Source organism: Sceloporus occidentalis, unplaced genomic scaffold (assembly GCF_023333645.1).
Source record: "Sceloporus occidentalis isolate IW3139 unplaced genomic scaffold, rSceOcc1.0.p SCAF_11, whole genome shotgun sequence".
Taxonomy (NCBI): domain Eukaryota; kingdom Metazoa; phylum Chordata; class Lepidosauria; order Squamata; family Phrynosomatidae; genus Sceloporus; species Sceloporus occidentalis.
The window spans coordinates 24,453,264-24,515,764 of record NW_028316991.1 but is presented as its reverse complement, the minus strand read 5'-3'; the positions used below and the strand labels follow the sequence as shown (position 1 = coordinate 24,515,764).

General features: G+C 46.4%; 1 protein-coding gene across 1 annotated transcript; it reads left to right on the top strand.

Moving 5' to 3' along the window:
- The first annotated feature begins 4,718 nt into the window (after positions 1-4,718).
- LOC149305719 (t-SNARE domain-containing protein 1-like) lies at positions 4,719-53,691 on the top strand. Its single transcript, XM_089477306.1, has 10 exons — positions 4,719-4,803; positions 15,673-15,750; positions 16,700-16,769; positions 25,408-25,498; positions 26,413-26,487; positions 27,137-27,193; positions 34,150-34,305; positions 49,099-49,171; positions 50,967-51,049; positions 53,665-53,691. The coding sequence occupies exons 1-10, from the start codon at positions 4,719-4,721 to the stop codon at positions 53,689-53,691; spliced, it is 795 nt and encodes a 264-aa protein (XP_089333432.1).
- Positions 53,692-62,501: the final 8,810 nt, after the last annotated feature.

The following is a 62,501-nucleotide window of genomic DNA, read 5'->3' as shown; positions in this document are numbered from 1 at the left end:
CAGTGCCCCTTGGGTGTATATCTTCCGGCCCCGGAAAAAAGAAGAAAAAAATATTTATAATATCTGCTTTCTCTCTGTCCTCGCTAACCAAACTTCCAGTTTCTGACAGCAAAGAACTGACATTTTCTGGTCCCCCCCCCCCCCCCGTTTGGCCATTCTAATTTCCTTTTTTTGTGCTTTGTTGACCCTTTTTTGTGTTCTATAAGCGATGTCGCTGATCCTTCGCTGTGACGACGGCCGACGCGTTCGGTAAAGAAGTCCCGGCACGCGCGATTGCCGCCTACGCCCGTTGGTAAGGACTCCGGTTCGGCATCATGGGAGTTGTAGTGCACCAGCGGCTTGTCCTAATGCCCCGTCGCGATGTTATCGTCCCGGGAAACGCTCTCCGGTGTGTGATTTCCGGTCAGACTCCCACCTGCCGCCGTCAGATAACCGCTCTAACCTCTCGTTCCTCCTCCCGCCGCCCGGATCCGGCGTCCTCTCCTCGCCGTGAAATGTAATCAGCTCTCTATTTACCGACATGAATAGCGAGCCTGAAAGGCATAATTGGCGTTAGCGCAAGGAACGATTCCACCGAGCCGCGCATGTGACGGCCGAGGGAGCGTTCCCCTCTCTCTCCTTCCACTCAATATCATCCTGATTGTTCCCCGAGCGTAAAGATTTCCGGAAGGAATTCATTTCCATAAACTACGGCAGAGAATGATTATTCCTCCCCACCCCCATCACACAAACTTTCTTAAGCTCTGTGAGTTCAGACGGAGCGCACGGCGCGATGGAAGCCGCTGGTTAAAACCCGGATCGTTCTGCCGCTACAGAGATCGCCCCATCACGCGACAAACGTGCGCATCGCATACAACAGAGGAGGCCGCCTCCGTCGGTGAGCGGATGTAGGTGTTGTTGATGTAGAGTATGCTTTGATCTGAGCTGGAAACGCGGCGATGTGATAAATACCACTCTACACGGCGGCTTCTCGGTGCAAACGTCATACCGGATGCTCCAACTGGAGTTTAAATGGAAAGTGTTACTTTCCATTCATAGACAAGTAAAACAGACTCCCAGCAGAGGTGGTAGAGGGTAATACAGTGAGTGGGATAGACATACAGCTCCTAAATCTAAGACGAGACCGAAGACTGATTAAGGTTTGAGTTTTTACAGCAGGAGAAACGGGCGACTAGACGGGGGCCGGATGGGGCCGACCTGCCGGAAGGTTCTTTCTTACTAAAAACTACGACGTACCCAGCATTGGATCCGACGTTAAAATCCCCTTTTACTGTTATCTGTATCTAACAGTCTAAGTTCAGATTTCCCATGATCCCTCAGGGCAGACGGCATTGGAATCCTTCTGTCGGCCCAAACAGGAAGTCGTCACCCACTTCCTGTTCTCTCCCCGCATTGTTTTAGCGGACGGCGCGGGAGCCTCTAGCGCTAGAGATCGTTTCCAGCCGCGCAGGTCCCTCCGTAACGCTATTATCACAGATATCTCAGGGCGACGGGGTGATTTAACCCCGCGATGGGGCAGCAAGATGGCGGCTCCCGCCTACGGCACGGCTGGGGGGGTCACAGAGGGGCTTTGATATTACGTAGAAACATTCTATATTTCTGTTCTGCGTATCTGTATAAAACTTAATATTTTTATTGTAATTTATTCTTTCTGGCAATTTGCCAAAAAAAAGATGGAATTTTCCTTAATCTGAGAGGGGATTTTATGACGGCCCGGAGGGGCCACCTGTACGGACGCGCGCGTTATTATTAAACGTGAAACGGCCCCTGTCTCATCCTTGTAGCTACAACCTCCTGATATTAATACCTGCCTGTAACAATGATGGGCAGGAGGAGTGATGGTTGGGAGTGATGGGCAGGAGGAGCGATGGGTAACTGCGTGAACATCCCAGCATGCGTATCCGTACATGCGCAGTATGACTTTTTCGGTGTCCCAGACACTGGAGATTGAAGTCGGGACTTATTGCGATGGAGCTGGGCACTCAAGAGTTAAATATTCTCCCCCCCCCCGACGTCACTGTACATTATCAGGGAGTGAGCCCTTCATGCATGCGCGTTCTCCGCTATTGTTAACGTGTGCGGGATAGCAGGAGTAGTGTGACTAGGCCGTTGCCTGCCAGTTGGCTAGTGTTTGTCGGCTGTGAGTGATCGTCTTGCGAATGGCTTTCTCTCCGTAGCTGGCTGTCTTTGCGAGTCTGGCAGGCGGAATCGTCTCCATCCGTGACACAGACGTGTTACGTGTTCCACTGGCCGGCAAAATTTTCCGGTTTGGGGGGCCGGCTGCGTGATTCGGCTCCCAGCCTGCATGTTAACGGGGGGGGGGCTTAAAACGAAATAAAGCGGCTGCTATGGGTTTTACCGATATCCTTTAGAGTGTAAGCCTGTGAGCCGAGCACTCTAATATGTCAGACTAGACGGGGGCCGAATGGGGCCGATCTTTAGCTCTTATCCTAAAATGATGAGGAAATGAATGCAGGACCCTGTCGCTGTAGGGGGCCGGTGTGGCTCCGTTGCCAACGTCGTGGCGTTCGATATCTGTCGAGTCGGGACTCAATCAACACTTTTGTACAGAGCCTCGGAGGGGGGGGGGGCGCGAGGGCCGCACGCTAACAAAAGCATGATCCATATAGCGATTAGATGCCCCGCACTTATTACACGCAGACTTTCAGCCGGCAGAATCAATTTGCCTCTGTGCCGAGTGCCCCCCCCCTCGGCTGGTAATTTGCACCGAGCGCTCGGTTTCATGCCTTCCGCAAGGCGATTTCTTTAACCCTTTCAGCGATAACATCAAAAGCCTGTTTGGTTTCTGTACAGTTTATTATCTTTTTCCACCAGCAGAATATGGCTTTCATGGGGTTAATTACGTTTGGCACACGCCTGGATTATTAACCCCCCCCCCCTCATTTTAATAGCAACATCGCGGTCCCAAGTAGACAATATGCTAATAAAGCTATGGCACAAAATGAATGAGGTGGTTGCCGACGAGTCGCCGACGTCTCGTTGTTTAGTTCGCCCCCCGCTGTCGGGCGGTTATCCCGGCAGCGACCGTATCTGCTTATTCGTCTTATAATCGAGGTCGTCTTTAATTTAGACCTCAGATCCTCACCGCCAATCCTCTGATATATATAGAGATATAGCGCTTCCCCATTCAAAGTTCAATTCAGTCCAAAGCGTGAGCTTGGCGGCCCCCGACGCGCTGATTTATACAGAGAGCGCGCTCGGGCTCCGTCCCGCTTCTAGCTTTAAAACTAATGAGCGGGGCCATGAATTCACTGCATAAAAATGGATTTTTTTGACTTTTTCCTTTCCTCCGCCAAAGATTTTATGGATTATTCATCATTAAAAGCAATTTCAGCCGTTTTTTCCCCCCCGTGGTAACGGCTGACCGGCAGAAATTCCCGCGCGTTTCGCATTTCATTTACGCCGTTGGATTTTGTTCATTCTGCAGAAGGTGTGGCGGATCGTGGCTCGCAAATCAGCCGCCCAGCTCCACTCCATAAATGTCTTCCTTTTATTGGACGGAATCCCGAGTCGGTCTTAATTTTGATACAGACATAAAAGAAGCTGATCTGGAGGCAGGATGTCGGATTCTGTACATCCTTGGACCGTCCTGACTACTCTAGAGGCTGCGGTGAAGGTTACGGAAAGTCCGATATTTGCTTTAAAGTGGAGTCTTAACTACCGGCCTCTTAATCCGCAGGGTTTTATTCTATTTGTTTTAAAACCTGTTAATCCCATCACTTTCACAACAAAATACTGCATTTTGGACTCTTCAAAATGTTTTTAAAGCCCAGTCGGACTCTCTGACTAATGAAAGTCTATGGAGGGACGGACTTCATTAGCATCGCCATAAAGCATCAGCTCAGTGCAGTGTTTGAGCCGGGAAAGTCACCCAAAATATCACATGACTGACAGCAACGGCGGCTCCAGGTCTGCAGATAAAGGGAGTTTATTGGGGCAAAATGAGATAAAACCATTGCTTTTCACCGACCAACATTACTGTATACAGCGCTGGGGGGGTTATATTACTGTATATAGCGCTGGGGGTGTGTGATATTACTGTATATAGCGCCCTGGGGTGTGTGATGTTACTCTATATAGCGCCGGGGTGTGTGTGTGATATTACTCTATATAGCGCCGGGGGTGTGTGTGATATTACTCTATATAGCGCCGGGGGTGTGTGATATTACTGTATATAGCGCCCGGGGGGGGGTGATATTACTGTATATAGCGCCGCGGGGGGTGATATTACTGTATATAGCGCCCGGGGGGGGTGATATTACTGTATATAGCGCCCGGGGGGGTGATATTACTGTATATAGCGCCCGGGGGGTGTTATTGTATACAGCGCCCAGGGGGGGGTGATTTTACTGTATATAGTGCTGGGGGGTGATGCGATGGTCTCCATGTCTCTGTATAGTGATGAAGGAACGTCACAAATGTGGGATTATATTTACTCGTCTAGTTTTTCTTGCTGCAAAGACTTAATCTGTATTCACATCTACCGCTTCTGCTGGAAGGCTGTTTCACTTATCTACCAACCTGTCAGTGAAGTAATTGCATCCTTGCATTCCATCTCAGCCTCTGACCCTCGAGCGTTGGATTCCGGCCTCTTGTTGTAACGTTTTGACCCCTTTTTGTATTTAATGCTCTTCTGTCTCTGTCTCGTTGCTCAGTTCTCCGGCGTCGGCGTCCAATCAGATTTCTGCGTCCTGAAGATGTCGTATGGCTCTGTGGATGGGAGCGGATTTGGAAAAAGAAAACCCTTTGGCGGACCCTCAACACAAGGATACCAGCCCCTAGGTAACCGCCTCGTTTCAGTGTGGGGGTAACTAAGCGCATGTGATTATCTCTGACGCGAACTGAGGTCACGAATCGCGCATGCTCCTCCGCGTCCGGCCGATGTTGAGTGCCGATGAGAGATTTTCACTTGACGGACAGCGGAACGCGCCTCTGTATGATATCTGCGGGGACCCTTTAAATGTTTGTGGTGTCCCCCGCCTGATTGAGTAATGCAGGAGATGGGCTCCTGTTCTCAGCATCTGTATTACCGTATTGGCCCGAGTATAGCCCGCACTTTTTCCCCCCACTTTAAGTCTTTAAAGTGGGGGTGCGGCCTATATTCGGGGTCTAGCGCCCGACGGCCGGGACATGCGGGGTTAGGATACAGATCCCCCGCAGCGGTTCAGGGGACCTGCATCCTACTCTCTGATACGCTCAGACAGCCTCCCCTGCCGGCACTTTCCACGGGGGGGGGGGGGCGGCACGGGAGATTGTCCAAGCGCATCGCGCAGACGTTCACCGGCAGCGGAGGTTGTGAACGCCTGCGTGATATACGCTAAAAATCTTCCTTGCCGGCACTTGCGTAGCTGTCCCCCGCCGGCCCTGCAAGACCCCGGGAGTCTGCACCGGTAAGTCTAGGGGGGGGGACCCTCTTGGGGGCAGAGTGGCAGCATATCTCGGGGGGGGGCAGAGTGGCAGCATATCTCGGGGGGGGGCAGAGTGGCAGCATATCTCGGGGGGGGCAGAGTGGCAGCATATCTCGGGGGGCCGAGTGGCAGGATATCTCGGGGGGGCAGAGTGGCAGGATATCTCGGGGGGGCAGAGTGGCAGGATATCTCGGGGGGGCAGAGTGGCAGGATATCTCGGGGGGGCAGAGTGGCAGGATATCTCGGGGGGCAGAGTGGCAGGATATCTCGGGGGGGCAGAGTGGCAGGATATCTCGGGGGGGCAGAGTGGCAGGATATCTCGGGGGGGCAGAGTGGCAGGATATCTCGGGGGGCAGAGTGGCAGCATTTCTGTTCCACTGTGTTTTTTTTTTTTTACTAAGAATTTTTTTCTTTCATAAAGCACCTAACTTTTAGGGTGCGGCCTATATCCGAGCCAATACGGTATTTCTCCCCATCTGTATTATTATTTCTCCCCATCTGTATTATTATTTCTCCCCATCTGTATTATTATTTCTCCCCATCTGTATTATTATTTCTCCCCATCTGTATTATTATTTCTTCCCGCTATCTTCTCTCCCCTATTAAGCTGTTTTAGTGTCGTCGATTGTCTCCGTCTTATACTAGAACTAGCGGTTTGCTCCGGCAAGTAGGGCTGCCCTGTCCCTGTATAATGTATAAGTCAACGGGTGAAGACCTCATTGGGTTCGGCCCTTCATCATGTATAATGAAGTCAGAGCGGTTTAATAAGTGGCCCTCGTCGTCTCCAGACATAAAATGATTATTAATAATGACCCATTAATTATTTATTTTGTTATTTGCGGCTGATGCGCTGTTTAGTGTCCAGCCGCCCTCTCGGAATCTTCACTACCCAAACGTTCTATTTACTTTATTAATAGTTTTGATTAAAGAAGGTTCGGGGCGGGGTTTTTTTTTATTCCTCCTCGCCGATGCCGTACGGGAAGCCGCTACTTACTGCGGCGGTCGTTAGACGCGGGGGCTTTAATTCCATTTAACTCCAGCCGCATCCATCCCAGAGACAAAAAAAAGGATGTTGAGAGACAAATGAAGGTTTTTTTTTTTTCCTCCCCACCGGAAGCCTTTTGTTATCGTAACGCCGAGCGTGTCCTCGGCTGACGCGGCGAGACAAAGGCAGCGGCCCGGCCACCACCGCTGGAGGTCGGAACAAAAGCACCCGAGATCCAGAGGTCTTTATTAAACACGGCCGCCGCTCGGCGTGTTACCGACTCATTACCTCCTGCTTCTACACTTATTATTATTTGATCTACAATTAACCCCCTGCTGGCCGGCATGAGACACAGCGCGGTGCATCATACGCGGGCAATTAGACGGGGTAATAAGTTTTCCCTCGCCTCAAATGCCCCCCCCCCCCCGCCGAAGAAGCCACGCTCAAGGGGGAGAGAAATGTTAGAACAAGAGGCCGTGATCTAAAACTAGAAGGACAGAGACTTAGATGGGATATAAGGAAGTTTTACTTTACTAAGAGGGTGGTAGATAAGTGGATCAGCCGCCCAGCAGGGGTGGTAGAAGGTAATACAGTGAGGGGATTTAAACATGCATGGGATAGACATACGGCTCCTGAATCTAAGACGAGACCAACGACTGATTAAGGTGTCAGTCTTTACAGCAGGAGAAACGGGCGACTAGACGGGGGCCGGATGGGGCCGATCTGCCGGCAGGTTCTATGATGTGATAATTAATATTACTTGTGCAATAAACCCCGCTGAGGTTTTTTTTTTTTTTTTTTTTAGTTTTGTTGTACTGTTTCTTGCACCCGTGCAGCACTCAATGGGTTAAGAGGTAATAGGAGTACGGGGGCCAGCATATAGGGGTTAAAAGGCATTTCTGGAGGCAGAGTGGTAAGCCTGGGGGCAGATGTACAGAACTGGGGGCAAATAAAAGGAAATAAAAACAAAACAATATTTTTCTCAATCATAGCTTTTATCAAATATGAAAATATAGTTTAGATGAATTATTTACTGGTAAAACTTCTTTCCTATAGGGGCGTCTTATATTCAGGCTTTTTCTTTTTTTCCTAAATTAATATTCAGATTTTGGGGGCTCGTCTTATAATCAAGCGAATACGGTAATACTGAGCGTGTGTTCTACACGTGGTGCAGTCGCCATGGAAACCCACGCAATGCCCCCGGTGATTCCACATGCTTCACAAATAATCTGTTTTATAACAAACGGACCTTTTTATACCCCGAAAAAACCAGTGCGATTGTTATTATAGGTATTATATAGGTCCCCCCCCCCCCCTTTTGGGGCACAACTGGAAAGCGCTCCAATTGCTTTTTCTGGATACTTTGCGTCGTGTTCAGTGGGAGAATCCATTCTTTAATCATATTAGGGGTGTTCTCTCTGAAGGGGGGGTTAATGGAGACGAGGGCTTAATCTTTGCTGTCTGTTGTGTTTTTTTGGTCCAAACTTTGTCATTATATTGGAGTGAAACATTGTAGCGATATGGTGTCTGCCACTGGGGAGGAAAAAGAAACCCCTCTGAAAATAAATGAACACTCATTATTGGAACGGATGACGTGGGCCTAGTGATATGTATACATTACTGCACCAGCAGCTGTTTGCTGACTCTCGGGGTGCCGGGGAGGACTGAGGCACCTTCTAGCCCGGGGGCAGCTAAACCCTCTCCCTTCCCGGTAACTCATATGCCCTCTGACACGCATAGTCACACACACGCACTCACGCTTACACACACATTCTAACACACACATTCTAACACACACATTCTAACACACACACACATAGTCACACACATTCTAACACACACGCATAGTCACACACACATTCTAACACATGCACTCACGCTTACACACACATTCTAACACACGCAAACACACACGCATAGTCACACACACATTCTAACACACGCATAGTCACACACACATTCTAACACACACACTCACGCTTACACACACATTCTAACACACACGCACTCACGCTTACGCTCCCCCCGCACACGCACATTCTAAGACACATGCTTACGTTTATACCAGGTTGGGGCAATTCCCTCCTTGCCTGCCTGGCCCATCCACCATCTGTCGCCGAGATCTGTTTAGAGGGTTAGATTGCCCAGTCAGGGTCGGTCCCCCCATTACTTGGAGGTTAATGATTGTGAGCTCCGGGGGGTAAATCTCTCTGCGCCGCGCCCCCCCCGTCACCCGAGGGAACCCGACAGGACGCTGAAGGATTTGGGGTTATTTGCTCCAAAAAATGCCATGCAATTTTGGAATATTAAAGGGGGTGGGGGGGATGCTTATTTAATATATAATTATATTGCACATGCAGACATTCCTGTGATATGGAACCCGCCACTTTTAAAGGGTTTTGCTTTCCAGGCTCCCTCTTGCTCATGCGCCGCTACCTACCCTGTCTAGGAGCGCCTGGTTTCTGCACAGGAACCCCCCCTATTTCTGCATGGTACATGCCCGTACCAGCAAACGAGTTGTGTTCCACCATCAGACTAATGCATGCAATCAGAAACGGGCGACTTGACGGGGGCCGATCTGCTGGCAGCTTCTGTTAAAGTTTAATTTATAAAGCCGTTCCCTGCTGTTTCTATACACATTATCGGGGCGTTTAGGGCCGTAGAACCCTGCGATCCCCTCATACCCAGCAAACATTCCGAGCTCCTATAACAGAGGGGCATCAGGGGAAGAAAGAGGGGCACAAAGAGGGACTTGCCACACTAACAGGGACACTTGGGAGGTATGTTTTACTACCGGCGGTGCAGTGAGTTCCACACCGAGCGCTCTGAATGCCTGGCGGGGGTTAAATTCCCCGTACCCCGTGTCTGCGTGATTGAATAAAGCCCTACTTAACCCGTTGGGTGCCGCTGTGCTGATCGGAGCGATGTTCTCCTGGTAACAGTCCTTTGCACGTTGACTTTAACCCCTTCGTCACCAGGAAGCTGGGGAGCGCCCAACACAGCACTGACCCCCCCTCCCTACAAGCCGTGATATTATTCTGTTTTCTTTTTTTTAACCCCAGTTGTAGTTTTTTGCCCCATAATATAATGTTTTCAGGCAGGTGCATATCAGCCGTTTGTATGATTCTCGCTCTGACCCCCAATCTACTAAACAAACCGCCCCCCCCATCTCCTTATCATCCAGGTGACTTCCCCTTTATGAGCAGCCTGTGGTTAAGGAGCTTAGCGCTGCTTGATGACAGGTGAGTCAGTTGGTTGCAGTAGCCGTGCCGTGTGAGCGTCTGTCTCATGTGCGTGTCCCGGGAGAGGTTTAATGAAGCTGCTGTCACTCTGCATGCGCGGTGTCTCGGCTCTCCGGGGACTCTCGTTAGAATCTCCCGGAGTGTCTCCGCGCGTCGCCAAGCTCGTGACGGTCCTCCTGGCGGCTCTCGCTTCATCGCAAGCCGTATGAAGAGATAGCTTGTTAATAACCGGCAAACCGCACCGGCACCGCTTCCCGTCCAGGCCGGCCCTCGAGTTCCAATGACCCGCACGTACCCCTACCCCCTCCACCTGTCACTAAGTATCGAGTCCACAATCATCCACTGTATCATTTTTTTATGGGTCGGTAAGTCCGTGTTCGGCTTGGATCAGTTCCGTCGGTGACTACGGACCGGTGTGTCCAGCAGGGGCTCGTCAGCCGGTGACCGCATTGTGTCCAGCCCCGCAGCGGCTCGTCAGTCGGTGACCGCATTGTGTCCAGCCCCGCAGCGGCTCGTCAGTCGGTGACCGCATTGTGTCCAGCCCCGCAGCGGCTCGTCAGTCGGTGACCGCATTGTGTCCAGCCCCGCAGCGGCTCGTCAGTCGGTGACCGCATTCTTACAGTCCCTACACTGAAAGGGTCTGACACAAGTAGGACTGACGGACCAAGACAAGTCGATGCATCAGGCAAAGGGGGCCTGACGAGCAGGAAATAATAATTACCGTAATAATAACAAGAAAGGGCATCTAAGTCGTGTGAAGTCAGTGAACCGAATGATTATCCCTTTGTTATGATATATAAAGCGTGTATGAATATCAGTGCTGCCCCTTTTATTATTATTTATTTTTATTAATATTATTCATATTATTGTTAATATTTATTGCTATTAATATTTATTTTGATCAATATATTTATAATTCTTTTATTAATTATTACTATTAATATTATTTTATTAGTAATAGTAATAAATACTATTTCTGGTATGTGTATATATGTATACACACAATGTGCTCTGTCCGATAAAACGCGCTGTTCTGTTGGTAAAAACAGCCCCTAAATTTGCATAAATCATCATATTCTGTATCCCGCATCCCGCTAGGAAAGTGTCCAGAGCGCTACAAACAAGAGCGCGTGTCGGAGTGGGAGGTGAGGGACCTTCCCGCCTCACGTTATTACGCCCCGGGGAGAGATAATAGGAATCCACGAGGCAGCCAGAGACACAGCGGATAATAACCCCCAGCGCTCTATACAGTAATATAACCCCCAGCGCTGTATACAGTAATATAACCCCAGCGCTGTATACAGTAATATAACCCCCAGCGCTGTATACAGTAATATAACCCCCAGCGCTGTATACAGTAATATAAACCCCCAGCGCTGTATACAGTAATATAACCCCCAGCGCTGTATACAGTAATATAACCCCCAGCGCTGTATACAGTAATATAACCCCCCAGCGCTGTATACAGTAATATAACCCCCAGCGCTGTATACAGTAATATAACCCCCCAGCGCAGTATACAGTAATATAACCCCCAGCGCAGTATACAGTAATATAACCCCCAGCGCTGTATACAGTAATATAACCCCCCAGCGCTGTATACAGTAATATAACCCCCCCAGCGCTGTATACAGTAATATAACCCCCAGCGCTGTATACAGTAATATAACCCCCAGCGCTGTATACAGTAATATAACCCCCAGCGCTGTATACAGTAATATAACCCCCAGCGCTGTATACAGTAATATAACCCCCCAGCGCAGTATACAGTAATATAACCCCCAGCGCAGTATACAGTAATATAACCCCCCAGCGCTGTATACAGTAATATAACCCCCCAGCGCTGTATACAGTAATATAACCCCCCAGCGCTGTATACAGTAATATAACCCCCAGCGCTGTATACAGTAATATAACCCCCAGCGCTGTATACAGTAATATAACCCCCAGCGCTGTATACAGTAATATAACCCCCAGCGCTGTATACAGTAATATAACCCCCCCAGCGCTGTATACAGTAATATAACCCCCCCAGCGCTGTATACAGTAATATAACCCCCCCCAGCGCTGTATACAGTAATATAACCCCCCCCAGCGCTGTATACAGTAATATAACCCCCCAGCGCTGTATACAGTTATATAACCCCCAGCGCTGTATACAGAAATATAACCCCCCAGCGCTGTATGCAGTAATATAACCCCCCAGCGCTGTATACAGTAATATAACCCCCAGCGCTGTATAAAGTAATATAACCCCCAGCGCTGTATACAGTAATATAACCCCCAACGCTGTATACAGTAATATAACCCCCCAGCGCTGTATACAGTAATATAACCCCCCAGCGCTGTATACAGTAATATAACCCCCCAGCGCTGTATACAGTAATATAACCCCCCAGCGCTGTATACAATAATATAACCCCCAGCGCTGTATACAGTAATATAACCCCCAGCGCTGTATACAGTAATATAACCCCCAGCACTGTATACAGTAATATAACCCCCCAGCACTGTATACAGTAATATAACCCCCAGCGCTGTATACAGTAATATAACCCCCAGCGCTGTATACAGTAATATAACCCCCCCGCGCTGTATACAGTAATAACCCCCAGCGCTGTATACAGTAATATAACCCCCAGACAAAAACTCCCTTTATCTGCAGTCCTGGAGCCGCCGTTGCTGTCAGTCATGTGATATTTTGGGTGACTTTCCCAGCTCAAACCCCACACTGAGCTGATGCTTTATGGCGATGCTAATGAAGTCCATTCCTCCATAGACTTTCCTTAGTCAGAGTGTCTGGCTGAGTGATTAACACAGAGCACGGGGCAGATTTGGTATAAGGAGCGTGAGAAGGGTGTGACAGGGCCAGGCTAGCTGGCTCATGTGTCATATGAAGTTTAGCCGGGTCACGGAGCACTTTTGTGTCCGGTTCTGTATACTGTGACCCGGTAATATATTATATTGTGTTTATTGTGTAACCGGCCCAGAGACTGATGTGGATTCAGCCCCAGCCTTCAGAGAGACGATCCTATAATCTGGCTGGGGCTCTTAATCAGCCAGCACAGCCCTGTCTGCCCAGACGGCCCCCGCACTACAGGGGGGATAACACAGGTGGGGGAACCCATTGTATTCTGTAATCCCCTCACCTGATACATCCCCTGTATACTGATGGGATTTGTGATGGGATGTGGCTGATGGGAGTGGGGGTTGGGTTCGGTACACATTGCATTGAGATTGTATATAAGTTCTGTGTGTTTGTAATAAAGAGAGTTCTTCTTGGTTTACTACGAATGGTGGTCTGGATGATCCGTGGATAGCTGAGTGCGATCCGTATGAGGGACTGACTGGTGATTCCTCAGCCCTCAAACAGGGGTACCCAGCCTTGGGTACGGTGACCCTGTAACAAAGGGTTAACGGGGGATAAATATATTCTTGCGAGTGGGAAGGTGTCTCCTCCGATGACGGTTTAGGTGACTGTCGTTTATTAGTCATTCCCGGAGAGATCGGGGAATCTTCCTCTCGTCGTTACGCGGTGCAGGATTTCTGCTGGGGTGCCGTTCACACGCAATGCGTGTATTTACAGCGTGTAACTTTACCACAGAAACACGGATCTCAATGCAATACCTTTTACAATGAAGCGGATTCATCGTAGCGACCCGGAATCTGTGTATTATAGTAACTATTAACAATAATAATATTATCTTTTCATTTGCATAGCGCCAACCATCCCCGCATTATTTCTTACAGTCCCTCTGTTCAAGTGTCTGACAAAACTAGAACTGACAGGCTAAGATGAACTGATATATTGGGTAAAGAGGGCTCGTCTCGTAGGCTTACAATCTACAGGAGTATGGCGACCGTAAATGAGCCGGTACTTGGGAGCAGTCGGTTTAAAGAGTCCAGACAGCTAGTTCTTTAGTGTTTAGTCCTGCTTCCCCCCCCCCCCACCCCGGCTGCCTCCGCTGAAAGCTGGGAGCATACCTGTGTAGACATCTTGCACATGCTCAGTAAGTCTCAATGGAAGCAGCTTCAGCCAATCACACGGTTGGCTACTCCCGAGAGAGCTTGGTGTCTGTTGACTTTATTATGCGCTACTGAGCATGTGCAGGAAGTGTACCCAGGTATGCTTCCTGCTTTCAGTAGACAGGGGGAGGAGCTAAATGAGACAAGTTTTTTGTTTTTCTTTCTGACTTCAACAACGAATCAATGCCTGCTCTGTCTGTTCAAAATATTCTCCACTATGCATTAAAAAAATAAATAAAATACAATTTTGGGGCCTTGGCTGAACCTTTAACTCTTCGAGTGTCTGCTTTTAATTAGTTCACCGGCCGCGGCAGGGCAGAATGGTCTGTTACCTGAAAGCTAGCTTTGATGGCGTCTGTCCTATTTCTAAAAAGCATCCAATTTAAAGTTACCGACGGTAAGATTCCTGCCCCCCGCGCATGCCAGCGGCTTTCCTTTCCGGCAGTCTTTTTTGGAATGTTTTATTAAGGCCGCTTTGATATCGCTCGGCGCCGATAAGAACTTGCGAAAAGCCTTTGAAGTAACAGCCGTGGAGCCGGACGGCAGATTATAATATATCCCGTTAATGCCACCGAACCGGCCCCCCACACGCTGCCGCTCAGCCGTGGATTGGGAACGTTTGGCTCATTAGAAACACACACATTTTATATATATATTATATATATATATATATATTATATAAATATATATATAGTGTGTGTGTATATATATATATATATATATATATATATATATATACCCATTGTACAGCGCTACAGAATTTGATGGCGCTATATAAAACAATAAAATAATAATTGTGTATCTTTATATATGTATATATTATATATATACCGTGTATAATATATATATATATATATATATACACACAGACACACACATATTCTTTTCTCGGCTTAGTGTGATTAGAGTGTCAGTCGGCCGGCTTGTCCACGAGTTATCTTTTGCTTTGTTTCTGCTCTGTTATTTCCGCTGCCTGCGGAGACTCCGTTTGTTTCCCGCGTAATGTTTGCAGAACCCGACGTTATTTGTTCCGTTTCAAAGAGAGGCGCGTGAAACTCGTAAGAGGATTTGCGGCCGTGGAGTCCGGGGCTCTGCTGCGTCTCCTGTTCAGACGTGAGATCAGAGGGAAGGAACACGCGTGGCTCGTGTCTGTTCTGCTTCTGAGCGATAACGTGACTTAGAGCATGCTGCGGGAGGGCGAGCGCTCTCCACGGTGCTGAATCCATTCACGTGCTTCGCAGAAACATACCAAACAGAACCCGCCGGCAGATCGGCCCCATTCGGCCCCGTCACTCTTAGATTCAGGAGCCATACGCCTATCCCATGCATGTTTAATCCCCTCACTGTATTACCCTCTACCACTTCTGCTGGGAGGCGGTTCCACTTATCTACCACTTATCTACCGCTTGTTGTGAAATAAGTTCAGGATTTAGTGAAATTACAAAATATATAAAATCCACTCGTTATACTTTTACAGTCTTGTTTTTCAATAAAAAAAATAAACATTTTTAATGAATTGAAATAAATAAACGCTTCTCCCGATAATTGAATTTCTAATTTTAATGAAAGATTCCGTGCGGATTGCTGGAAATGTTCTTTCAGGAGAACAATCGCATTTTAATGATTATTACGGTGGGGTTGGGGGGGGGGTTATGGCATGAAGACGCAGCCTGCTGCTCCTGCTCCTAAGACCACTTCTGCTGGGAGACTGTTCCACTTATCTACCGCCCACTCCGTAAAGTAACTTGCGTCCGCTCCATCTAAGCCTCTGACCCTCTAGTTTTAGATTCGGGCTTGTTTTAACACTTCTCCTTTGTTTAACCCCTTGTGGGGTTAAGCTGTGGTCTCGCATACAGCGTCGGGGTCGTGCTTTCCATGTAAATGTAAATAGGCGGGTAACGGATGCGGGGCAGGATTCGCCGCCCGTCAGCGGGGGTATCTGCTCCGCTTTACTCCCGGTTAATGGACAACATGTTTTGTGTTCCTCCAGCCTCCCAGATCGACACGAACGAGCTCCACGAACTCTTCCAGCTGACTTCAGGGGATGTGTTCCGGATAAACAGTAATGGTGGGTAGAACGAGCGGCTCCGACTCCCCGTTATCTGCCGTCCGTGCGATATTTACTTCCGTCTGCCGGTGGCAAAAGTCACGTTTATTATTGGTTATTACAAATATCCCACCGTTTATATCATTAACCCTTTAAACGATATATATACTGATTTCATGCTTTAAATCAGTTGTAGTTTTGCCCCATAATAAAACTTTTATCTGAGCCCCGATCTACTAGACAAACCCCCGACTCCTTATCATACTGCCTGTGGGGTTATTACTGTATACAGCCCTGGAGGGGTTATATTACTGTATACAGCGCTGGGCGGGTTATATTACTGTATACAGCGCTGGGCGGGTTATATTACTGTATACAGCCCTGGAGGGGTTATATTACTGTATACAGCGCTGGGGGGGTTATATTTCTGTATACAGTGCTGGGGGGGTTATTACTTTATACAGCGCTGGGGGGTTATATTACTGTATACAGCGCTGGGGGGGTTATATTGCTGTATACAGCGCTGGGGGTTATATTACTGTATACAGCGCTGGGGGGGTTATATTGCTGTATACAGCGCTGGGGGGTTATATTACTGTATACAGCGCTGGGGGTTATATTACTGTATACAGTGCTGGGGTTATATTACTGTATACAGTGCTGGGGGTTATATTGCTGTATACAGCGCTGGGGGGGTTATATTGCTGTATACAGCGCTGGGGGTTATATTGCTGTATACAGCGCTGGGGGGTTATATTACTGTATACAGTGCTGGGGGTTATATTACTGTATACAGCGCTGGGGGTTATATTGCTGTATACAGCGCTGGGGGTTATATTGCTGTATACAGCGCTGGGGGGTTATATTACTGTATACAGTGCTGGGGGGGTTATATTACTTTATACACTCCCCTCTGTGTTGTAGATATGTGTTTCAGCTTGTTGTTCTCTGTCCTTCTTCTTGCCGACAGTACAGTCTTTGGAGAGAATCCTTCGCTCCCTGGGGACTCCTAGCGACTCGCAGGAACTGAGAGATCGCCTGTAAGTTTCTCGTCCCGTTTCAATCCCTCGCTACGCGTTTCCAGCTGCATCCCACCAGGCAGTCAGTATGATTATGTTCCCGTGTCACCGTTTCCTCCGCGGAATGGGGGAAATATACACTCGTATGATTTTCGGATGGGCTATAAACATCCGTCTGTGCTTGCTTGCCTGAGCTTCCAGCAGGGAATGGATGATTAAGACCATATTAATTCCCTTTTTTATGGTTTTAGTGAGTAAATTTGATATACCTACGTTAGCGTTCTTAATAAAGCAATACCCATCTGTCTGGTATCTATTTAATGAAGACGTACAGATTAAAAGAAACGTGAAACCTTCTCCGGAGCTATTTTCAGTCTAGCGATTGGTCCTTTTAAACAGTTTGCAAACAAAGCAGCAGGGGAAAATATTTTCCTGTGCACTTACTGTCTTGAGCACTTCCTGAGCCTGTGTTCGCTATACAGCTGAACAGGAAGTGGAGATTGCGTTGGGAAATAACTTCCCCTGCCTGCTGTAGAAATTAATTGTAAAACTTCAGAATTACGTGTTGTTTTTTTTTTGACATCCCGCTGGGATGTACCGGTACGTCCTGACTCTGTGGAAGCGGCAGCGACGTCAGGAGATCAGCGGACAGCCTGAGCTCACCCCCTGCTCGCAGAAGTCAGCATCGCTAGATCACTGCTGAACGATCGTGTGTAATAGTGCTTGGCGTGAGCACCGGTACACCGTTTTGCAAGGAATGCCCCATCGTTTGATAGAGCATTCCCTTTTGGTGAGGTTCTGACACCCGCTGGAAGGATCATGCTGGGATCTCCGATTGCTCCCCCTACTTGCTGATCATGATGTGATCAGACAGATCAGGGGGAGGAGAGGGAGGAAATGCCCCCCCCGGCAGCTATATTCGGTGGATGAGACGTGTTTGGCTGAGCACATACTTACCGCCAGTCAGCTGCTAAAAGATCCGTGTGTTAGAAGAGATGCCGCGGAGCAGCTGCTCCAGCTGGTATAATCCGGCCTTTGGCTGCATTCATCGTTCACGGACACTCTAGAGTGCAAGCTTTATTATGTATTATTTTCATATTAAATTTAATTAACTGTTACTTGTAACCATTATCTACAAATTACATGATTTCTGGTCATGCGGGTCCACCCATAATTAGTATTTTAATTATTTCTTTATTTTTAACATGGAAGCGGCCACGTACTTTCTATTTTTTTTTTTTTTTTTTTTTTAAATTACCCCCATTTTACAAACGGGATTTATTTCAAATATATATATTTTGCAACCTGGCATCTTTTTCTTTATTATCCTTTCACCTCATTTGATAATAATTTTAATGTACGGGCCCCTGACCGGTTGAATCCTGGGAAATAGAGCCGTCGACTTACGATAATATAGATATTTCACCGACCCTGTAAAAAAAAGAAAATATATTTGAATCTTTTAGAAACTTTTTTTCACTCTTAAACCATCGCTTTCATGTCAAGATTAAAGATCAGCGGGTGTAAAGGGGGGAGGGGCACGGAGAGCGCTAATCCCACGAGTGTACGCGGAGCGTTTAAGGTATTACTTTGATGGTCTTAGCATATTAGCAGGACTGTAAGCGACGTGTCGGAGCGTTTATGGAAATGTTTCTTTATCCCCCGAAGCCGCCTCAAAGCAGAGTAAGGACTCGACACGAGATAGGATGAAAGGCCGACCCTCAGTGATACAAACTGACACTTTAAAGCGGGCCGCGCCGGGATCCCTTTGTTAAATCGCCGTTTAGTTAAACGCTTCCAGCCTTTGACTCGATTCATCAAAGTTTGCTGAAAAAGTGCAAAAATCAGAAATTTGGCTTCTAAAAACGGTTTAAAAAAGGCTGCCTTGAAAGACCTCTCTGGTGCAAAACAGGTGGATTGCAAAAGAGTTTTAAAGAGGGTCGTAGACAAGTGGAACAGCCTCCCAGCAGACGTGGTAGAGGGTAATACAGTGAGGGTATTAAACAGACAGACATACGGCTCCTGAATCTAAGACGAGGCTGACGACTGATTAAGGTTTGAGTCGTTACAGCAGGAGAAACGGCCTACTAGATGGGGGACGAATGGGGCCGATCTTTCATCATTCTTTTACCAAACTATTAAGTATTAATACACCCCCCAAATCCGGTATTGTTGGCACCCCGGTCTATGACACATGCTGTTTAGCAGCCAAGGCACATATAGTAGTAACGAGTCTCAGCAGCTCCATCTGGTTCTCTGCCTACAATGTGCCGCGAATCACCGCGAGTCGTTACAGCTTCTCGTTCTTCATTCCTCGTAATTACCGTTATAGGATTATTCCTCCTCCCCCCTCACCACGCGCTCGTCCAACAAAGAAAAAAAACTCTGCCATCTGGAAAAAAAAATTCCTGCGCAGAAGAACGCCGATCTGCTGGGAGGCTGTTCCGCTTATCTACCACCTTCTCAGTAAAGTAAAACATGTAGAGTTTTCCGCTTCCTTTTATTCCGAACTCCGTCGATGTTTATAATTAAAGTCTTTGTGGTACAAAGTTTGTAAAGCAGTCGCGTCACCCCGGCAACTGCTGGGATGCTCCTGCTGATTGGGTCGCTCCAGTGGTTGCCGTGGTGATAATCCCACTTTTTCAAACTTTGCAATTGAATCCCTTTCTGTACCTAATCCCCAAAGTATTTAACGTAACAAATTGCTGTTTAGAGCGAAAGGAATTGGCGGTAATCTCTGTGTAACTGTAACGGTATCGATGTACGGCCGCGCATGGCGTGTCGGCGTTAAGGTGTCCGTATGTATCCATCCATCCATTCATTCAGTGCGACTTCAGCAACATTCTATGTGAAGTGCTCTGGAGCGACGTTATTGGTAATTATGCAACCCTATTGGTCCTGTGCTGTAAAAGGGGGCCCCCGCAGCCAATGCACTGCCGGAGGGCCCCCAAACCGAGGGTGGTCGCTCTCAAGGTCAGGAATGCAGTTGCGTGATGTTATGTTACCCCACTGCTCACACACTGTGCCGAGCAGAAAGAAAGCTGCGGTGGAGGGAAGGGGTGAGAGCGTATGTGTGTGTGCGAGTTAGCATGTGTGTGAGAATGAGAACGTATGTGTGTGCGCCAGTTAGCATGTGTGTGAGAATGAGAGCGTATGTGTGTGTGCGAGTTAGCATGTGTGTGAGAATGAGAGCGTATGTGTGTGTGCGAGTTAGCATTAATGTGTAAGTGATGGGAAATGTGTGAGGATAAATGTTAGTGTGAGTGTGTGTAAATATGTCTGCCAGTGTGGGGGAAGGGGCAGATGCGGGCCAGTTGTCTTTAGCTGCCCCCTAGTGCCAGCCCTCCCCTGCTCCAAACCCTTATCCAGGCTAGGCTGACGCTTCCTCAGTCCCACCAAAGCAGCGTGGGATAACCACGAGGGAGCAGAAATCTGTCACCGGCATACCCCTTCTTGAGCCGGTTGTTAGTGTGTCAGTATGTCTGTAAGCACTCTGCGTGTTAGTGCGTGTCAGTATGTCTGTAAGCACTCTGCGTGTTAGTGTGTGTCAGTATGTCTGTAAGCACTCTGCGTGTTAATGTGTGTCAGTATGTCTGTAAGCACTCTGCGTGTTAGTGTGTGTGTCAGTAGGTCTGTAAGCACTCTGCGTGTTAGTGTGTGTCAGTAGGTCTGTAAGCACTCTGCGTGTTATTGTGTGTCAGTATGTCTGTAAGCACTCTGTGTGTCAGTATGTCTGTAAGCACTCTGCGTGTTAATGTGTGTCGGTATGTCTGTAAGCACTCTGCGTGTTAGTGTGTGTCAGTAGGTCTGTAAGCACTCTGCGTGTTAGTGTGTGTCAGTAGGTCTGTAAGCACTCTGCGTGTTAGTGTGTGTCAGTAGGTCTGTAAGCACTCTGCGTGTTAGTGTGTGTCAGTAGGTCTGTAAGCACTCTGCGTGTTAGTGTGTCAGTAGGTCTGTAAGCACTCTGCGTGTTAGTGTGTGTCAGTAGGTCTGTAAGCACTCTGCGTGCTAGTGTGTGTCAGTATGTCTGTAAGCACTCTGCGTGTTAGTGTGTGTCAGTAGGTCTGTAAGCACTCTGCGTGTTAGTGTGTGTCAGTAGGTCTGTAAGCACTCTGCGTGTTAGTGTGTGTCAGTAGGTCTGTAAGCACTCTGCGTGTTAGTGTGTGTCAGTAGGTCTGTAAGCACTCTGCGTGTTAGTGTGTGTCAGTAGGTCTGTAAGCACTCTGCGTGTTAGTGTGTGTCAGTAGGTCTGTAAGCACTCTGCGTGTTAGTGTGTGTCAGTAGGTCTGTAAGCACTCTGCGTGTTAGTGTGTGTCAGTAGGTCTGTAAGCACTCTGCGTGTTAGTGTGTGTCAGTAGGTCTGTAAGCACTCTGCGTGTTAGTGTGTGTCAGTAGGTCTGTAAGCACTCTGCGTGTTAGTGTGTGTCAGTAGGTCTGTAAGCACTCTGCGTGTTAGTGTGTGTCAGTAGGTCTGTAAGCACTCTGCGTGTTAGTGTGTGTCAGTAGGTCTGTAAGCACTCTGCGTGTTAGTGTGTGTCAGTAGGTCTGTAAGCACTCTGCGTGTTAGTGTGTGTCAGTAGGTCTGTAAGCACTCTGCGTGTTAGTGTGTGTCAGTAGGTCTGTAAGCACTCTGCGTGTTAGTGTGTGTCAGTAGGTCTGTAAGCACTCTGCGTGTTAGTGTGTGTCAGTAGGTCTGTAAGCACTCTGCGTGTTAGTGTGTGTCAGTAGGTCTGTAAGCACTCTGCGTGTTAGTGTGTGTCAGTAGGTCTGTAAGCACTCTGCGTGTTAGTGTGTGTCAGTAGGTCTGTAAGCACTCTGCGTGTTAGTGTGTGTCAGTGTGTCTGTAAGTACTCTGTGTTTGTAAGTTTGTAATATTTTCAGCACTGATGCCCAGGTAGAAAAAAATGCATTATAATCAGGACTTTGCAAACCCAACACATCATAGCTCCCATTTTATTGGTAACCCCCCCCCCCCAAAAAAAAGAGGGATCCTGACTAGGATCTCTTTGAGAGAGTAGTTGGTAAGTGGAACAGCCTTAAACACGCATGGGATAGGCATACGGCTCCTGAATCTAAGACGAAACCAACGACTGATTAAGGTTTGAGTCTTTACAGCAGGAGAAACGGGCGACTAGACGGGGGCCGAATGCCGGCGGGTTCTTTGTCACTTGCTGCCTTTAAGTTAGTTACAGAATTCTGCTTCCCCTCCCCCATCCCAGCGATGTCTCCATATATGAGTAGTATCAGCGTGTGGGTAGCCGCTGGTTGCGCAGGATGGATTCCCTGGGAATGTCTGCAGATTGCGTCCTGACTCACAGCTCGTCATCAGCGCCGTGTCAGCCAAGCTCCGCGTGGCGCGTGTGCCGGACCCCCGGCGCGTTCATACTGGGGGCTGAGGGGACTGGGCAGGTTCCCAGCGCTTCCCTTCTGTCCGGTCACAATCCGTGTAAGAGATGTCCAGCTCGGTACGTCAGCCTGTTGGCCCATCTGGTCTGCCTCTCCCGGAGTCCTTTTAACTCCTTAAGATAGCTTTATGCACGTCCCAAACTTTCTTGGCTGTGCTGTTTCCACAGGAACTCTGTTCCAGGTATCTACTACCCAATCTTTATGATGAAGACACACCGGCTCATCATACAGAGGTGGTCGTAATTGGCGATTGCTGCGTCCACGGGGTGCGTTCAGCCGCTCAGCCTGTTTCCTGGGACTGTTCCTTAAAGCTTTATTCCATGTATCCGATTAAAAATACATTAAAAAAAACATTCCGCTGATTTCTTTTTTTTACCCGGTTGTAGTTTTTCCCCCCCATAATATAAAGTTTTCAGGCAGCTGCATATCAGCCGTTTGTATGATTCTCGTTCTGTTATCTGACCCCCGATCTACTAAACACCGCGACTCCTTATCATACTGCCTGTGGGAAACAATAGAATGGATCAGTCTTAATCACCCAGCTGGGGGTTATATTACTGTATACAGCGCTGGGGGGGTTATATTACTGTATACAGCGCTGGAGGTTATATTACTGTATACAGCGCCGGGGGTTATATTACTGTATACAGCGCTGGGGGGTTATATTACTGTATACAGCGCTGGGGGGGTTATATTACTGTATGCAGCGCTGGGGGGTTATATTACTGTATACAGCGCTGGGGGTTATATTACTGTATACAGTGCTGGAGGTTATATTACTGTATACAGCGCCGGGGGTTATATTACTGTATACAGCGCTGGGGGGTTATATTACTGTATACAGTGCTGGAGGTTATATTACTGTATACAGCGCTGGGGGTTATATTACTGTATACAGCGCTGGGGGGTTATATTACTGTATACAGCGCTGGGGGGTATATTACTGTATACAGCGCTGGGGGTTATATTACTGTATACAGCGCTGGGGGTTATATTACTGTATACAGCGCTGGGGGTTATATTACTGTATACAGCGCTGGGGGTTATATTACTGTATACAGCGCTGGGGGTTATATTACTGTATACAGCGCTGGGGGGGGGGGTTATGTTCATTTTCACGGGATTTCCCATTTTTAAAGCATGGTTATCGATGACAGGAAGGATAGATGCTGTGAGAAAGGAAACTCCGTTACAGGGAGAATAAGGGGCTCCGTATGTTGGGGGATGGGGTACTCTGCTGACCTGAGGGGTATATAAAAAGACCCCTCAAAAAAGGGGTCTTGGAGACACATGTTCTGTAAAGGCTGGCAGCTCTGCGTTGTTCGACACGTATAACTCCCACAGCCCTGCGGGGGAATGACGCCCCCCCCCGGCGCCGAAACGCGTGGGAATGTGTGTCACCATGGTTACCTGATTGAACAGTAATGACAGTCCTTTTATTAGAATACTAATATTAAAAGGCAATGGAGGCTCCAGGCATGCGCCGTCGGGGCCCAACCGCAGCGACACAAAGCTTTTGAGATACTGTGATGAGCAGGTAATTAGAGTCATATAAAACGGAGTCTTAATAACTGCCGGGGAGGAAAAATCATTCAAAGAAATCCTAATCAGGGGTTGTAACCGCTAACCCTTTCAGTGCCAGATTACGGCGTTCCTGGCTAAAAATGTATCGCGTGTCAGTGTTTAAAGAGTTAAAATGAGTGGTTTTGTACAGTCAGGAGTACTTTCCGCGCACCGGGGTTTGTACGGACCCCCCCCCCCCCACAGCGTTTGGCGGTAAGCATGCCGTGATATTGGCAGGTGCGTTCCGCAACATGCATTTGCAACTTTTTGTCCACACGAAGCCCCCACAAGCAGGGGTTTCAAATCAAACGGAGGGGTTAAAGCACCTTTTAACTGTTTGGTTGCTGTCATACAAATAGAATGTTAATATTTACCTGAAAAAAAATATAAACCGGAAAAAAACACAAAAAAAAAAGTTTTAGCAGCCTTCCTTGATTCGTTGATTTCTCAGCGATGCTTACCTGTACATATAAGGTGTATTCCCATAAAGGGTTAAAAGTACTCATCACGAAGCGGCTCCTGGGGGCTGAAATCCACACAGTTCCTCCAGCCGGTCCGGGTTCCTTAACCTTTATCTCCCGCGGCCTCGGACTTGGGGAATCCCTTAACCTGCAGCAGACAAGTTACACCAACGGTCAAAAGTTTGGGGTCACTTAGTCATTTCCTTGTTTTTGGAAGAAACGCAGATTTTGTCCATTAAAATAGCATGAAATAGATCAGAAATCCAGCGCAGACGGGGTTAATGTTATAAATGACTATTGTAGCTGGAAACGGCTAATTTTTAATGGAATCTCTTCATAGGCGTACAGAGGCCCTTTATCACTCCCATCACTCCTGTGTTCCAATGGCCCTTTATCACTCCCATCACTCCTGTGTTCCAATGGCCCTTTATCACTCCCATCACTCCTGTGTCCCAATGGCCCTTTATCACTCCCATCACTCCCATCACTCCTGTGTCCCAATGGCCCTCTATCACTCCCATCACTCCTGTGTCCCAATGGCCCTTTATCACTCCCATCACTCCTGTGTCCCAATGGCCCTTTAGCACTCCCATCACTCCTGTGTCCCAATGGCCCTTTAGCACTCCCATCACTCCTGTGTCCCAATGGCCCTTTAGCACTCCCATCACTCCTGTGATCCAATTGCCCCTTATCACTCCCATCACTCCTGTGTGCCAATGGCCCTTTATCACTCCCATCACTCCTGTGATCCAATGGCCCTTTAGCACTCCCATCACTCCTGTGTCCCAATGGCCCTTTAGCACTCCCATCACGCCTGTGATCCAATTGCCCCTTATCACTCCCATCACTCCTGTGTGCCAATGGCCCTTTAGCACTCCCATCACTCCTGTGATCCAATGGCCCCTTATCACTCCCATCACTCCTGTGTCCCAATGGCCCTTTAGCACTCCCATCACTCCTGTGTTCCAATGGCCCCTTATCACTCCTATTACTCCTATGTTCCAATGGCACGTTGAGTTCGCTGATCCAAGTTTAAGTTTAAAAGGCTAATTAATGGCTAGAAAACCCTTTTTCGATTATTACAGCCAGAAATGTCCTTTTCCATGAAAACGGCTCAGTGACCCCAAACCTTTTCTAACGGCACTGTATGTATATATTTGATGAATCCCGGATAGACGGTTGCGTAGCTCGGTGTTACCGTGTTTCATGGGGTTTTTTTTTTTTTGCAGCCATTTCACGCAGCAGGAGACCAACAACTTTGTCGTGTCCAGCACCAAATCTCTCCGCCATCTGTCAGAGGCTGTGCGGGGATCACCCCGGGTGAGTGCGGCAATTCCGTGGGCTCCTGCGCATGTCAGAGAGACAAGATAACTAGTACGAATATACACGCGGCACTCGCCACACCGAGCTGATGCTTTATGGCGATGCTAATGAAGTCTGTTCCTCCATAGACTTTCATTAGTCAGAGTGTCAGGATGGGTGATTAAGACTGAGCCATTCTATTGTTCCCCACAGGCAGTATGATAAGGAGTCGGGGGGTTTAGTACTTCGGGGATCAGATAACAGAGCGAGAATCATACAAACGGCTGATATGCAGCTGCCTGAAAACATATTTTGGGGCAAAAAATACAACTGGGGTAAAAAAATATATATTTTTAACCCGATATGAGGAATCCATTTTTTGGGGGTTTCCCCTCTGCGGGTTTTGAAGGTTTGCTCGGTTATTGTGTATCGCGTCCTTTGTTAAGAGAATATGTGGAGAATTATGAGCTGATGATTCTGTTTTGATCTCCCGGATCCCTTCCGCAGCCGATAATGACGGTAATTAAGACCCTCGCCGCGCTGCGCGATGTAAATATCCCCGCCGTTTATCGAAGACGCGCGTGAAAACATTTTCCCTACGAGTAATTGCGCATTATTGCGCTAGGCTCGGTATGGGAGCCGGCGGATCACGTGACCGCGTGTATTTTAACGCCCCCCTCGCCGCGGCACTTTGTGTGCGTAGCTGCCAACTACCCTGCGCCGCGCCGGCTGGGCCCGCCAAGGTCTGCTCCCATCAGACACAGGACCGTCCCTTTAAAACACAGGCTCCCTTTCCTAAATGTTAGCGTTTTTTAATGGCGATTTACCTAAAATCAGGCTTGTTAGTGTCTGTAAGTCGTTGTACTGCGCTACAGAATGTGATAGAAGCATATCGACTCTAGTAGTGATACGTTCTCGTTTGTCCTTCGCAGCAAGACCGGCTTCAGCTGGACCGAATAAAGAGCCAGTTATCAGATGCTATTCAGCGCTATGGGACTGTCCAAACGGTGAGACAATGTCGACATTAATCCCCCTCCCCCCAAAAATAAAAAGGGCTGCCTCCCTTAATTAAATTAACAGCCCTACAGATCAGGGCCGGACTTGGGGTGATTAGGCAGCGGTGGCACTTTAAGACCAGCGGCTGGCAAATTACATGCGTGCAGCGGTCGCAGGTTAGGGCCGCGTATCTGACCGGTATCCGCGCGCCGCAGGACCCCATCTGCCCCTGTAGGGACGATCTGTGTGAGTAAGCGGGCCTATAGGCATCGGCCCAGCGTGACCAGTCCGGGCTTTACTCATGCGAACCCCAGATTTCGGGGAGGAACAGAAGAATTTGGGGGGGGGGGATCACTTTTAATAAAGGGTTAAAAAATTATGTCGGCAAAGTGCTGGGGGGGGGGTGTTAAAATTTCTGTTTACATGGAAATGGTGTTGGTTTTCATCCTTTAATCTGTGTGTTCACCCGCACAGGGATGCCTTCTAGCACCGGAGATAAATATGAGTGGAAAGCAATTAAAACATAAATATACTTTAAAGTATGTTTTTTAAAGTAAGTTCTGGAAGTCTCGTTCCCCCGAAGGCGTAGTTGAAGGCGTATCATGTAATGGGAGATAAATGAGAACACAATTTTTTTTTTTCCCTTTCTTGATTTTGTAGAAAATAGCAGAAAAGTCAAAATCACTGCTGGCCGGCGGACAGAAAACCCCAAAACAAGTAAGTCTAAGATTGTAACATTGTAGCAACTCCTGTGTCAACTCTACACCCGTACAGGGTTCCATTTATCACTACCGGTTTCTGCTGGTTTCCTTGCTTTTGAAAGAAAAGCAGGTTTTGTCCATTAAAAAAACATGAAATGAATGAGAAATCCAGCGCAGACGGGGTTAATGCTGTAAATGACTATTGTTGCTGGAAACGGCTGATTTTTTATGGAATCTCTTCATGGGCGTACAGAGGCCCTTTATCACTCCCATCACTCCTGTGTTCCTATATCACTCCCATCACTCCTGTGTTTCCATGGCCCTTTATCACTCCCATCACTCCTGTGTTCCAACGGCCCTTTATCACTCCCATCACTCCTGTGTTCCAGAGGCCCTTTATCACTCCCATCACTCCTGTGTTCCAACGGCCCTTTATCACTCCCATCACTCCTGTGTTCCAGAGGCCCTTTATCACTCCCATCACTCCTGTGTTCCTATATCACTCCCATCACTCCTGTGTTCCAACGGCCCTTTATCACTCCCATCACTCCTGTGTTTCAGCAGCCCTTTATCACTCCCATCACTCCTGTGTTCCAGCGGCCCTTTATCACTCCCATCACTCCTGTGTTCCAATGGCCCTTTATCACTCCCATCACTCCTGTGCTCCAATGGCAACATCAGCTTGCGTATTTGCGGCTGGCAGTATCAGCGATTTACTCTCCTAGTGTTACAAGTCATATTAGAGACCGGCTTCAATCTCGTGACTGCTTTTTGGGGATCCTGGGTAGATACCGAACCGATGGTCCTTCCGTATGAGCATATAGGGTTAACTGGCCCTTGCTGACTTAAGGAGCCCTCTTAAAGGACATGGGAGGAGAGTGACCGAATAATCATATTTTCTTTCTTTTCTCTGAGATGGTGGTATGTAAGTGGAGAAGCCTCCCAGCAGAAGTGGTAGAGGGTAATACAGTGAGGGTGCTAAGCATGCAAACAATAAATTAATTTTGTGTCTTAACTCACAATAAAGATGTTCGAACCCAACCAAAGCCGCTTACGGAGCCGAGCACGCTCGCGTCCGCTCGGTGTCTGTCTGTCTGCGCGTGGCCCTCCGCCGGGATAAGGGGCCGTCGCTGTAAAAGCAGCAGATGGAACGTTTTATCCGAAGTGTCACCTTGTGTGAGGAGGGCGGAGAAAACCTGACTTTCTAAAACATTTAATATTTTAGAGTGTGCGAAGAAATCTCATTGAGACAAAAGAGAGCGGCCGCCCCGCCTGACTCTTGTAATCAGATTACGCCGCACTCTGCTCCGCGACCTTGGGAGATATTAGGAAGGATTGTGAGAGAGAGACCGCGGGGATCTCCTGTACAGTAAATCTATATATATATATATATATACAGTATGTGTATATATACATACAGTGTGTGTGTATATAAAATATTGAGAGCGATAGAGGTTTAAGATTACAGGAGGGGGAAGTTTATTTCAAAGAACAAAATGTTATAATCAACAACTAAGAACATTACTGAGAGGGTATACGGAAATGGTAGAGCCATCTTAACTTCCTGTTCTTGGAATCTATATTTTACTTTTCTAAGTTCACATACATTCTGCATGTTAAGTCTTACTTTGCATCCTCGCCGTGAGATATCTGTGATAATAGCGTCACGGAGGGACCTGCACGGCGGGAAACAATCTCTAGCGCTAGAGGCTCCTGCGCCGTCCGCTAAAACAATGCCGGGAGAGAACAGGAAGTGGATGGCCACTTCCTGTTTGGGCCAACAGGATCCCCTAGCGCACAGTTTTCCCCCTTTAATATTAGAGTGAATTCCAGCTGGTAGTTACGGATGTGATTTTCTTGACGATTGACCTGCAGATATTTCATTCATCGCTATTTTATAATTCATTAACACTACTAAGAAACCGCGCGGATGACCTGTGATGGGTCGACGGGTATATTTTTTCGGCGTTTTGCAGCTAAATGCAATGCTAGACTTTCTTGGCCAAGCCGCAGGCTTTTCTAACAGTGAATTAAATGAGCTTTTGGTTTTCCGCCTCTATTCTCTATATCTTTCCATTTCACGGAGCGTACTTACAGCAGCGGCGCGGAATGAGAGTGACCAATCTGATAACGCAGCGTGGCTGGGGTTCTGCAGAGCCCTGCCATGTGAAGAATAACAGATTGTCTTTGCCAGATAGAGCACAGAAGATTATCTGGTGTAAAAAGTCAGGGAGAGAGTATAATTGTTTCTGGAATGCGAAAAAGAGATCACTTTGCCCCAAAAAACTAAGAGCACAATGTCATAGTTATAATAATTATTAAACTTTTTATTTAAATTATTATTAAAAACTAAAAACACAATGTCATATTTATAATAAACATTTTATTTAAATTATTATTATTAATCCTAAGTGTTTATAATAATTAATAAACATTGTATTATTATTCATAGGGAGAGATGGTTTTTCTGTGTTTATTCTCTATATCTAATCATTAAATTATTTTTTTACATTTTTTTAATTATTTTCTGTTGAGACGTTAAAATATTCTCATTATGCTTTCTTTTCTGGTTAATTTAAAAATAGATAATTGGGTTATTTCCCATGATCTACCCTTTTTGCAACCGAACTCCTCCTCCTCGGATATCAATCCGACCCACAATCTCTAACTACTCCTCAGGCCATGTTTTCCCAGATTGTAACTCTTTCCGTAATCTAAAGGAGTTCTGAAAAATAAAACCTTGTTAAGCCGATAGGACTCCTGCCCTAACCCTGCGCGAGAGCAGATACTCAGTAACCGGCGCACTTCCAGGGACCCCCCCCGGCCTCACCCCCATACCCAGTAGAACGACACCAGAGTCTGTGATTTAAGGTGAAAGCCCCAGGTGCCGGGCCTTAACCACATCGTGAAGATGATGAGGGTACTCGTGCTGTTGTAAAGCCATGGAAGAACACCGTGGCACGGTAGTCTTCTTCTGGAACTCTCCCAAGAGGAGAACCGCTGAAGTCTTAAAGGTCATGTTGGGAGCCAGAAGGTCAACCCAAATCCCTCACCAAAAAGTCTTCAGGGACCCGTCTCCGCTGTGGCATTCCTAATTCAAAACAACACAAGCCATGAGCGCCCAACCCGGTGGCTCAACAAGGACACCTCGGACTTCCCTGCGTCGTCAGCCTCAACGATCAAGCGCTCACCTCTCATGGCTTCCTTCACATCTTCACCCCGTCGGTGATCTCAGGACCTCAACCAGCCCTCGTCATTACAGAATGGTAAATGGCGATCGAAGAGTGTTTGGCCAATGACTCGTCGAACATGGCGGTGGATGCCGGCGGCTTCAGAGCCCCACCACTCCCTGAACAACGTTAAAATATAACGAGGAACTACAGGACACAATGCGCGTTCCAAAAAATATTCACTATTCCGAAGAAGGGGACTCCGGAAGGAATAATACATTTCAGGGGCGTCCCACTCGAGTCATTTTGTTAAATTCAGGCACATTTATGTTGAATGCTGATTTTGCTTGTTATGGATTTCGTCGGTCTAGTATGGATTCAGGAGCCGTATGTCTATCCCATGCATGTTTAATACCCTCACTGTATTACCCTCTACCACTTCTGCTGGGAGGCTGCTCCACTTATCTACCACCCCCTCACTAAAGTAAAACTTCCTTACATTGGGAATAATAAAAGCATTCCCATTCTGCAGACACTTGTCACCCCAGCGTGTTGCGTGTTGATGTAGCTGCCACGTCTTTAACACACGTACGTGTTCAGCTATATTATTCCTTAACCTTTTTATAGCATCGTGGGGGCGAGTTGCAGCGTGAGCTTCGCCCCGTGACGCACCAAAAGGGTTAACCAATGACCTTAGACCTTTATACTCCTAGCCCTGCAAAATGATTTACCGCAGAAAAAGAAATCCCCGGAGAAATTACTCGATAACGTCTGTAATTCCATCTGAAGATACCCCCCCCCCTCTCTGTGACCCGTCCGTTTCTCCCGGAAATTATTACAGGCGCTCCAGGGAGCAGGGCCGGCCACAAAAATGGGGCCAAATCCTTGTGTTTCCGATTACAGAAAGCTCGGAAAATGCCAGAAATGGTCAAAGATTCCCAAGTTTCACGGATTGAGAGACCGGACGTTCTCTTTATATATATATATATATCCCTGGAATAGGTTTCTAGGCCGTGCCGGTAACCGCGAGGTCCGCTTCCCACCGCTGAAGTTCCGTTGTTGACCTAGAATATTAGACGCTGGTTTCTAATAATGTGTTTAGAGATTTCCGCTGGTCGTCATTAAAATGTATTATTATTTATTATTATTATTACCGTATTCGCTCGATTATAAGACGACCCCCCCCCCCAAATTTTAATATTTAGGGAAAAAAGCCTGAATGTAAGACTAGTAAATATTATTTCATGTAAACTATTTTTTTCATATTTAATAAAACCTATGATTGAGAAAAAGGCATTTTTTGTTTTTATTTCCTTTTATTTGCGCACCCACCCCCCAGTTATGCACATCTGCCCCCAGGCTTGCTACTCTGCCCCCTAGATTTGCCTTATACCCCCTATTTGCCACTCTGCCTCCCAGATATGCCTTATACCGCTATATATATATATATATATATATATATATATCCTTGATATTCCTTTTAACCCCCTATATGCTACTCTGCCTCCCTGATATTGTTTATACCCCCACCCCCATATGCTCCTCTTACCAGTGCTTCCCTAGACTTGTCCCCCGTGCTTCAGATTCCTTGGTGGGGCAGCCGGTGAAGGTCTGCGTGATGCACACAGACAACCTCCGCTGCTGCTGCCGGCACTTCCCCACGGCTTCTATGAATGAGCACTGGAATGAGCAGATGTGACGCCGGCGCTCCGTCTACGCGCATTCCACAGACCTATACCGTCCTGGGGAATAGGTCGCTGTATACCGTCCTGGGGGGAGATGTCGCTGTATACCGTCCTGGGGGGGAGATGTCGCTGTATACCGTCCTGTATACCTGACGTTAGGTAGTTAGTGACAGAGATCGTAAAATAACAAGGAGCTGCCGACATAAAAGGGATAAAAGTTTTAGAAATACTGGGAACCACATTCAGGGTTCCGGAGCGAGACCTCCTGCTGCAGAGGAATATTTTATAAATATATATATACATGCGCGGGGAACGCGGGCTCCAACGCTGCACATTCACAGTCATTAACAATGAACTCAGCAGGGACTTTCTAGCCGTTAATCCATGCAGAGCTCCTGTCCCTCCGGCCCAAAATACGCCTTTAATTAACCGAGGCATTGGACTCCGCGTCTCTAAAGCCCGGTATACGGATGCACACCTGGCTCGTAGCGCAGATAAGCACCCGCTTGGCACCCACCTGGCACCGTATTGTTATAAGGGCATCTCTCTAATTTACTAATTAAACTCCCGCCTGGTAATCCGCACAGGACAGATTGGAGGCCGTTATCGCTGTTCCTGGCTCTGGGACCCGCATCTCAGGAGAGACTGTCGGTTCATTCATTCATTCATTCATTCACAAAGAGGTGCGGATTAAGAGACTCCGCGTTAATCCATTTAAGAGGCAACGGAAATAGGAAGCTGATAACGCGCACAACCTGTCCTTGAAATGTTACCTTCAAAGAGCCACCGTCTTCCGTAACGACTCCACATTCTACAAAAGTTACCAAGCAACGCGATTACCTTTCACTTTGACTTCAAAAACCGTCACAGGTACATTACCCTCCATATACTATCACACATTATCAGTCATGTGATATTTGGGGGACTTTCCCGGCTCAAACACCACACTGAGCTGATGCTTTATGGCAATGCTAATGAAGTCCCTTCCTCCATAGACTCACTACTCAGAGTGTCCAACTGGGTGATTAAGACTGAGTCATTCTATTGTTTCCCACAGGCGGTATGATAAGGAGTCGGGTTGTTTAGTAGATCAGGGATCGGATAACAGAGTGAGAACTCTTACAAACGGCTGATATGCAGCTGCCTAAAAAAAATATTACGGGGCAAAAAACTAAAACCGGGGTAAAAAAAAAAAAAAAAGGATAGAGGGGAATATCCCTCGGCTGAGATACTTAGTTTAAAGGTTTGAATGCTGGGATCTGTGAGTGTGGCAGGGTCAGCGTTAGCTAATCCGGCCTGAAGATATCTTCCTTCTCCCCACCCCCCCACCCCACCCTTTTAAAGGCTGCCTAAGCCAATCAGCTACTTACAAATAGGAGAGCGGTAACCTAACGGGGAGGAATAATCATGCAGATGCATAGAATAAGAAGTTAAAATGCTGATGGGATACTATAAAGTGTAGTCTATTCACTATAATGATCCATTGGATTCAGGAATTATGGAAGATCCACATTAACGCTGAGATCTTCTATGCTACAAGAACAGCACACATATCGCAAATATGCAGCTGTCGACCCCTGTATAATGCCAAAAATATCAGTTTTTATATGCTTTATGTGATAATAAAAAGAAATAACTGTGTGTTTAAATCCAATATACACATAGGAGAGATTATATATTAAATGATTATTATATTGTTATCAACTATTATTATTATTATGTATTATTCTTGTTATGCTATATTAGTATTATGGTATATTATTAGTATTATTAGTAGTAGTAGCAGCAGTAGTATTAATATTATTATGGTGTATTCTTGTTGTTAAGTATAGTAAGATTCTTAATAGTATAGTAAGAATAATAAGAATAATATACCATAATATACATTAATTGTTATTATTGTTATTAATATCATTTTTAGACAACAATAAGAATAACACACCATAATAAAAATATAGATTTTATTATTATTGTGGTATCTAGTATTATTTATTGTTATCAAAGAATGAACACTGAAGATACTAAGAGCTGCTAATGCTGGTAATGTCTACTTAATGGCGGTTTGCGTCATCGCGTAGATAGTTATTTTGACCTACTCTCTGTTAATTCCTCCCCAGAGTCCCCACACGCCCTTCTCAGATATGGCGGACGACGAGAAGATATTCAACGGCGGGGACGAGGTTTGGCAGAACCAAAGCCAAAGTGTTTCCGAGATCAACGAGGAGGATCTGGACGGCATACGTCAAAAGGAGGAGGCTGTGAAACAGATTGAGGTACGCGGCGTCCAAATAACGTCGTTCTCACATCTCGTGTCCTCATGCGCAGTCATTCCCGGCGGCTCCGACCACGCGGCCTTTCAGGATCTCCTCAGACTTGATGAAAATAGTGGGGTGTAGGACCCTTTTGGTTTTCTTCCTTCGTAGACCAGGGAGGCAGCCGGTGATGTCCCCATTTCCTTCTCCTCCTAAATCATCGCAGTCCGTGCCGCCAGGCGTGCGTCCAGTGTGAGGGGCGCGTCCAGTGTGAGGGGCGCGTCCAGCGTGAGGGGCGCGTCCAGCGTGAGGGGCGCGTCCAGTGTGAGGGGCGCGTCCAGTGTGAGGGGCGCGTCCAGTGTGAGGGGCGCGTCCAGCGAGGGGCGCGTGAGGGCGCATCCAGCGAGGGCTCGTGTCCGTGGAGCCGAGGAGCTCTGCAGAGTGTCTCCCAGAGAAATACTCTACACAGGAGAGTTTGGGGTTAATTAATGTTCCTACATATATTTAAAGCTTGTGATCACGGTGTCGGTGTCTACACCTCCTGTGCTGAATTTGCTCCCTCGCTTTCATATCCAGGGGCAGCACCCCTTAGATGGGTTTTTCGCACCCTCAGCGCGGCCGGCGCCCCCCCCAGGACCCCCCGCTGCTCCACCATGCGCCTCTCCCAATGTTTCCAGGTCCTGCCGCAAGGTTACGATGCTCAAAATAGTCTTGGCAGCCCATGTCTAACAAGTGGAGCCTACGTGCAGGAGCTTCAGATCCTCCTCATCAGCCTGTAGCTCCGGCTATCCTAGAAACATAGAACCTGCCGGCAGATCGGCCCCATCCGGCCCCCGCCTAGTCATCTGTTTCTCCTGCTGTAAAGACTCAAACCTTAATCAGTCGTTGGTCTCGTCTTAGATTCAGGAGCCGTATGTCTATCCCATGCATGTTTAATCCCCTCACTGTATTACCCTCTACCACTTCTGCTGGGGGGCTGTTCCACTTACCTACCACCCTCTGAGTAACGTTAAACCTTCTTACATTACATCTAAGCCTCTGATCCTCTAGTTTTGGATTATGGCCTCTTGTTCTAACATTTCTCCTCCGTTGACCTAACCCTAATGCATATAATCTGCCGTGTACTATACACAAGGGAACAGTAATCGGCGCCGCGTCCTCCACGCTCAGCACTTTCCATCGTCCTCGCTTTCACCACCTGCTCTATGGCTGTAAATGTCACGTTCCTCCTGTTCTTACGTCGGTCGCTTGGCATCCATCTTCATTCTGAGCCGTATCGTGGCAATTAAGGACTTGGGCAGACTGGGGTCGTGGCGCTGTCACACAGCGCACCTCTGCATGATGCATGCGCGAGCCGTCCGCGGCCATTAAATCATCGCGTCCCCTGACAGCCGTTCTCACCCAGACACTTTGTAGCCGAGCCGCGTTAGAGCCGCGTAATGGCTCGTTCTTTCTAGGTTCTGGTAACGGAACTCGGACGGTTTATATATAATAACCTTTTATAATCCACAAATAACAACTTTTTTTATTTAATTTTTTTACTAAAAATGTCTTGTCTTTTCTCAATAATAGAAATTACCTGCACTCTGTTACAAAATTCCTTCAAACAAAGCCCTGTATACAGTAATATAACCCCCAGCTCTGTATACAGTAATATAACCCCCAGCGCTGTATACAGTAATATAACCCCAGCGCTGTATACAGTAATATAACCCCCAGCGCTGTATACAGTAATATAACCCCCAGCGCTGTATACAGTAATATAACCCCCAGCGCTGTATACAGTAATATAACCCCCCCAGCGCTGTATACAGTAATATAACCCCCCAGCGCTGTATACAGTAATATAACCCCCAGCGCTGTATACAGTAATATAACCCCCCCAGCGCTGTATACAGTAATATAACCCCCCAGCGCTGTATACAGTAATATAACCCCCAGCTCTGTATACAGTAATATAACCCCCAGCGCTGTATACAGTAATATAACCCCAGCGCTGTATACAGTAATATAACCCCCCAGCGCTGTATACAGTAATATAACCCCCAGCGCTGTATACAGTAATATAACCCCCAGCGCTGTATACAGTAATATAACCCCCCAGCGCTGTATACAGTAATATAACCCCCCAGCGCTGTATACAGTAATATAACCCCAGCGCTGTATACAGTAATATAACCCCCAGCGCTGTATACAGTAATATAACCCCCAGCGCTGTATACAGTAATATCACCCCCCAGTGCTGTATACAGTAATATAACCCCCAGCTCTGTATACAGTAATATAACCCCCAGCGCTGTATACAGTAATATAACCCCCAGCGCTGTATACAGTAATATAACCCCCAGCCCTGTATACAGTAATATAACCCCCGGCGCTGTATACAGTAATATAACCCCCAGCGCTGTATACAGTAATATAACCCCCAGCCCTGTATACAGTAATATAACCCCCAGCGCTGTATACAGTAATATAACCCCCAGCCCTGTATACAGTAATATAACCCCCAGCCCTGTATACAGTAATATAACCCCCAGCGCTGTATACAGTAATATAAACCCCAGCCCTGTATACAGTACTATAACCCTCAGCGCTGTATACAGTAATATAACCCCCCCAGCACTGTATACAGTAATATAACCCCCAGCCCTGTATACAGTAATATAACCCCCAGCGCTGTATACAGTAATATAACCCCCAGCGCTATATACAGTAATATAACCCCCCAGCGCTGTATACAGTAATATAACCCCCCAGCGCTGTATACAGTAATATAACCCCCAGCGCTGTATACAGTAATATAACCCCCAGCCCTGTATACAGTAATATAACCCCCAGCCCTGTATACAGTAATATAACCCCCAGCCCTGTATACAGTAATATAACCCCCAGCGCTGTATACAGTAATATAACCCCCAGCCCTGTATACAGTACTATAACCCCCAGCGCTGTATACAGTAATATAACCCCCCCAGCACTGTATACAGTAATATAACCCCCAGCCCTGTATACAGTAATATAACCCCCAGCGCTGTATACACTAATATAACCCCCAGCGCTATATACAGTAATATAACCCCCCAGCGCTGTATACAGTAATATAACCCCCCAGCGCTGTATACAGTAATATAACCCCCAGCGCTGTATACAGTAATATAACCCCCCAGTGCTGAATAGTGATATAACCCCCCCAGCGCTGAATAGTGATATAACCCCCCAGCGCTGTATACAGTAATATAACCCCCAGCGCTGTATACAGTAATATAACCCCCAGCCCTGTATACAGTAATATAACCCCCAGCCCTGTATACAGTAATATAACCCCCAGCCCTGTATACAGTAATATAACCCCCAGCGCTGTATACAGTAATATAACCCCCAGCCCTGTATACAGTACTATAACCCCCAGCGCTGTATACAGTAATATAACCCCCCAGCACTGTATACAGTAATATAACCCCCAGCCCTGTATACAGTAATATAACCCCCAGCGCTGTATACACTAATATAACCCCCAGCGCTATATACAGTAATATAACCCCCCAGCGCTGTATACAGTAATATAACCCCCCAGCGCTGTATACAGTAATATAACCCCCAGCGCTGTATACAGTAATATAACCCCCCAGCGCTGTATACAGTAATATAACCCCCAGCGCTGTATACAGTAATATAACCCCCAGCGCTGTATACAGTAATATAACCCCCCCAGCGCTGTATACAGTAATATAACCCCAGCGCTGTATACAGTAATATAACCCCCAGCGCTGTATACAGTAATATAACCCCCAGCGCTGTATACAGTAATAACCCCCAGCGCTGTATACAGTAATAACCCCCAGCGCTGTATACACAGGAGTGATGGGAGTGATAAAGGGTCTCTGTACGCCTATGAAGAGATTCCATTAAAAATCAGCCGTTTCCAACTACAATAGTCATTTACAGCATTAACCCCGCCTGCGCTGGATTTCTCATCCATTTCCTGTTATTTTAATGGACAAAAACAAGGACTTTTCTACTTGACCCCAAACCTTTGAAGGCACTGTGAGTAATTATGAAATGATAAAGCGACACTTTAGGTGAAAAGTGATTTATTCTAGAAGGCGTCACCAATAAAATATCCCTAAATCTCTCTGCTGCATCAAAGATCGCCCCCCTTGCCTTTGGGGAATTGCAGTAGATTTTGGGCTCCAGCTGGCTGTTTTTGCGCATGCAGTCGTTTTATCGCCGGAACGGGGGGTTAATGTTTGTGTGTTAGCCTACTGCCGACGTGATGGTCGGGGTACAGATCTCCTCCGTGCGCGTAAATACCGAGCGGGTGTCTGCGGACGGTTATGGTAAATACCGTAGAGATCGCCGTCTCCAGAACAGAAACTGCCAGATCGGCAGAAGAAGAAGTGCCCGAGGAGAGGAACGTAGGAAAGAGGGGGACGCGGTGAGGGCACACTGAGGACACGGTGAGGGCACACTGAGGACACGCTCGCCCTTGTGCAGCCTACAGACCTCCGCTGATGGCTTCCTACATGTTACCACCTCCTGCAACTATGTATCCGTGTCTCGTTACATACAGAGAAGTGGACGTCCAAGTGCGTAGGAGAACGAGGACAGGCGTGGGATCTGCTAGTATGGACCAGACCAGTCTCTTTACTGTTCTTTCTAACTCATAGTTAATGCATACCCCCCAAGTGTCCCTATTTAGTCTGACCAGTCCTTGTTTGCTTCTGAAACCCCTGATACCCCTCTCTCTTCCCCTGATGCCCCTCTGTTATAGGAGGTAGGAACGTTTGCTGGGTATGAGGGTATCGCGGGGTTCTACAGCCCTAAAAGCCCCGATAATGTGTATAGAAACAGCAGGAAACGGCTTAATAAATAAAAGCCAGTAAATAAAACCTGTTATTTTTCTAAATACACAAACAGCAGGATAATCCTTGTTTTCTTTCTTTCTGCCCTGGTATGAAGCTGCTTTATTCCTGCCGCTCTGTCCCGCTAATGAAGTCCGGCGCCATTCTTCTTCTTTCAGGCTTCGGTTTGACGCCGGGCGTTTTTCTGCCGCTGGTGTCGGCGCCGTGGGATTTACAGCCGGACGGAATATTGAATTCCATCTCCAAACAAAATCCCCGTCGTCCGCAGAGCAGAGAGGGCAAAGAGCGAGAGACGAAAGAAATGAGGAGAACCGCGGTTTAATATCTCCTTTCTCTACAACGTTCCCAAAACTCTTGTGTATTTCCAATTCTATTGTTTAACTCTTGCAGCTCGGAGCTCAAAAGGCCAACTAATATTCATTTTTGATCAATTTTGATATCGATTTAAATGAGATCTTTTATTTTGCCCTCTTTTGAGATCAGTGTACCCGGTCCGGCCGTGTAGAGGCAATCAGCGCGTAGCCGTTATGTGATAAAAGAAACGCTCTTCCTTTAGATTGTAAGCTCTTGGGTGCAGTGGTATTTTGTGTCTGTTGAATCGGTCGAAAAGGCCAGCCGTGGCCAACATTAAACCATTTAATGTCCCTTTAATATTTTAAATTGGTCTTTTATATCGACCTTTTATAGGCATTCTTTAGAAATGTACTTAGTTTACTACGTTTCCTCTGTGGTTTGACAATTCTCCCCAACTGATTGGCTGCTTGAAACAACCAATCAGCGACAGGAGAACATGCCCATAGAAATCAATAGGAGAGCTGTCTGATCAAACACATGGGGGGGGAATCTATGGTCTCTCACTCCGTATTCACCAAGCCAAGAATATAGGGCAGGGGAAAGGGCAAATGCATGTGAGGGGCTTCCGCAGAATCCCCCCATTCACGTGCATTCGTGTGCATTAAAGCGTGTCCGGTGGCTGGAGTGTCCCTTTTAATTAGCTCTCCTTAATAAGCACAGGCTGCCCTGTAACGTGTGTCTTTAATAACTCATGTTCAGGGGTTAAACAGCCTTTGAATGAGATGTAGCTGAACGAATCCAATATTACGTTTGCAGAGCGGGGGCTCCCGGGGGGCGGCCTGCCTGCCGGCGAACTCACTCTTTATTTTACTAATAAATAACCCAAATGCAGTAACGTTATGTGATAAGTCAGAAAGCCATTTGCCGTGATGTACGACCCGTCCGTCGCAGGCCGTACGTTACGCTTTAATGTGCCTGTAGGGTGTATCTGCTCTGGCAGTCGCGCAGGTCGCCGTGTCACAGCAGAAGATTTCATTCACTGCCCTCGTTATACGGCCTTTCATTTCTTCCAGAATGTATCATGAGGCCGGACTGATATATTTCTCAGGACTAAACATAGTAAAAAGAAAAAAAAAAAACTACATTTATATAAGCCTTCGTGACCTCAGAGGTCTCTTTTTCGGGTGGGAGAGGGATTATGTATTACCCCTGCCTGAAAAACAGGTGGTTTAATTGATGTTTTAATTGAGATGCCTGAGCTCAAGGTGGGATGTCAGCCGTCAGAGAATGGTTCTGGACGGCCCTATCTAACATGTATGATTCTGCTCTATAGACGCACGGTTTAGTGGCTAAATCCCTAGACAGGGACTCGTTCTATACTCCTGTGCCTCACCTCTTCCTTTTCACCATTTTTATTTGTTTATTTTTTTGAATGATTTTTTGTTTCAAAAAGCAGCGTTTCTAGCGTGCCTGCGTCCGTACGGGAGCGCCCCGATCCCCGGGCTATAAATACCGTGCCGCGTTTAATAAGCGCCACTTCTGTTTTCCGTGGGAAGTAAAAGTACATATATTGCTGCGGCTAGGTCGCGGTTAGCAGGCACATAAACCTGTCGGACTCTGACGGGAAATGACAGGGCGTAAAGCAGAAAACGACACCTCGGCGTCCGCGGCTCCTCGCCCACCATGCCTTTAATTGCAGAAGTCACAGCGTGAAATTCCCTTGGCAGAAGCACCAAGGGTTAAGAATCTGCTCACAACGACAAAAACGTCTGTTTTAAGGAACTTCTACGCTGCCAGCGCCCCAGGAAACCGTTCGCACCTCGCTATTTATTTATTTAAATTTTTTTTAAACCTGTTTAATAGAGCATGTATTAATATTAATCAACATTTATTATTAACCTTATTTGTATAAAAAGAAATTAAATAATATTATTGTGACGGAAGCCTCCATCACCGGGGCCACTGGAGAGGCCTGACTGCCGGCCTCCTCCCTATTGACGATGGGCCCTGGGTCTGTAAAGACTTCTGTGGCTACCCCCAGCAGTATCCTCTCATCACTGGCTGAGGGGATTATCTCCGGCAGACAGCCAGGATCTGCCACCAGGGAGTGACCACCATTCTTTGATGTTTAATGTTGTATAAATCAGTCTCCCCCCTATTGTATTGTTAATCCCGTTACTGCCCCTGTTGTCTCTGGGAGGCAGATTAAGGGGGCGGTTTGTGTCCCAATATCTTGTTTTATAATAATGTGTGTTTTGCTGGATATATCCAGCCCTGTGTGTGAGAAATAAATGAGTCTTCGTTTGGTTTTACCCGGCACGGAGTCTCGGCGAGTGACTGGGGAGCCGGGGAAAGTGTGGTGTCCCAGGCTAAGGGAGCACAAGACAGCGGAGGACTAACCAGCTCCGTGACAATTATGAATATTATATAATTCAGGTTATTTATTATTTAGAATATAGAATTTTATATAATATAAAAAATATAAATATTATATAGTTTAGGTTATTTAATATTTAGAATATAGAATTTTATGTAATATAAAAAAATATTATACATATTTAATCTAAATTATTTTTTATTTTAAAAAATGTTTAAAAACAAAAATGAAACAAACTTTTTTTTGCTATAATAACAAGCCGTCCTTCAATTCTGAAAAATCGGTCAAACCAATTTAATCTAAACACAATTTGTTCCTAAATCATGGAGTTAGAACTCTTGTATCGAAAATTACGGCCCTATCTTACTGGCCCAGAGATTCTATGGAGTCACTTGGAAAAATTTTGTTTCACTAAAATCCAAAACGAGAAATAAAATATTTTTATCCGGTGGCTATAACGGGACGCGGTTAACGAGCTTTAATATTAATTCCATCTCTGGTACTTAATATTCCCTTTTTTGAGCTTTTCTTGGTAAATCAGATTCATAAATTAGAAGCTCGTTTATTTTTAGATTTGCAGAGGGAAAAATAAGCAATTTGTGAAATTACTGCAGTCACATTATTCTAAAAATATTGATTCCCATCCCCCCCCCCAGTAATGAAAACCAGTGAATATGTTAGAGATGGGGGGTTTTGCACGCTGGTGCCGGCCTCCTCCTGGACGCATATCCGTGTAATGACTTTGCTTTTAGTAAAATGTGCTGTTTGGCCAGTTTTAATGCAGCAAAATGTATACTGATGCGCAGACTTCTCTGGGGTTCTGTATTAGTATGAGATGTATTGTGGGTAAACTCCAAGGTTGGAGCCGATGCCCGGAAATCCTGCTCGTCAGCAGAACAAGATGTCTGTGATTCATTATGACGTAGTCTGCGCAGGGACTGCACCCAGCTCTCTCTGAGGTACCTAGTTTCTGCTGATGGGCAGAATTACCGCAGGACTTTAGAGGCTGCAATCACTGTGAGAATGATGAGCCAGCGGGTGGGAGAGGTAACAGAGACTTGAAGCCGGGAGAAATGTTGGGTGGCGTGAATGTCCCTCTATCAGGGGTGTGAGTTCTGTTCTTGTAAGAGTCTCTATGTGAGTGCATGTCTGTGAGCCTCTGTGACTTGCTTTTGTCTTTGAGTTGTGTGACTGCCTGGAAATATTCATGTATCAAAAACAAATTATCCTAATTTATAACACCAATAACATTTACCAATGTGCTGACGCCTGTAACTCCAGAGAGTTTGATACCCCTGAACAGCAGCCTCCTGTACGCTTAGGAGACCTGGGAGTGAAGGCCAAGCTTGGGCTCCAGTGGACTCTGGGAGCGAAGACTGAGCTTGGGCTCCAGTGGACTCTGGGAGTGAAGGCCGAGCTTGGGCTCCAGTGGACTCTGGGAGTGAAGGCTGAGCTTGGGCTCCAGTAGACTCTGGGAGTGAAGGCCGAGCTTGGGCTCCAGTAGACTCTGGGAGTGAAGGCCGAGCTTGGGCTCCAGTAGACTCTGGGAGGGAAGGCCGAGCTTGGGCTCCAGTAGACTCTGGGAGGGAAGGCCGAGCTTGGGCTCCAGTAGACTCTGGGAGGGAAGGCTGAGTTTGGGCTCCAGTAGACTCTGGGAGTGAAGGCCAAGCTTGGGCTCCAGTAGACTCTGGGAGTGAAGGCCGAGCGTGGGCTCCAGTAGACTCTGGGAGTGAAGGCCGAGTTTGGGCTCCAGTAGACTCTGGGAGTGAAGGCCGAGCTTGGGCTCCAGTAGACTCTGGGACTGAAGGCTGAGCTTGAGTTCCATTAGACTCTGAGACTGAAGGCCAAGCTGGGCTCCAGTAGACTCTGGGAGTAAAGGCTGGTCTTGTGCTATGCTGGAGCAATTTTGAGTTTGGATCAAACTTACATACAGCAAATGCGTGACAGAAACATGATGATGCACGTGGGGTAACAGGCTGGTAAAACGAAGGTTTTCTTCCAAACTTTCCGCCATTCTTGAAACGGGAGGAAAAGTTTCCTCCCATCCCCAGCTATGAGAGGGAATTACCTTTTAGAATCCTTGTTAGGTCTGTAATCCCAGAGAATGGGGCAAAAAATTCCTAAACCATATGATTTTCCAAATCAGACTTCCTAAACCTGGGGCGTTTTCTCCTATGACCGATATAGCGTTGCCCCATGTAAGGCTTCCCTGGGGGTATTGGGTAACATTTTATGAAAACGTCACAAAGATTGGAATCAAACCAAGAGGACATCTACTAAAAATGTAGCCAAAGCATCTAAATTCTCACATGAAAATTACCGTATTTGCTCGATTATAAGACGAGGTTTTTTTCAGAGCAAATGCTCTGAAAAATACCCCTCGTCTTCTAATCGGGGTCGTCTTCTAATCAGACCTCAAATAGAGTCTGATTAGGAGACTAAGATCCAGATCCCCCGCACCGCTGCAGGGGACCTGGATCCTCCTGTCTCACCCCCCCCCCCCCATCATACACACTTACCGGTGCTTCCTGCTGTATTGCCGGGGCAGCGGGTTGACGTCTACGCGATCCGCGTAGACAACGTCCGCTGCAGCCGGAAGGAGGTGTGGCTAGCAGCGGGGGTTGTCTGCGTCCGTCGCGTAGACCTTCCCCGACTGTCAGAGATCAGTGCCACACCGGTGCAGGGAACTCTGATCTCTGACAGCCGGGGAAGGTATCCGCGACGGACGCAGAAAAACCCCCGCTGCCAACTCCACCTCCTTCCGGCTGCAGCGGAAGGCGACGTCAACCCGCTGACCCGGCTGGAAGCACCGGTAAGAGAGGGCTGAGGGGAGAGAGGGGGGAGAGAGTGTGTGTGCGTGTGTGTGTGTGTGTTAGTTAAATGGGGGTATAGGGTGTGTGTGTGTGTTAAATGGGGGCATAGGGCATTTCTGGAGTGGCGTTAAGGGGGCATTTAATAGAGCACTCTGCCTCCTGAAATGCCTTATACCTCCCTATATGCCACTCTGCCCCATAATATGCCTTTTAACCCCCTAAATGCCAGAGTGGCATATAGGGGTATAAGGCATTTCTGGAGGCAGAGTGCTCTATACAATGCCTTTTAACTCCCTTAATGCCATTCTGCCTCCTGAAATGCCTTATACCTCCCTATATGCCACTCTGCCCCATAATATGCATTTTAACCCCCTAAATGCCAGAATGGGATATAGGGGTATAAGGCATTTCTGGAGGCAGAGTGGCACATAGGGGGTCAAAAGGCATACCATGGGGCACAGTGGCATATAGAGGGTTAAAAGGCATATCATGGGCCACAGTGCCATATTGGTGTGGCAAGCCTGGGGGCAGATGTGCGTAACTGGGGGACAGGTTGGAAAATACAAGAAATAAAAACAAAAAAAATATTTTTCTCAATCATAGCTTTTATTAAAAAAAATAGTTTACATGAATTAACATTTACTGGTAAAACTTTTTTCCTTTGGGGTCGTCTTATATTCAGGCTTTTTCTTTTTTTCCTACGTTAATATTCAGATTTTGGGGGGTCGTCTTATAATCAGGGTCGTCTTATAATCGAGCAAATACGGTATTGTAAAAGAAAAAAAACTGTATGTAAGCAATTTCTGACATTAAAAACGTTAAATACCCCAACTGTGCCAGGCTATTTTTTTTTTTTCCACCCCAGTCGTATGTTTCGTATGCAGAACAAGCCACAGGTGGCTAGAATTTGCCGAGCATTTTATAGAAGCAAGTTTTTCACAATTTTTTTTTCTTTTTATAGGAAAATTTGGATTATAAACAAAGAGAGATTTATCGATGTTAAAAAAAAAAAGTCAAATTGCATCTGTTAACCCCTCTGGCAGTCCGTTAAATGGCAGCTGTCAGGAAATGTTTTTCGGCGTCATATCTGAGGATGGCGCTTTATGGCAGGGCTGCGCATCGACTATTTTATAGGCTCTTATAGACCGTGCGATTATTTTACAACAGATGCAAATGGCACTTGGGACAGATTTATAGACAAGAACATAAACGGTACAGATTGTAAACACAACACAGAATATATCAAGAAAACGAGAAAACTGATACGAAGTAACTGGAAAAATCACCAGGGATTCATGGAAGTAAAGATTTTCTGGGGTTTTGGTAAAAAAAACAAATATATAATGTTCTTACTAATATATCAGGATTGACAGGAGAGAAGCTGAACTTTCAGAAGGTTGATTGTTGTATAATGTGTATTTTGAATATTAGAATTTTAGTTGTTTTTTTCTGCATTTAAATGACATTTTTTATTGCCTTAAATTTGGCTGATTTTGTTTTTATGACTGCTGTGTATCAGGACAATTTGGATAGTTTTGCCATAGACAACTTAACATAACTTTACGTAATAATTTACACTTTATCTGGGGATCTTTTATATGGAAGGAAAAAAATAAAATATATATATATATATATATGTATATATAATGTGTGAAACAGCCTCCCAGCAGAGGTGGTAGAGGCTCATAGAGTGAGGAAATTTAAACATGCATGGGATAGACATATGGCTCCTGATTAAGGTTTGAGTCTTTACAGCTGGAGAAATTGGCGACTAGGTGGTTCCGGAATGTTCATTCATTCACAATGGATTCCCCAGCAGTATCATTTATAATGTCTCCAGAAGAACTTTGGAGATACTTCTTGTCCATGCGCGACCTTTACCTGCTGACTCTGAATTAATTCTGTGATGCTTTATGGCGATGCTAATGAAGTCAGTTCCTCCATAGACTTTCATTAGTCAGAGAGTCCGACTGGGTGATTAAGGGCAAAAAACTACAGGCAGACGTTGCCCTTTTAAATGAGATTTGTCACTAAAGCGATGTAATGGTGTTATCCGGTTAAAGCAATATCTGTGTTAGAATCCCACCCTCCGGTTATACCGCGGGAGCCGAGCCGCCTCTTGTTGCCTTATTTTGAATGTTTTCTGGTAAATCTAGTTGGCCCTCGTTAGTTGGAGGCAGCCTCGTGCGGCTGCGGAGACAAAACCAAAAACGTGAACTTTCGAGTGAATTCTTGGTGCTTTTCCCCGACCCCGCGTCCCAACGCGTCTCGACAGTCTCTCGACATTTTATAATCTTAGAGAACTGTCACCCTGGGTGACCAATGAGCGCGGCCGGTGAGCGGCGTCGTGCAGGTCCACCCTTCTGCCCGGACTCTGTGGGAATTCTTCTTCTCTCCTCTCTGACGTCCCTGTGGACGGTTACCTTTCTGTATAATTGCTCTTCTAGATAGCATCGGCCCTGTAGCCAATTTACTGCCAGCGCCGGCCGGCTGCGGCCATTGACTGATTTCCCGTCCCCGGGAGGCTGCGCTTTAATCTTCTGTCGCGTAGAAGAGCAGGTTCGGGACAGCGGACGGGCCATTCACAGAAGCTTCTGCGCTGGCCGGCGGGTTAAAGTGCTCTCCAGCAGCTTACTGGTTAATAATGGCGGTACTTTGAGAATTCAGGTCTGTGCATGTTCTAGGCTCCCCTTATAAGATTCTTTGCCCAAGGTCATGTGGGCCATCATGGCACCATAATTATAAAGAGTTGGCCATTGTTGGCCATCTGTAGTTTTTAGACAGGCCCCCCTGAGCAAAGTTTTGTCTTAAATTCCTAATTATTACAGCGAAACCCCACTTTGAATTGATTAATGAGGTTCAAATTAGCTATAACCTGGTATCGGCGTCTCTAGCGACCCCTCGTGTCTTGTTGTGCGTCTCGCCGCAGCCTTTGGTCTTCAGTGTTTGGGATATATGTGGAAAGACTTTACTGATTAAAGTAACTCGTACTTGTTTCAGGATTATGTTTCTTATTCCTCCCCTTTCAGCTCTAGCACACTTTTTCACAGTGAATGCTGCCCTGTCGAATTCTGATAATCCCTTAGTCTCCTGACATTAAAATATTTACTGATTCGGTCCGGTGACATCACACACCGTGTGATCTTTACCTCACAGGGAAATTTCGATTTTCTCAAATATTTTTTTTTTATTTTCACGCCTTTAACCCCTTCAATCCCCTATAGACATACCGGGACGTCCAAAAAACGGCCACAAAGAAACCCCTATGGACGTCCCGGTACGTCCAGCCCTTCGTGCAGCGTCAGGGACACATCCCTGCCGCTGCACGGGAGACCAGACCAGACCCCTGGCAGCAGAAGCCGGCATCGCCGGCTTTCTGCTGCCCGATCTCCTGTAACAGCTTCCGGCATGAAAGCCGGTAAGCTGTTACGGTTGAAAGTGCCCGATCGCGCGGGGATATCCTGCCCTCCGATGAGGCACAGAGACGCTGTGATCGGTGCATTAGGATCGCGGGGAGGGGAGTGAGAAACCATCTCTCTCACTCCCCCCTCCCGTCCTGAAACGGAAAAGCTTAAAAAAAAAAAAAGTTAATTCATTTAAAAAATAATATTAAATAAATCCTTAAAATAATAATATATATAATACAAAAAAAAATTATAATGTGAGCTGGGATGTCATTGTGACATCACTGGCATGTTCAATTTGAATTAAAATAAAATAAAAAAAAATATAAAAAAAGACCTTACTTCCCATTTCCCAAGCATAACATCTAGCCAGTATAACCCTTCTGTCCCCGTTCACAACCCCCAAACCCGTTAAGCCATAGGCATAAAATTATACAAAATTGTACACCTTATAGTATGCTCCCTGGTGCTGGGAAAGTCTGGAAAATCTATATAAATTAGGTATTTCTGAAATCTGGACACCTGAATCAATAAACTTGGAGGGGATTTTCCATCACTTTACCTAATTTTGTGAGGATTCAGAGGGAAAATGTAAAAAAAAAAAATTAGCTTATCTTCGCTAGTTTTTACTGAATTTCTCATTCTAAATTTTCAGCTAATCATCCAACTATGGTATCAAACGAAAGCTCTATCTCTCCTTGAAAAAACAATATATAGTTTATATGGGTGCACTATTCACAGGAAAAGAGAATCATCGCTAAACCGACATACCCCAAAAATGGCAAAATTGCTCTGGGCTTTGAGGTACCAAAAACCCCTGGGATTGAAGGGGTTAAAGGGTCAAAAGGTTGTGCTGTGTTGTTGTTATTTTTATCCACACTATTGCTCGTTTCATGTTTATTAGAATTCTCTCCAGCTAACAGAAAAGTCTCCATTTTAAAAATTTACCAAAATATCGCAAAATCCCAGTGTTCTGCGAACGTTCCGTTTTCCGTGAGTTCCGCTGTTAATATTTATTTATATATTTTAATATTTTTTTTTTATTATTTCTTTTTCCTTTCCAGAGCGACATGATTGATGTGAACCAGATAGTGAAGGACTTGTCATCCATCGTCTACGATCAAGGAGATTCTATAGGTAGGTGAAGGCGCGGGGAACCCGGCAGTGTCTGTGGGCTATGCAAAAAAATATACGTCTGTCTGTCATCTCATTATATAAGACGAAGCTTGCGTTTAATGTCGGAAATCGCGCCTCTGTTTGTCCATCTCTGTCACATTTCACCAAATTCTACAGTTCTGCACATTAAATAAACCACCGGTATCGACAAACACAACGCAGACACTGATGATCGCGCGTGTCTGTATCGCACACATTAGACGGTCACGCTGCGGGTGGAGAAAGTAAGAGAACCCTTGGGTTTAATCACCGGTCGACCCTCCTTTGGCAGCAATAACCGCCAACGAGCGCTTCCGGTAGCTGCGGATCCGACCCGCACAGCGTTCAGGGGGGATTTCGGACCGTTCTTCCTTACAGATCTGCTTAAACTCGGCCATGTTCCTGGGACGACTGGTGGGAACGGCTCTCGAGGTCATTCCGTAGCGTCTCTAATGGGTTAAGGTCTGGGCTCTGTCCGGGTCGCCCCCAAAATGCAGATTTTCTTTTTTTAAGCCGTTCTGTAGTAGATTTACTTTGATCTTCTGGGTCGTTGTCCGGCTGCATCACCCAACTTCTACTGAGCTTCGGCTGCTGGATGATTATCCTGTAGGATTCGCTGATAAACTTCATAAAATTCATTGTCCCCTCGGTGATGGCGAGCTGTCCAGGCCCCGACGCAGCAGAGAAGCCCCGCATCATGAAGCTCCTTCACCGTGCTCCCCCGCTGGGATTCACGCGCGTGTACGGTGCCCTTTTTACACCATGCGTGGTGCTGCGTGTTCTTCCCCAAAAATTCCACCCTAGGTAACATCTGTCCAAAAAACATATTCTCTGTAGCGTTGTGGAGCGACAAGGTGCTCTTCGGCAAACTTCAGGCGCATAGCGGTGTTAAATTGTAGAGCAGCAGCAGCAGCTCCCTCCGTGGCGTCCGACCGCGGACTCCACGGCTGTTCAGTGTTTAGCGGATGGTGGCCTCAGACAGGGATGTTAATGACTTCCAATGATTCCGTCGAGCCTTAAGCTGCTACTCTGGAGTTCCTTGTTACCTCATTGCGCGTTCTGCATTTTACCCTTGGAATCATCTCTGCTGGGCGTCCATTTCTAGGGAGGGGAGCCACAGTACTAAATCACCTCCATTTATACACAAGTGCGGACTGATGAAACTCTTTGAGATTACTTTTAACCCCTTCCGGTTTTACGCAAATCTATAATTATCTTTTGTTGAAGTCATCAGCCTGGGGATTCACGTACTTTCTCCCATCCCTCGCTGTGAATGTTTGAATGATGTAATCAATAGGGACGAGAACCATACAATAATGTGTGTTATTAGTTAAAACTGATTGTGTTCATTATTGGAACTTAGATGAAGATCATGTCATACTTTAAGACAAATTTCTTGCCACTTTATTGGAAACCCACCTAATGTGTAATCTGTGTAAGCAGTCATCTTCTCTTCCTGGTCTCAGGATCTGCATTGTTATTCCTCCTCATTAAGTTATCACTCCCCTGTAGTTTTAACCTATCAGGCTGGGGCAAGAATGAAGGGAGGATTCCAGAACGGGAAACCGATTGGATAATACTAACGGTGCCACTTTTTGCCACAGATATCACTTGTCCCCGTTTACAACAAACATCTCCCAATAAATTTAGATGGTTGACAAAAAGTGGAAGCCTTTATTTTAGAGTAACCCAGAGAAGATGACAGGTTCCCCCTTTAAAAAAAGAGATTTCCACGTTTAGACATCCGGCATTAACACTGCGCTGTATCTAATCGCAGACAGCATTGAAGCCAACATCGAGACTGCGTCTTCCAACATAGAATCTGCAAACCGCCAGCTGGCCAGGGCTGGCCAGCACCAAGTAAGTAAAAGCTGCCTTAAGGGTGTTTGTTCTGATTTAGTTTTTATCGACTACAGAAGAGCGCGTTTAAGTATCAGAAAGGGAAACCATTTTTTAATCCAAGATGGCAGGAGGATTTTTCTATGTGGGTTTCCCACCGTAAAATGCAGGCATCCAATTATTGTTGGCTGAGAAGTTTGTGTCATCGTCCGTTATGTGGAATGCTCACGTTGTATAAATCTGATACATTGAACCTGTTTAGAGAAGCACAGGCAGTCTATGTAGGTGGTGGTATTGTGTAAAATGCCAAACTTGTCGCATGTTGTGTTCCATTCAGACAGCCTGAAGATATTTGGGCAAAGGTAAGTAATTTCGGTGGCAGGTGTAAGTTTAGAAAGGGTCGGTAAGCCAGGGTGGTAGGGGCGATGGGGGTTCTTCTGAATATGGGGTGAAACCTTAGGAGTTGAGGTTTGTTGGAACAGCACAAGAGATAGTCGACATTATTTTAGAAGTAAAATAAAAGGAGAGAGAGAGAAATGATAGTCCATGGGTCTCCCAGGAGAGTCTTTAATGTATGCTCCATGGGTCTCCCAGGAGAGTCTTTAATGTATGCTCCATGGGTCTCCCAGGAGAGTATTTAATGTATGCTCCATGGGTCTCCCAGGAGAGTATTTAATGTATGCTCTATGGGTCTCCCAGAAGAGTCTTTAATGTATGCTCTATGGGTCTCCCAGGAGAGTCTTTAATGTATGCTCTATGGGTCTCCCAGGAGAGTCTTTAATGTATGCTCTATGGGTCTCCCAGGAGAGTATTTAATGTATGCTCCATGGGTCTCCCAGGAGAGTATTTAATGTATGCTCTATGGGTCTCCCAGGAGAGTCTTTAATGTATGCTCCATGGGTCTCCCAGGAGAGTATTTAATGTATTCTCCATGGGTCTCCCAGAAGAGTCTTTAATGTATGTGCTATGGGTCTCCCAGGAGAGTCTTTAATGTATGCTCCATGGGTCTCCCAGGAGAGTATTTAATGTATGCTCCATGGGTCTCCCAGGAGAGTCTTTAATGTATGCTCTATGGGTCTCCCAGGAGAGTATTTAATGTATGCTCCATGGGTCTCCCAGGAGAGTATTTAATGTATTCTCCATGGGTCTCCCAGAAGAGTCTTTAATGTATGCGCTATGGGTCTCCCAGGAGAGTCTTTAATGTATGCTCCATCGGTCTCCCAGGAGAGTCTTTAATGTATGCTCCATGGGTCTCCCAGGAGAGTATTTAATGTATGCTCCATGGGTCTCCCAGGAGAGTCTTTAATGTATGCTCCATGGGTCTCCCAGAACGGTATTCAAGGATCCCTTAAGATTGCCAAAAAACGTGTAGCACATGGGTAGTTGTTCCAATATTTCCAATGTTAAATATTAGTTCAAAGGGGGAGTTGATGATCAAAGAGATACGATATAACTACAAGGAATATATGGCTTTACCATCTAAGGAATGCTCATCCACCAGATATTGGCTCGCCAGCGGTAGATTTGGTTGCCTCCATGTCACCGATCATCACAGTTGCTGTCGATTTTAACCTGTGCACCCGTCGTCCTGTGCCGTCATGCGCAACAAAAAAATGGCATTTCTTCATAAAATGTCGACTTGAAAAGCTTACCTCGCTGTGCAGGTCTCTTCATCAGGTCGTGGTGCAGAGGAGTGCCTGACTGGTCATGTGATCGCCATGAAGACCAATCACAATTTACAAACGCTTTATTTACTGGTCTTAAATTAGTTGTGAAACAGGGAGAGACTTAGTGAAACAAAAAATGTGGTCAGAGATGTAGCAAGGTAACAAAGCAAGGAAGTTATTTATTATAAATCTTAATATTTTTTTTTTGCAATTGGCAAAATTCAACATGAAGTGGTTTTTTTTTTTTGCATTTTATCTTTGAATTTACCAAACAAAATGTAGCCAATACCTAGCAATAGAGGTAATACATAGTAGGTGGAATATAACATCAGAACGACACTGGAAAGTGCGTGTAGCTTCCATCATATAACGTACGGCTAGTTTTTATTTTATTGGTAGCGCCGGCCGTGTCGGCCGCTCTATTTATTAGGCAGCTGCAGATGTTCCAAGGGATAGTTAGTGCAATCAAATAAAACGAATGAGAGCTAATTAAAATTCATTAAAATGAAAAAAATAAGCAGCAATTATAATGTCAGCGTTAAGTGGCGTAGCAGGGGAGATAAAAGGGTCCTACCTGGGCATCTTATCTTTGTGAATTAAACATAAGATTTTCTCAGGAGTTCGGACCATCTGCTCCTTACTCTTGCGGTTGAAAGAGGAGTCTTTATGTCAAGAATTCAGCCTCTGCCTTTACAGAATTAATAAAAACAAAAACGGTTTAAGTTGAAAAAAATGTTTTGTGATGCACTCTGTATCTTGTTCCGATATCCAAGAGGCTCCCAGGTCTCTAGCTTCACAAAGTAGAGTATCACGGGTAAGCGAGTACTCACGTGAAGCACAGAAATAAATGATTCTATTTTTTTGTTGTATCAAATATTACATATATATCCCTTAAAACGATAACAAAAGATTTTTAAAAAGTATGGTGAGGTTTCCCCTTTAAGGAATTTACCCCTTGTGTGCCAGTAGGGACGTCCACAAGACATGGACCGCTAAGGACCGGGTTTTACACCGGGTGGTCATAGCCGTTAACAGAGGCAGAGATGTATTTTGTTTATAATACGCTGGAGATTATGTCTGTAAAGGGATTCTGGTGCGAATTTGGATTTACCGCCATAGTTACCAGTGTTTCTGCACATTGGACCATTTTTGGTTGCTATGGTGATACGACCAATTTTTTTTTAAACGTTGAATAGAGGTGATTCAACGTTTAAAAAAAAAAAAATGGTCGTATCACCATAGCAACCAAAAATGGCCTTACATAATTGCAGAGATGCATGAAATATATATATTTTTTCCTGCCCTTTATAGTTCCTCTTGATTGTTCTGCTTTTTGCACGGTTAATAGCAAAGGTTCTGAAAGTGTTTTACTTGAATATATATTACTTTATGGAAATGTTTTATTTCTCCCTTATTTACTTTATTAATCTATTAAACCTTATCCTTAGAGCTTCCTTTTAAAGTAATCAAACGAGTTGGGTGCCACCCCTTTCTTAATAACGGCACAACACTTATCGCTTTATGGCAGATGTTATGAAGTCCTTTCTTTATATAGATCTCTATTACCTACATGGTCCTTTTAAAGAGATTAAATGCAGATACTCCTTAGCATGTCCACCTAGCATAGCAGGATGTAATCATAGCTAATTCCCAATCATAAGAATATTAATCGGTCCGGGAGTTGAACCAAAATGCTGTAGTTAAAATTAGGGCTGCAACTAACGATTATTTTCATAATCGATTAGTTGGCCGATTATTTTTTCGATTAATCGATTAATCGGATAAAAAAAACGAATGTAAATTTTTCATTTATTTAAAATAATTTAATAAACAAATTATATTAAATACAAACGCAGAATAAAAAAACTTTGATAAAATGCATTTCTTGCCTTTATTTCGCAACCAGCCCCCCCCAATTTATGCACATTTGAGCCCAGGCTTGCCACGCTGCCTCCCAGACATGCCACGCTGCCTCCCACATATGCCACTCCACGCTGCCCCCCACATATACCACTCCACTCTGCCTCCCACATATGCCACTCCACGCTGCCTCCCACATATGCCACTCCATGCTGCCTCCCACATATGCCACTCCACGCTGCCTCCCACATATGCCACTCCACGCTGCCTCCCACATATGCCACTCCACGCTGCCTCCCACATATGCCACTCCACTCTACCACCACATATGCCACTGTGCCTGATACACCTTATACCCCGATACACCACTCCATCCTCCCCAGACATGCCACACTGCCTCCCAGACATGCCACACTGCCCTCCCCACATATGCCACTCCACTCTACCCCCAGATAAGCCACTCCACTCTACCCCCAGATATGCCACTGTGGCCCCAGATCTGCCTTATACACCCTGATTCACCACTCTGTCCTCCCCAGACATGCCACACTGCCCTCCCCACATATGCCTTATATACCCTATATGCCTTATACCCTCAGATATGTCACTCCGTCCTCCCCAGATATGCCTTATACCCCCAGATATCTCATAGTCCCCTCATAGAGTCACAGACCATACTTTTATAAATAAGTACTGGGTTTATCTTCACTGCCCCCAGGATTTAGATTCCCCTTAGTTTGCCCCCCTTTATCTCTAACTGCACCTTAAGTTAACTTTAATAAATTAATAAAATTAACCCTCAGTCCTCATCATTAAATTAACCCTAAACACCCCATTAACCATAACTGCCCCTAAATTAACCCTAAAGACCCCATCAACCACAGCATCCCCTAAATTAACCCTAAGGACCCCATGAACCACAACAGCCCCTAAATTAACCCTAAACATACCATTAACCAAAACTGCCTCAAATTAACCCCAAACACCCCATTAACCACAGCTGCTCCTAAATTAACCCTAAACACACCATTAACCATAGCTGCCCCTAAATTAACCCTAAACACCCTATTAACCATAACTGTCCCTAAATTAACCCTAAACACCCCATTAACCATAACTGCCCCTAAATTAACCCTAAACACCCCATTAACCATAACTGCCCCTAAATTAACCCCCACCTCCCCTAACTTTCAGTAGCCTGTGACAGGGCCAGGCTAGCTGGCTCATATGTCATATGAAGTTTAGCCGGGTCACGGAGCACTTTTGTGTCCGGTTCTGTATACTGTGACCCGGTAATATATTATATTGTGTATTATTGTGTATTCGGCCCAGAGACTGATGTGGATTCAGCCCCAGCCTTCAAAGAGACGATCCTATAATCTGGCTGGGGCTCTTAATCAGCCAACACAGCCCTGTCTGCCCAGACGGCCCCCGCACTACAGGGGGGATAACACAGGTGGGGGAACCCATTGTATTCTGTAATCCCCTCACCTGATACATCCCCTGTATACTGATGGGATTTGTGATGGGATGTGGCTGATGGGATTGGGGGTTGGGTTCGGTACACATTGCATTGAGATTGTATATAAGTTCTGTGTGTTTGTAATAAAGAGAGTTCTTCTTGGTTTACTACGAATGGTGGTCTGGATGATCCGTGGATAGCTGAGTGCTATCCGTATGAGGGACTGACTGGTGATTCCTCAGCCCTCAAACAGGGGTACCCAGCCTTGGGTACGGTGACCCTGTAACATTGGTTGGCAGCGGTGGGAAGAATCCCACGACTTGGGTGAAATCCAAACCACCAACTGGGATTGCAGACGAGAGACACCAAGAGAGCTCCTGAAGGTTTGTAGCAAAGGAAAGGCTACTCTGATTGCGGACTGCAGAGAGATGGACCGGCACCAGGATGCCCCAGAGGAGAGCCTCGGACTGAGTGCTCTACAAAAGAACATTCTATGGCACCTATCCCTGTACCCAGGAGGGGCCACATCGGAGCAAGTGACGGCGGTGATTAAAATGTGTCACCGGGAACTGAGCCAGAGTGGGTCTGTATCTCCCAGACTAGGGGAACAGACCCCCAAAATATCGTACCAGGATATCCAACCCTTCCGAGAACCAGAGGATGAGACAGACCGGGTTACAGCCGAGGTGTGTGAGCTGGAACACCAGCAATGGCAGTTAGAGTCTGCGCCTGCAGACTGGAGGGATGATTTCTCCCATCCCCACTTTGAAACGTACTGGGCACAATACTGGACAATGTGGGATATACGAGTTCCACTCCTGGGGGAGAACCCGTTGCCGGAGTGGGAAGACGAATTGAGGGGTCTCATATATGCAGAGCTCGACCTCCAGAGCCGCTACCAGGGATTCTCCCAGCAGTTAGCAGGTGAAGACCACAGCGACCCTCTGATGCTGTATTGCCCCGTCGACCCAGGACTGATATATGATGCCTTCCAATTTGACTCGTCCTTCGGAAGCCCCTGCCAGTACCGCAGGGATACAATCTGGGACAACCGTGCAGAAGTCCTGGTTTATGCTATTCCCCCCGAGCTGGAGGCTGTTATGGATGGCCTGGTCCAAGAGGAATGGCAGCTCGAGAGGGACTATAAAGAATTGCTGCGGAGAGTGGAGCTCCAGGAGTTACAAGGAGACTGGGAGCATGGTACTACAACTTGCGGGAGTGGGACCGAGGTCCTCTTCACCTACTCCTCGGCCCCTGCCCTGGTGAGAAGAACCGAGGTCCTCGCCAGCAAGAAGAAGCGGAGGAGGAAACCAAAAGCTCCGACCCAAGTCCCCACCAACAACCCTGGCTGCTCTACCCCGGCAGAAGAGATGACTGTCCCCACCGCCCGAGTAAGTGGCACAATCCCCCTCACCAAACCCTTATCTATGCCCGTAGAAGTCAGTGTCCCAGATTGTCCCCCTGATTTCCCGAGTGTCCTGGGAGAAGTCCGGGTCACTGCCCCAGAGGTTCCCACTGAAGTCCCCGGTGACCCGGTAGAGGCACCGTTCCCCGACCTAGTGAGGACGCCAGAGGGTCTGCCGAGTTCCCTGGGTCCTCTCAGTAGCCTGGCGCAGGCCCTGGTTCCTATCCCTGTGTTCTCCGAAGTGATCCCTGGTTCCCCAAGTGTCCTCCTAGAAGCCCAGGTCACTGTCCCAGAGTGTTCCTCTGACTCTCCCCGTGCCCAGGCAGAGGCACCTGTCCCAGAGAGGAAGATCGAGGGTCTGCTTAACCCTCCCGGTGGTCCAGTATTGGCACCTGTCCCTGCCCCGGAGTATTCCCCTGGGTCCCCTGAGTACCCCGCAGAGCTGCTTAGCTCGCCCAATAACCCTGTAAGGGCACCTGTTCCTGTCCCAGAGTGTCCCCTAGGTCACTCCAGTGTCCCGGTAGAGGCCTCGCTTACTACCCTGGTTCCCCGAGTGCCCCCGGCCCGATCAGCAGGGTTTTCCTTCCATGCAACCACCCTGGCCTGGCAGCTGCCCCAGACTCAGTTCCCAAGACTAGGGAGCAAGAGTCTCCACGTGTCCCTGTTACCCCGGTGAGGGGGATAGCCATGTGCCCCTGGCTGAGCTGGGACCGTCCTCCAATTCACAGAGGACTACTGACTATCCTTTTGGGCAACCAGGGCCCTGGCCCACCTTCAATGGATGATTCTGACAAAGGGGGCCATGAACTAAGGCCTGCACCTTTGAACTTTGTCCACTCGGACAGCCTGCAGCAGACCCGTGAGGATCTGCCTGGTCTGCTGGACCGTTGGTCAAGGGGGAGATCTGTGACAGGGCCAGGCTAGCTGGCTCATATGTCATATGAAGTTTAGCCGGGTCACGGAGCACTTTTGTGTCCGGTTCTGTATACTGTGACCCGGTAATATATTATATTGTGTATTATTGTGTATTCGGCCCAGAGACTGATGTGGATTCAGCCCCAGCCTTCAAAGAGACGATCCTATAATCTGGCTGGGGCTCTTAATCAGCCAACACAGCCCTGTCTGCCCAGACGGCCCCCGCACTACAGGGGGGATAACACAGGTGGGGGAACCCATTGTATTCTGTAATCCCCTCACCTGATACATCCCCTGTATACTGATGGGATTTGTGATGGGATGTGGCTGATGGGATTGGGGGTTGGGTTCGGTACACATTGCATTGAGATTGTATAAAGTTCTGTGTGTTTGTAATAAAGAGAGTTCTTCTTGGTTTACTGCGAATGGTGGTCTGGATGATCCGTGGATAGCTGAGTGCTATCCGTATGAGGGACTGACTGGTGATTCCTCAGCCCTCAAACAGGGGTACCCAGCCTTGGGTACGGTGACCCTGTAACATAGCCCAAATATTAATTTTATACTCACAGTTAGATCTGAGTGTCACAGCCATGTGGTTCTGGCCTTCTGGGAGAAGGAAGGGGGCGGGGCCAGTTGTCACAGTGATTACAGGGAGGGGCTGGTAAGTAGGAGCTGCTGCTGTGAGTCAGACTAAACGGATTATATGAGGGGTATTTTTCAGAGCGTTTGCTCTGAAAAAACCCTCATTTAATAATCGATAAAAATCGATTCAACTAATCGATAATGAAATTCGTTGGCAATGATTTTCATTATCGATTATTATCGATTTTATCGATTAGTTGTTGCAGCCCTAGTTAAAATACTAGCCGATATAACAAAGATCAAAGCCAAGACATACACATTGCTTTTTTAATGTGAGTGTGAAGAAGTCAGTATCTTGAACAGCTGCCTTCTCTATGGTATCTAGTAGGACCTCTTCTTTTGTTATTAGCAGCAGCAGTGCCCCCACTGGCGGGAAGGCTGAATGTCATGCTGATTACCATCGCTTCATTGTTCTGCTGCCATGCGTGGGCATTGGGTTGATTGCTCAGTTTTTAGGGGTGCTGGAGGGAGTGTTTGTGGCTAAAGCTGAGGCCCATCCTTTACTTACCATTTGTCGTGGAACTTGTGTTATATAGCTAAAAATGATAAAATATTAAAATGATAAAATTAGCTTGTAGGGGATAGCGTGTGTGTGTGTGTATATATATATATGTGTGTATATATATATATATATATATATATATATATATATATATTATATGTGTGTGTATGTATCTGGAAATCAAGCCTTTTTTGCAGAGTAACTCCTGTTTTAATTGGAATATCTGGACCTTGACCTCTTCTGGAGAGGCTTATTCTGGGTCCCACCTTCACATTTGTTACTCTTTCTTCTCTCAGTTCAGGCATTTGCTGGATTTTGTTCAGAAACAGAAAGTCTTCAGAGTTAATGTTTTTTTCGTTTCCAAATATTAATCTCTTACAATATTAATTATAATATCAACAAAGTATGAAAAACAGATTTATAATGAATAGTAAGCTTTATATATTTATGGTGATCTAAAAACATTTTATTTTTCATGCATCCAAAATCTTAAACGTAGAGTAACCCGATTAGGAAAACTTTTTTTTTAATATATATATATATAAGTTCTATTGATATACAATAAAAAAAATAAGTTGTTAGGAGAAAACAAAAGGTTTGAAATATAATGCGGTTTAATATATATTGATGACTTCTGCTCAGTCTATACATTTATCGGTCCTTATGACATTATCACATTAATTCTTCTCCCGCAAGAATAGTCTAGCAAGCCCTGTATAATGTAAATATGAGATTATGGTCATGTGTCACCTCACTGATTTAACTATACATTACACACAACCGGCTCGGCCCTTCCTGCAGGAGAAGCTCTCCACGTTTGGCCCTTCGTAATGCACAGTGACGTCAGTGGGTAAAAACGTTTTAACATACACGCCAGCCAGTCAAAATACCCTTCTCTGACCTTTCTATAGGTCCCGAGGATGACCAAAATGGGCCTTTTATTTTTATTTCTTTAATAAACCGCTTTTATGGAACTCTTGAGTGCACCGTCGTTTTTGGATACATCCGTCAGACTGTTCCGGATAAGGTGCCATTTATTTACTTTTTTACTTTTTTTCCTTATTCCTAATTCTTATTTCCGTTGTAAAAAGGCAGAGTAGCCACACAGGGAAGGTAACGTGATTGCGACATTTACTGCTCGCCCATGATGTCAGAATATTGGCGGAATTAGTGGGTTTTTCTTGGCATAGGAATGAGTTTAACGCGCTAGTGATGACATGTTACTAAAGCGGTTTGTATAAATATTATTTTCTTTGGTGATCCTATTAAATATATCGTACAGAGGCTCAGAACTCAGCTTAGATAATTACCCAGCCTGTGTAATTGTGGTGTTGGAATTCATGGGCATAGTTCATAAGACAAGGAAAAAAAAAACCTTTAGGAGAAGAATTTTCTCTTAATTTGTTATGATCTGTCGATATTTCAGTGTTATGAACGTTCTGTTGTGTTCTGGTTAATAGAATGTAGTGTCATCTTGTTTCATTTTACAAGAGGCGCAACCTTAGAATGGCGTGTGCACCCAGAAAGAGGAAGGAGAAGTTTTCTCCTCTTGAACTTGAAATTTTGGTGGCCGAGGTGACCAAGCATCACTCGAAGCTGTATGGAAGCGAGAGGGTCAACCTGAGCCAGCCGGCAAGAGAGAGGATCTGGTTAGAAATAGCCAAGAAGATTAACGCCGTAGCAAGGTCCCCAAGAACCACCAGAGATCTGAGGAGGCGGTGGGACGACATGAAAAGACGTACCAAGGAGAAGCTGGCTATCATAAAGCGAACGGTGGTGAGCACCGGCAGCGTGAGCAGGAAATGTAACTCGGTCTTACAGAACGATATAAACAATGAAATGTATCACGGCTTTGACGAGGACGAAGACGAGCACGATGAAATTGATGTGGAGGTTGATACCCCTCATATAGCTCTGGAGCTCCAGTCAGGTAAAATGTCCCATCCGGATCTGCCCTAGACCTTGACAGCAGATAAGACACCATTCGGCCCATCTGGCCAAGTTACTTTAGAACCCCTGAAACTGCATGTAAAGAGCAGCGTTTTGGTTTAGATTTTTATTTTTGTTAATGATTCCTTCGTTGAGGCCTCGTTAGATACTGGTATTGTGTTAATCTACTGCTTTGGTTTGGTAGATGTGCATCAATGTATTGTTTTGGTTGCTTCTGTTTTACAAAATGATTTCCAAAGTAATGTACAGATAGCGCTAAGCAGATGTTTAATGTTCCCCGTGCTGTATGAAGAGTTTACTCTTGTGTCTCTAGGGAAAGAGTCATTTTATTATCATTTTCTTTTTCTGTTGTAATATGTACCAGATTTGCTGGGTATATTTTATATTTTTCTTAGTAATTTTTTTTTATTATTACTTTAATTCCCACAGATGAGGAGGAAAATGGTCCCGGTTGCACTTGGGTCCCCCTAAAAACAATAGAAATGCCCATATCCACTGAGCAAGACATGTCGGATCATCACCGTGTGATCATTCAGACATCTGCCTCTTCTCCGTCACCTCCGTCCTCTCCTCAAACCCACCTGAAGTCCACGTACGTCAGGCGGCTGTCGCAAACCCCTCCGCACCCTAGGAGGAAACACGAGGTTTCTGACTTTGAAAAACAATTAATGGAGAGCCAGATGCAGCAGAATACTCTCCTATCGTCCTGGTATCAGCAGCAAACCTCGCTCATGGTCCAGCAGAACCTCATTCTGGAGAGCCTGGTGGAACAGAGCCGGCGCCTGGCGGACAACGTGGAGATGCTCAACAGAACGTTGGAAAAGCTAGTGGACAACAAACATCCTCGCAGAGAAATGGTGCATTTTGTACAAGACCGTAGCCCGGGGACACTTCCTCGCGCCACTGCCAGGGTAGCATCTGGTGAGTCGGGGGTAACCGCTGGCGTCGACGTATATTCCGGCATGATCCTCAAAGTCGAAGAGGAGATGTAAAGCTTTCCAAACCGACAACGTCGAGCTATGACTCTGACATCAGAACAATATACTGTATCGACGGTTAACTACACATTC

What these genes read in the sequence shown, in the direction of transcription:
- LOC149305719 (XM_089477306.1), top strand. Translation starts at nt 4,719, where the DNA reads ATGTCGTATGGCTCTGTGGATGGGAGCGGATTTGGAAAAAGAAAACCC. An exon ending in CAGGAACTGAGAGATCGCCT is followed by an intron (nt 16,770 to 25,407) that starts GTAAGTTTCTCG and finishes TTTTTTTTGCAG; the next exon opens with CCATTTCACGCAGCAGGAGA. An exon ending in CGATCAAGGAGATTCTATAG is followed by an intron (nt 49,172 to 50,966) that starts GTAGGTGAAGGC and finishes ATCTAATCGCAG; the next exon opens with ACAGCATTGAAGCCAACATC.